This window comes from Magnolia sinica, chromosome 13, assembly GCF_029962835.1.
Source record: "Magnolia sinica isolate HGM2019 chromosome 13, MsV1, whole genome shotgun sequence".
In the NCBI taxonomy this organism is placed as follows: Eukaryota; Viridiplantae; Streptophyta; class Magnoliopsida; order Magnoliales; family Magnoliaceae; genus Magnolia; species Magnolia sinica.
In genome coordinates this window covers 55876232-55948320 of record NC_080585.1, presented here as the reverse complement: position 1 = coordinate 55948320, position 72089 = coordinate 55876232, and the positions used below count along the sequence as shown (strand labels likewise).

General features: G+C 38.0%; 1 long non-coding RNA gene across 1 annotated transcript; it reads left to right on the top strand.

Annotated features, from left to right (window-relative positions):
* Nucleotides 1-59712: 59712 nt before the first annotated feature.
* LOC131222627 (uncharacterized) lies at nt 59713-60149 on the top strand. Its single transcript, XR_009160130.1, has 3 exons — nt 59713-59784; nt 59867-59959; nt 60042-60149. It is a non-coding gene; the product is annotated as an uncharacterized LOC131222627 (long non-coding RNA).
* The last annotated feature ends 11940 nt before the right edge of the window (nt 60150-72089 follow it).

Below are 72089 nucleotides of genomic sequence, written 5' to 3'. Positions count from 1 at the left end.
AACAATGCAATACTTCTTACTCAAAAAGACACCATTCATTGATAGCAAAAGTTGTCTTTTCATGAACATGCTCCGACTATTATTTAAATTGCTAACATGGTTCTTCCACTTGAAAACAATTGGAGTGTGTGACATTTGATCATTTTCTTTTTTTCGAACATTAAAAATCTCAAGACACATCAAAAGGGAGCCATAAAGAAACAACTACAGCCTCATGAAAATAATCCATTCTATATGTCAATGATCTAAAAATCAAGCAGTACTTACTATATCAATGTCCTCTACCATTATCGAAGCAAACTTCATTATAAGATGTTTAGAATAACAAAGGTCTCTTACTCTAATCAATTTTTGGAAAAAAAAAATTGCAGAAAATAATTGTTGCTCTGGCTTGATAGTGTAAATCCTCACTTGGAAACTAGTAGACTACCGCCATTACCAGTTAAAAAAATGAGAGAGGACAATGCAGTGCTCTCTGATAAGAGAACTTTGGCTTTTTCTTTATTCTGTTTTTTTAAAATTTAAAAAACCAGAGAGAGAGAGAGAGAGGAAAGAAGATGACAAAAGAAAGAAAGAAAAAGATTCTATGAATGACAGTTTCAAATAAGAGAAAAAGGGCATACCGCAACTATAACAAATAAGTTTTTTTTTAAAGCTTTTTAACTTATAGCATGGCCCATGTTAGAAGGACCCACCTATGGACATCTACAAAAAGAGAAGACCCACATTGGAACATGTGGTGGCATGAAATTGCACTGGCTGATACTCATGTCAGATTAGCAAACCTCCAAGAGTTTGTGCCCACGAACAACGAATATAATTCCTAAAATTTACAGGAGAATCGCATCACTAACCACAAACAACATGAGTTTCAGGTCTAGAAACCAAAAGAAGAAGCAAACAGAGACTTTTAATGATGAGAATGAAATTAAAACCAGAAAAGGAATAGATGAAACATACACAATTAGCATCTGCAAGTCTTTGAAGATCTAGACTATCCTCAACCCATGGATCTGTAATAAGAGTCTTACCATCACGTTGAATAGTAACACAATTGGGATCATCCTGTAGCAGCCAGAAAGTACAACAAAGAAATATTGGATAGAAAAGGGGGATTATTACCCAAATACCATAGACAAAGCATAACCCTAGAAATCTCGATTCAATCCAAAACGTGAATTACTAGGATGCCCTAGATCCAAAATCATGAAACAAAGCCAACCTATTTTCCTGTTTCAATTGAAAGGAAGATAATAGGAGAGATTTAAAACCATAAATAGAGATTCCATACTCAATGAAAGGGTGAAATCTGAAAAAGAGTTAAAAGGAAACAAAAACTTAGAGAGATTTTTCATACCTGGTGAATCACAAGATTTTGGCAGCCAAATCAAATCAGACGATTGCCATCTATCATCATTGCTTTATGCAGAGAGAGAGAGAGAGAGAGAGGATGACTAGCTAGGGTTTTTTTTAAATTAAAAAAAAAACTTCTGTGACCTTTGCCTGCCCTCAGTTTTAATTAGACCGCAAATGCTACCCCAAATGGCACATACGTTCTCTTAGGGAGCTTGTTTACTTCCATCGCTAGTAGCCACATGACACGCCGGTGCTACATGTTGGCCACAGGCAAAAATGCGTAGGCAATGCTTTGTTCTCTTGTAGTGACATGTAGCTGCTAAAAATGATAAAGATTGGACTTATCGTAAGTGTCGAAATGTGAACTTTGGGTTTGGAATTGTTTATAACTGTGGAAAATGTGGTGTTGCCCGACCATTAACCACCACAATATGCCACTTTTAGTTCTTTTCAATGATAAAGCATTTTCTATTATGCACTTCAGTTTACAAATATATGCAAATGCTAGTTTTATGCTAGTTTTATGAGATCTTGCAAGTTCTGCATTGCTAAATGAACTGCCATGAGTGTCATTCATTTGATTTGTGAATATGATCAGTTTGTTTTGTCCTTGTTTTCTTTTTCTTTCTTTTTTTTCTGTTTGTTACTATAATCATTAAATAAGTACTTTGTAAGTTTTCACTTTGTACAAGCTTTGCGATGGCCCATGCGACAAAAACCCCCCATATGGGAAAATCCTAACCATTTAATGTGTCCAGCACGTGCTGTTGAGAAAATAAGTGCAGCAACAATCCGCATTCAGCCAAGACAAAAACCAAAGATCCAATGGATATGATCTTCCAATCTAGGGGATATTGGTTGTATAGACCATCCACATTGGAACCTAACAATTCACACCTTGGCACATGTGATGGCGTGTAGATTGGGCAGCCTCATATATTGGTCGCTTAATATATATGGGCAGCCTCATATATGGGGGGGCTCATATGTGGCACATGTGATGGAATGTAGATTGGGCAACCACATGTGTGGGTGGCTTAATAAACCTCCAACTGGGGGAAGGATTGGCTGGCTTAGCAGTGTAAGTCAGATTTTGGTAAAATCCAAGTCCTACAGGGATTTCTGGAACCTACTTTTAGGCTTAAAATCTAAGTTTTGAAATTTAGATTTGGGTAATCTGAACAGGATTATATTGAAATTAGGACTATTAAAATTCAAATTCTTCAAAATCCTACAGAAAACAGGTTGTCATAGGCACAAACAACAGAATATTCAGATCGGATGTAAGACAGATTTTTCCACACAAATTGTACTAAATTTGAGCAACCAACCAAGCCCATGAAAAGAGTAGAATATGCACTGCCATTTATGCTTTCATGAAAATAGTATCTAATGATTGGCAAGATATTTTGTAGCTTAGCAGTGTAAGTTGGGATTTGTCAAAATCCATGTCCTACAGGGATTTCAGGAACCTACTATTAGGCTTAAAATCTGAATTTTGAAATTTAGATTTGGGTAATCTGAATAGGATTACATTGAAATCAGGTCTAATAAAATTTGAATTCTTCAAGATCCTACAGAAAATAGATTGTCAGAGACAGCCAACAGAATATTCAGATCGGGTGTAAGACAGATTTTTCCACACAAATTGTACTAAATTTGAGCAGCCAACCTATCCTGCGGAAAGAGTAGAACATGCACTACTATTTATGCTTTTCATGAAATAGAGTCTATAAATGATTAGCAAGATAATTTGTCATGAAAATGGAGTCTTTACTTCTAGTTTTGTCAAGTCACTTCTAATTTAAAACCTCCAGCATCAGAAAGAAGAGCAGCCATTGATATAAAGACGCATACCTTTTTTTTGAACAATGCCGGATGTCTTTGCGCCAAAGGAGATGGCCCACTTGTTTTCATAGGTTTACCATTCCAACTTTCTCTAGTGTTCGGTAGCATCCTCCGAAGACCCCGGCAAAGAATTCAGCCTACTGGGCTTCAACCTTTTTTTTGCACTACTATTTGAAACAATAATCTTTCTAGGAGGTACATTGCGTTTGTGAAGTCTAATTTGCCATAATGTGTGTGGTATCACTTAATGCACCCAGCCCAAGAACCAAGGCCATACACTCAGTGACCCTAGATTGGAGGATTTCCAAAAACTCCACCAATTTTATACCCACCATACATCAATTCAAAAGGCCTAAGTCATGGACCTCAATTTAAATGGAACATACCCCAAAATCAGATTGACTGGGGACATGCAAAACCTCATAGAACTATTTGTTAAAATTGGATCGTGTTCAGACTCACTTTTGGATGAATAAGGAACAGATTTTGAATGGTCTAGATTGTGGTGGTTGTGCACATTATCATGGATCATCACACTCTACCTTCATAAAAAATAGCTTCTCCTATACACAAAAGTTCCATCTGTACAACCTCTTACAAGTTGGAACTGGTTGATACCCATGAGAGAGATTGAGAATAGGCTATGTTATTGAAGTAGGTCGACATTTTTTATTCCTAGGCCTGGAATAGTTGTGGCATAGTGTGATAAATAGGCGCACATTAACTACTTGATTAATGGCTATGCAGCGTATCGAATTACTCAAGTTTGTCCTTGTAGAGAAGCATTTTCGTCATTTAAAAAAAAAATAAAAAAAATAAAAAAAAAAACCAGCCATTTCAAGTTTTCAACTAGCATTCATTACAACAATCTAATGGAAGGTACTAGAATCTAAAATCCTTAAGAGGCATCTCAACGAAGGTAATTAGATTAGGTACGAAATGAAAATTCCCGCCTAATGAGTTACTATCCACTACCTCACTGTTCCCGTTAAACGTTGATAGCCTAATAGGCATTGGTGCTTTCTAAATGCTGTAGAGTGTGGAGGCCACCCTCCAGAGGTAGGAGAATGAAAGAAAAGATGAGGTCAAGAAAAACACCTCGAGAAAACTTCTGCTCATATTTTTCATTAAAAGACTTAGCAACTCCAACTGACTCATTTGGTCCTGATTCCAGACGAGACTTGGATGAGTCACATGCGACTTGGGCAAGCCATCAATCATATTATTTTTTGGTACACTACCTGATGAATGACAGTTTTAAATGACTATTTTAAATAAGAGAAAAAAGGCATACCGAACTATAACAAATAAGTTTTTTTTAAAGCTTTTTAACTTCTTACTTTTCTACAGTGAAATGCATATTGGAGTGTATTGCGATGAACAGAAATATGTTAGAGGTATCAATAGTACCACTTCTTCATATTAATAAGTGACGAACACAAATATGTTAGAGGTATCAATAGTATGTACAAAATGAAAAAAAGGAGGTTTTTAACTGGACAATAAGATGACATTTTGACCGTGCTATCTGAAGACGAATTCTTAGATGACGGGAAGCACTCACTACATTTTTCACCATTATTCTCAATGTAAAGTCTCAATGCTGTCACTAAGAGAAAAGTTTTCTAGCAGAGAGTTATGGTAACTAACACAAAGGGATCAGTTCAATTAATATCTTGTAGTCCGTTTCTTGTGCCCATCTCCTTGTCAAGAGCTGTGCTGAGAAGAAAGACTTATCTCTAAGTAAATTCAGTCCCCGGCTTACAAATATAAATGGATAATTGACACGATAGAGCCTCTGGAAGTAGATATTACAGAGTAGATAAAAATATGTAGGATGATGAATCCAAATAAGCTACAAGGAAGTTCATGACATTGCAATTAGAAACAGTTTGGATAAATAAGATGAAGAAAAAGACTTACTTTTTAAAATCATATGAGAGATGGAATCATAAATAAAGCTAGATATTCAACACAAAAACAAGAAACCAAAAATTAACTCTGAGATTAGACATGGACTATTCTGTAATAAAGTAACTTTTAATCCCAGAAAACCTCTTAAAACAGCAGCTCATCAGTCATCACCATGTCCCAGTCCAAAATAACCAATATATGACAAAAATCAAGAAAACAAAACATACAAAATTACTTAAAAGAAACTCAAAATTGCATATAAAGTTAAATATAACTCGAATTTTGTATTTGGAGAATATTAATAGCTGACAAATTAATCTAGAGAACAACTCCAACTTTGCGAGCTATCTGATCCATTACCAAAAATAGTTCTGCAACAGTATTGCACCAACCTCGAGGGGAAGTACATAGAATTTGCTAAAGATCTAACGATGGATCTTTATTATGGGATGGCATAAGAGAGATCAAAGAAGTAAATTAGATGGGTCTAACCATGTAGTTAATCACAAAAATCAAGCCTTTCCACTTCAAGTGGCCCACACTACAAGAAACATGCACAGACAATAAAACTTTGATAAGGCTCTACAGCAATCCTTTTATTTTTTTTGAGGGTATCCAGCCTTCCATTTCTTTCATGAAAATTTTCTAACATATGTAGCCAAGGGAATCTTCACAATTGGACCCAACTTATGAACCGAGACCGGATCTCAAAAGTAATCGTGATGATTCCTAGCACTTACAAATATGCCCTTATAGGGGGAAAAAAAAGGAAAAGAAAAGATGGTGTTTGCGTACCTTATGATACCACAACATAAAACAAACAACAATGCAATTTGATGAAGAGAGAGCACAAAACTCCCACAGAACAATGCAGTTCTACATGAGCCCAAATAAAATAATCAGGATGTAGAGATGATATTAGCATCTTACAAATATCAAGAAAAGAATAAGAAAACCTAAAGTTGGGTTGCAAAATCACAAATGGCAACATCTGTTTCTCTAGAAAAAAAAAATAATAAGAGTCCAAATCAAGTTTTTTGAGAGGGATGGGAAATTGAAGATGGGACCCAATACGATAAAACCTTCTTAAACATATTCTAGCTAGGTCAATCGCCATGATAAAGGAAGCACGTCAAAACACAGAGCCTGAAAAGTGTGTGCATGTCCAACACAAGTGGTCTTTATTCCAAGATATGCATTTAAATATTTTCATGCCCACTTAACCATTTTAGTGGTGTTTGCAGATACACCAATTCTTTTGTGGATTACCACCACTCCTCAACGCTTGACAGGATAAAGATTCACGAACAAAAATGAATGGAATGCATTTTGCTCAAGGACTTCTCATAGAGAAACTTCCAAAGGAGTTTATAAAAAGTATACTTTTACAACTAGACATCCTTATAGTTAATTGGAAAATAAAAATCACAACATTACGATGTGAAACAACCAAAACTCCATTCAAGTTCCATAGTTTCAAAAGTAAGATATTCTCTAAGCTATCTTGAGTGTTAAGCTCCAGCCTCTATGTAAACTATAGCATTTGAAAGCAATCCAGAAGTGTCAGAGGCTCCAACAACGTTGTTTCTTCTCTAGATTTGTGTCAGACAAGCAAAGACCATACAGATTAATTACTTAGTGATAAGTTGCAATAGGAGCAATTGTTGAAGATACCATATGATCAATATGATTGTAGTCGTGATGTTAGTTTCACAGGCATTATGAGCACGAAAGGGCTCGAAAAAAATAATTTAAGAGGAAAAGAAAATTACCCTTGTTCAAAAAATAAGCTATTGCTTAAGAAGAGTCAACCATTTGTATAAACAGTTTATGCAGCAAGGTGACACTATCAAAGTTAGATTGGTCATGGTCTTACTTTCAAATGCTCAACTTTACATAGAGAATAACTTTTAAATGAGATTTCAAAGAAGTACCCTTACTATTAGAACTAACATCCATGATGTTAATTAGCCGGAAAAAAAAATACATCATTACGATGTGAAAAATACCAACAAACCATTAGATTCCATAGTTTCAAAAGTAAAATATTATCTAAGCTCTATGTCAAGGCTAGCATTTGAAAACACCCCATAAGAATCAAAGGCTCCAACGGTGTTGGTTCTTTTCAATATTTGGGTCAAACAAACAGAAACGATACACATGCATAACCGATATAGAAGCAATTACTTAGTGAAACAAGTTGTAGGATGTTGTACAAGTTTTAGTCCAGGACAGGGTGAGGTCAGCCCTAATGAACTTGTTTCTATCTCAGGCTTGTTACTATATGATATGCCCATGCTAGGCTCATATTGGGTTAAGGCCTTTGGTCCTAAACTTTGGGTCAAGGATGAGCCCATATAGGCTTAGACCAAATTTGGCCCAATGCCACCCTTAATTCTCATAGTTGTAATCCATTCAGTTAATTAGGCTTTAGTAAGGAATCATTAACCAAATACCAAAATACTTCTCCAAATGATGACCATAAGACTTACCTAAAAATTGAAGGAATTCGCTCATGAGACAACTGAATCCACCTTATACACTTGCCATTTACAAAAAGAATGCAGGCCAGACGGACAACCAACAAGATCCCCCAACTTACCTATTTGATGGACAACTTACATATTCGACTAGTCTGCATATCCAATGCCTTATAGAAATCATGCCATATACATGAGTGGGCTTCACAGAACTCTTAGAGAACTTTGTTGAAAAGGTTGAGTTCATGTTTCCTAGTACCCCCGTAAATAGGCCTAGCTAACCCAGATGGGTTCTTTCCAAGTTCAAGTCTAGTTTTGAATACTCAGAACCAAATCCAATCAAGTTTAGGTATCTCTTAGGGTACCTGTTAGAATATACTAATAGTAAGACACACATGGGCTTTGCATGTGTCTTATCAATTTATTTCTTAATCATTTAAGGCTTTGATGTATCAAAGGCTTTCATGTATTGATTTTATTTTAGAGTAGATCGTCCTTTGGTATTCTTCTTATCAATTTATTTCTTAATCATTAAAATTTTCCTAGTGTTTGATTCTGGCGCAGAATCCTTTTGAAGATGATGCATAAAATTTGTCTATTTTAAATGATACCCCAGTATTTTCAGCTTTAAAAAAAAAAAAAAACATTTTGTTATGAGTGATTCTTAATCCAAGCAATGTCATTATCCAACCCTAACTTCATCTTCGAGTAAGAGTATGACTATTCTTATTTGTCTTGATCCTAATTAAAGATCGACGGTTATTACTTTGATTCCATGGCTAAATCAACCATTGTGTAAAGTGGTGTGAGATTTTACCTATTAAAGATAGTCCAATAAAAAGTAAGTCATGTGCACATTCATGGGACCTTACCCCATTGTCTAGGACAAACTAAAACCTAAAAATGATCACGGGTAAGGAGTGAAGTGATAAGAGGCAAGGCAGGATTTCTAATTCGAATAAGGGATGCAGATAGACTTTTTGGTTGAACGAACAACTTATAGTCAATCAAAGTCAGTCAACCAACACCCAATGATAAGCCCCTTCAAGGGTTCGGGCTAGCCTGGCCCCTAATAGATCCACTTTGAAGAAAAGGGATATCTATATATTGAAATTTGAGCCGAAGGCTTTGACTAGAAACGTCATGCCGTTCATGTAATTTTGCTGGTCTAGGAGTGGCTCGCATGCTTCTGGAGTTACCGCCGTAAAATACGACGATCTAATTAAGAGAGCTAGAAGCGAGGGCCACCTGGAGTGCGTTATAGTGCTCCCTACTAGATTGGGGCTCTGATTTTTAACAGATATGATGTCCCCCTATTAGTAACAGCGTGCATCGAAACTCGCTAATATGAAAGGAGAGAAAAAGTAATGCCAATAACGGAATCAATCCGTTATTCATCGACAGATGAAGCTCTCATTCAGTCATTAAGCATCACTAGCTTACCCCTATAAGGGCGGTATAAAGTTTGAAAGGAATGGACGGGCGTAGGGTTAATAGTGAATGCAGAATTGAGGGTTTCAGGAGTCTCCAGAAGTGAGGATTTAAATAAAAAAAAAAAAAAAAACCTTCCCCTATTACACCGCGTGTATCGAGTAATCTATGGGGAGGGGAATTAAACTCCTATCTAGCATAACCACGACCAAAGTTGTTCGCCCAAACTCATGACGGGTAATCCATGGGAAAGGGAATCGAACTCGTGTCTGTGGGGAGTAAACCCACGACCAAAGCCATTCTCCTGAACTAGTGTCTATGGGGAGCAAACCCATGACCAAAGTCGTTCTCCCAAACTCATGACCGGTAACCCACGGAGAGGGGAAATGAACTCGTGTCTGTGGGGAGCGAACCCAAGACCAAAGTCATTTGCCCAAACTCGTGATTGGTTTTGGGAATATTTTTTTTAAAGACAAGGTGTCCCCGTCCTTTTAAGGTGAGACCATTCCCTACAGATGCACACAATCACCCGTCAACCACATGCATCGAAAAATCCACGGGGAGGAAATCGAAGTCAGTCGTTAAGCATCATGAGCATACAGCTATATGGGCAGGATCAAGCTTGAAAGGAATGGACAGGAGCAGGCTTAATACTAAACATTGAAATTGAAGGTTAAAATTTTAAGAATATCCAAATGTGAGGATTAAAAACAAAAACTCTCCCTGATACATAGGGTGAAGAACAAGGAAACGAGTTGAGTCGGACCAAGTTAGGGTTGAAGGGCTGACCCGACTCGCCCAACTCGATACCAAGTCCAACATGCCCGACCAGATCTAAGTCCAGGTCTGGCCTAGACTAATCCAGACTGAGTCTGACCTGATCATAGGTACTGAGTCAAGTCAAGTAAGCACCGAGTCAGGTCGGGTGTAACAGGTCTCCAGATGTGGGGATTAAAAAAAAAACTTTCCTAGTTACACCACTTGCATTGAGTAATTCATGCGAATCAAACTGCTGTCTGTGGGGATCAAATCTACGACCAAAGTCATTCGCCCAAACTCATAACAGTTAATCCATGGGGAGGGGAATCAAACTCGTGTCTGTGAGGAGCAAACCCATGACCAAAGTCTTTCACCCCAACTCGTGATAGGTAATCCATGGGGAGGGGAATCACACTCATATCTACGGGGAGCAAACCCACGACCAAAGCCATTCACTCAAACTCGTGACGGGTTTTGGAAAGTTTTTTATTATTATTATTTATAACGATAGGGTGTCCCCATCCCTTTAAGGTGAGACCATTCCCTGCAAATGCACGCAATCACCCGCAAACCACGTGCATCAGAAAATCCACATGGAGGGAATTGAACTCAATCATTAAGCATCATGAGCATACGCCTATAGGAGCAGGATCAAGCTTGAAAGGAATGGACAGGAGTAAGCTTACTAGTGAACACTGAAATTGAGGGTTAAAATTTCACGAATATCGAGATGTGAGGATTAAAAATAAAAACTTACCCTGATATACAGCATGTTGAACAGAGCAACAAGTCAAGTCTGACCAAGTTAGGGCTAACCTGACTCAACTCGATTTTAAAATAGACCTAACCCGAACTCGACCCAACCAGGTACCAAGTCCAGCATGCCTGACCTGATTTGAGTTTAGGTCTGGCATGGACTGATCTAGACTGAGTCCGACCCGGTCATAAGTATCGAGTCGAGTCGAGTCAGCACCGAGTCAAGTCGGATATGGCAGGTCTCCAGATGTGGGGATTAGAAAAGGAAAAAAAATCCCCAGTTACACCACATACATCAAGTAATCCACAGGGAGGGGAATCGAACTCGTGTCTGTGGAGAGCAAACCCACTACCAAAATCATTCACCTAAACTCATAATAGGTAATCCATAGGGAGAGGAATCAAACTCATATCTGTGGAGAGCAAACCCTTAACCATAGTCATTCACATTTGTGGGGAGCATACCCACAACCAAAGTCCTTCGCCCCAACTCGTGATAGGTAATACACGGGGAGGGGAATCACATTCGTGTCTATGGGGAGCAAACCCACGACCAAAGCCATTCACCCAAACTCGTGATAGGTTTTGGGAAGTTTTTTTTATATATATAACAACAGGGTGTCCCTGTCCCCATCCCTTTTAGGAAGTGAAACGACACATCTATCGAAGATCTAAGTAAAATGAGAAAAAAGGATTGAGGTAGGCTCATCCTTGAGTATGTATTTGACTAACCTTCTATTGGAGGTGAATGATATTCAACATTTAGTGAAGTTGTGTATTGTGTACTTAGGGTGTAATTAGATATATGTGTAAACTGTCAAAGCCTACTAAGAGAGTATCCCAAAATAGGAAAGACACTTAGCATGAAGATTAGTTTGCCTCGAACAAAAATATCATTCATAAGTGGTATTTTCAAATAATCTATTTTTTAGAGATCAAGAAGTAAATCTATATATGGAGTTTCATTTATTGATAAAAGGTCATTCCAACAAATTTGGGGCATTTAGTTTTCACCTACTAGGAAATCTTACTCAAAAATCATCTTTAGTTTAGATTCTTCATGCTTTTTACTCTTCTTTTTTTTTTTAACATTTCTTCTTTATTTATGTCTTTCCAACTTGTTTTTCGTTTTGTATTTTTTGTCTAAGTAAAACTTAACACCAACAAAACAATTTAGCTATGGCTCATTTCAAAATGCCATTTTTTACCCTTTTTGAGAGTGCTTCATTAACAAGCCACAAAATGCACAAAAGAAAACAACAACCTACACAATTATGAGAGATTAGCAGGATTAACTGGCTTTACATAAGAAGCCCTACCCAAAAAATACATTTAATTTCCCTAACGGCCACAACATGCAAAGAACTCCTATTTTAAAAACATCTCCTATATAAAAGTAATCTCCACAAAGCCTTCCCCACTTTTCCCACCCCTCTTGAATGCCAAGACCTCAAAAGGTCCACAACAAAATTCGGTTTCACCTAAGCTTGTATGGAGAGCATTGAGAAAGTAGTCCCACATCTTTCAAGCAAACATGCAATGAATGAAGAGGTGATTAATTGACTCTACACCTCCCATACACATTATACGTATGTTAGGAAGGGTAAGGGATCTTCTTTGCAAATTATTGATTGTTAGTACCCTCTTTCTTCCCACAAGTCAAGCAAACATTGTCGATCATGGTGGAGCTCTGTATGACCATAGTTTCTTCCCCATTAACAATTAAAGCGCATTATCATTATACATACTGTATCACCTATAAGAATTTCTAGTAGACCTCATTAATATATTAATGTATATCTTCATACATCTTGTTCATTGAAATTAACCGCCATTTAAAAACATCCATCACAATGAACAATTAAAAGGCACTATCATTGTATATAATGTATCACCGAAAATGACCTTAATGATATTTAGAGCATAGATCACTAAAAGCAACCCCAATCATATGAAGTGTTGGATCACTAAGTATAAGCCAATCATAATAACGGTTCAAATCAATTGAAATGGCCCAAGCATGTCAAAGGTCTGCATCATTGGAAACCAACATATCATATGAAGGGTTTGGATCAACCACGGTAGGGTTTAAATAAATCCCACCATATTAGCGATTTGGATTATTGAATATAGGCTAGCTAGATGAACAATTAGTAAAGAAAAATAACTACACTCCACACTTAACTATAAAAGATAGAAATATTATATGTCAAGATTGCTCCACTAACAATTTTTGTCCTTACCACATCCAATGAGGGCTATTAATAATCAATGGAATTGATTAGTGAACAGAGGCCTTAACATATATTGGTTCAGATCATTAAAATGGCCACAATGATATAAAGGGTTTGGATCACTTACAATAGGCCCAATCAAATGAACGATTTGAATCACTTGGAATGGCCCAACCATATCAAATATTCGTATGGGTGAAAATGTTCCTAATCAATATTAACCATTGGATCATTGAAAACAAGCCCTACCATATTAATTGGATCACTAAAAATAGACCCTACCTTAATTCGTTATAATGATAACAGGCACCCTACAATATTAGTGATTTGCATCACAAAATGTAGGCTCAATCATTAAGAATGGCTTAGATAATTAAAATGAGTCCAATCATTTCAACAATTTGGACTATTAAAATTGGACCCAATCATATAATCAATTTGTAGCATCATAGTGGGTTGGGAAACATTAACTCAGATAATTGAAAATGGACCACCGTTGATGATTCATGTATCGATCTCTTACATGTGAAAAATTGCAATTCAACATCCACCATGGGATGTATCACATCAACCAATTAGATTACTAAAAACATGCCTTAACACATCAATCATTGGAAACAGACCATTCATAAGAATTGGACCATTAAAACATGCCCCATTATTTAAAAGGCTCGAAACACTAAACAAGGCCCATAAGAATTAGACCATTAAAACATGCCCCATTATACGAAAGGCTCGAAACACTGAACAAGGCCCCAATCATATATAGGATCTCTGAGATTTGAATCAATCATAGGCAAGGTTGATCCACGCACCAAGTATCATAAATAGATCGCAACTATAGAATAAGCAGCTCACAAATAATACTTAAGAACTGGAATACGAATACCTAAACAATCTACATTCAATTGCAAAATGTTGACAAATTTTATGACTAGCTTCCTCCTCCCTAAAAGAACTTGGTTGTATGTGGTATCCACCTAGGCTGCAAAACATGAACTAACTGATTCAATTGCGGAAAACAAAATACAACATATCAATTGGTTTGAAACCAAAAATGGCCCAATCACAAAAATAGTTTGGAATACTAAATAAGGTCCCAACCATACCAATGGTTTCGATCACTAAAAATCTACACAATCATGGTAATAAAACAATTGTATGGATAGTTTGGATCATTGAAAATAGGCACAATCATTTGAACAAGCTTACAAATAGTCAATCATGTGAATGATACAAATCAACTTAGTAAATCAATCGGCTTATGTCATTGAAAACAACCTCAATCATGTGACTAGTCAGAGATTTGATTGTTGAACACGTATATTATTATATCATTTGGTTCAAATCACTAGAAACGACCTAAATCATAGGAATCACTAGAAACAACCTAAATCACACGAAAAGTTTGGATAAAATGAAAATGGCCCCAATCATATTAAGGAATTGGATCACTACAAACTAACCAGATGAATGGAGTGGATCAATTGAAATGATCCATGCATATTAAATTAAAAGTTTGAGATAATGAAAATTGGCTTATATCGTATGAATGGTTTAGATACCCAACACACACTACCATAATAACGATTTGTATCACCAAACAGAAGCCCATCATATGAATTTGGATTGTTGTAAAAAGTAACATGACTATTTGAATTGTGTATCGAACTGAGGAGGGTCCTACAAAATTAACGATGTGGATCATTGAGAACCAACCTAAAATATTATGAATAGATGGATCAACTTAACATATCCATTAGGATGGGTCATGGAAAGAGTCTTTAATCATATGATGAGTTTAGATCACTAACAGCATTACGAATCATATGATGCATTCGGATCGTTGAATGGGTTGAATCATATAAAAAGTTCAAATCCATTAAAATGGCCCAAACACGTCAATGGTTTTGATCCATTGAAATGACCCATGCATGCCAAAGGTTTGAGCTCTAGAAATGGGCCAACTCATATGAATAGTTTGGATCATTTCTAAAGTTGAAGAGGATCCTACAGAATTTAGGGAATGGATCAACTTAGCATATCCATTGCGATGGATCATGAACAGCAACTTCAATCATATGATGAGTTTGGATCATAAAAAGCAGCTTCAATCATATGATGAATTTGGATCGCCAAATGAGCCGAATCATATGACCAATTTGGATCCAGTAGATGGCCCAAGCATGTTAATGTTTTTTATCCATCGAAATGGCCCATGTCAAAAGTTTGGCTCACTAGAAATAGGCTAAATCATATGAATTTGGATCCATGTAAAAAGAAACTTGACTGTTTGAATTATGAATAGAATTGAAGATGGTCCTATAAAATGAACAATGTGGATCACTGAGAACCAACCTCAAATATTATAAATAGATGGATCAACTTAACATATCCATTGGGATGGGTCATGTAAAGAGGCTTTAATCATATGATGAGTTTACATCACTAACAACAGCACGAATCATATGATATATTTGGATTGCTAAACATGCCAAATGATATAAGTTCAAATCTGCCGCAATGGCCAAAGCAAGTTAAAGGTTTTGATCCATTGAAATGGCCCATGCATGTCAAAGGTTTGGATCACTAGAAATGGGCCAAATCATATGAATTTGGATCCTTATAAAAAGAAACCTGACTAATTGAATTGTGTATATAACTGAAGAGGGTCTAACAAAATTAACGATGTGGAGAACTTAGAACCAACCTCAAATATTATGAATAGAAGGATAAACATACCGTATCAATTGGGATGGGTAATGGAAAGAGGCTTGAATCATATGATGAGTTTAGATCACTAACAGCAGCATAAATCATAAGATGCATTTGTATCGTTGAATGGGCCGAATCATATAAGAAGTTCAAATCCGCTGGAATGGCCAAAGCACGTCAAAGGTTTTGATCCATTGAAATGGCCCAAGCATGTGAAATGATTGGATCACTAGAAACGGGCCAAATCATATAAACAATTTGGATCATTTGTAAAGCTTAAGAGGGTCCTAAAAAATTTAGGGCATAGATCAACTTAGCATATCTATTGCCATGGATCACAAAAAACTACTCAATCATATGATGAGTTTGGATCATGAACAGCAGCTTCAATCATATAATGAGTTTGTATCACCGAATGATCCGAACAATATGAACAATTTGAATCCATTGAATGGCCCAAGCATGTCAATGTTTTTTATCCATTGAAATGGCCCATGTTAAAGGTTTAGATCAATAGAAATGGGCCAAATCATATAAATTTGTATCGTTGTAAAAAGAAACCTGACTGTTTGAATTGTGGATAGAACGGAAGAGGGTCCTATTGAAATTAACGATGTGGATCACTAAGAATCAACCTCAAATATTATGAATAGATGGATCAACTTAACATATCCATTGGGATGGATCATGGAAAGAAGCTTCAATCATATGGTGAGTTTAGAGCACTAACAACAGCACGAATCATATGATGCATTTGGATCGTTGAATGTGCTAAATCGTATAAGAAGTTCAAATCCGCTGAAATGGCCAAAGCACATCAAAGGTTTTGATCAATTGAAATGCCCAAGCATGTCAAAGGTTTGGATCGCTAGAAATGGGCCAAATCATATGAACTGCTTGAATCATTTGTAAAGCTAAAGATGTTCGTATGAAATTTAGGGCATGTATCAACTTAGCATATCCATTAGCATGGATCATGAATAGCAACTTCAATCATATGATGAGTTTGGATCATGAAAAGCAGCTTCAATCATATGATGAGTTTGGATTGCCAAATGAGATGACGAATCACATGAACAATTTCGATCCAGTAGATGGCCAAAGCATGTCAATGTTTTTTATCCATCGAAATGGCCCATATTAAAGGTTTGGATCACTAGAAATGGGCCAAATCATATGAATTTAGATCCTTGTAAAAAGAAACCTGACTATTTGAATTGTGTATAGAATTGAAGATGGTCCTACAAAATTAATGATGTGGATCACTAAGAACCAACTTCAAATATTATGAATAGATGGATCAACTTAACATATCCATTGGGATGGGTCATGGAAAGAGGCTACAATCATATGATGAGTTTAGATCACTAACAGATGCATGAAACATATGATGTATTTGTATCGTTCAATGGGCTGAATCATATAAGAAGTTCATATCCGCTGGAATGGCCCAACCATGATAAAGGTTTTGATTCATTGAAATGGCCCAAGCATGTGAAATGACTGGATCACTAGAAATGGGCCAAATCAAATAAACAATTTGGATAATTTGTAAAGCTTAAAAGGGTCCTGCAAAATTTAGGGCATGGATCAACTTAGCTTATCCATTGGCATGGATCACAAAAAACAACTTCAATCATATGATGAGTTTGGATCATGAACAATAGCTTCAATTGTATGATGAGTTTGTATCACCGAATGATCCGAATAATATGAACAATTTGAATCCATTGAATGGCCCAAGCATGTCAATGTTTTTTATCCATCGAAATGGCCCATGTCAAAGGTTTAGATAAATAGAAATGGGCCAAATCATATAAATTTGTATCGTTGCAAAAAGAAACTTGACTGATTGAATTGTAGATAGAACAGAAGAGGGTCCTATTAAAATTAACGATGTGGATCTAAGAACCAACCTCAAATATTATGAATAGATAAATCAACTTAACATATCCATTGGGATGATCATATGGTGAGTTTAGATCACTAATTACAGCACGAATCATATGATGTATTTGGATCGCTGAATGTGCTGAATCGTAAAAGAAGTTCAAATCCACTGAAATGGCCAATGCACATCAAAGGTTTTGATCCATTGAAGTGGCCCAAGCATGTCAAAGGTTTGGATCACTAGAAATGGGCCAAATCATATGAACAGTTTAAATCATTTGTAAAGTTGAAGATGGTCCTATAAAATTTAGGGCATGGATCAACTTAGCATATCCTTTGGCATGGTTCATGAATAGCAACTTTAATCATATGATGAGTTTGGATCATGAAAAGCAGCTTCAATCGTATGATGAGTTTGGATCGCCAAATGAGCCGAATCATATGAATAATTTGGATCCAGTAGATGGCCCGAGCATGTTAATGTTTTTTATCGATCAAAATGGCCCATGTCAAAGGTTTGGGTCACTAGAAATGGGCCAAATCATATGAATTTGGATCCTTGTAGAAAGAAACTTGACTGTTTGAATTGTGTTTAGAATTGAAGATGGTCCTACAAAATTAACAATGTGGATCACTGAGAACCAACCTCAAATATTATGAATAGATGGATCAACTTAACATATCCATTTGGATGGGTCATGGAAAGAGGCTTCAATCATATGATGAGTTTAGATCACTAACGACAACATGAATCATATGATGTATTTGGATCGCAAGCCCTTCAACAGTTGCAATCTCTCTGGTAGCTCGTCATACTACAACCTCAGCCTCTCCTACTACAAATCAAGTTATCACATCTCCTATGACCCGATCTCGAGCTAAATCATTGTCTCCTATTGTTTTGGCCCAACCAGCTCCTTCTCCAGTTCGAAGTACATGCCTTCTTCTTGTAAAGACTATTTATAAAGAAAAACAGACCATATCGGTGGAAGACAGTTCTTCAGAATACTCGGCTAACACTGACAGTGACGATCTATCTTCTTCCACGAGTTTGACTGACGAAGGAGATGCTTTGCTAGATGCGAATACTGATGCTGAAGTAGACGTTGGGAAGAAAGAGACATCAGGACTAAATCTCCATTTCGTGATATTCCTACTGATCCAAATGTTCCTCTTCCAACCACAATGGATCCTTCAGAAGAAGAGCCACTTGACTACGAAGAATACAAATGTTCCCCTGGACTGAATATCTTCTTCTCCTTCGATGCCACGTATTCTCCACGGATTGTAAAGACTACCGGCACGACTGCTCATGGAGCACCAATGTTAACAAAGACAACGGCTCAATCGTCAAGACTTCCAATAGAAACAGAGGATGCTCCTCTTCATCACAGCACAGAGGAAACTTTGCCAGTTGTAGCTGCACCACTTGATTCTCCTACTCGTGTAGATAAATCTCTCACGATGCGTCCTTCCTTCATTTAACCAGTGGCTAGGAGTTTGGAATTCTCTTCGAACCTGCTGATGTGCCGACCCCAACAACTGTTGATTCTAGCACGAGAGGAGCTCAGGAACTCTCCTTCATGTTGCTGCAATTGCAGATACACCAGGATTTGTAGTTCCTTCAACCTGCTCTGCTCAAACTACACCTGTCATGGTTCCTGAACAAGGTACATATATATACATAACTACTTTCTTATTTGATGTACCCTCCTTTTCTAACCTCGCAATCCTCTTTTCCTTCTTATTCAGCCACAATCATGCCAACCCCGAGTGGTTCCGAGGGCAACTCAGTGGCTACGATCTTTGATGGACTTTCATTGGAGAAAGTATCTCCTCTCACGTTAGGATTATTCAAGAATGCACTCGTATTCATGATCAATGCTTTCAAAGACCCAACTCAATGGCTTTTCTTGGATAGTGCCTTGGTTGTTCTTGCTCACTCTGCTCGCCTTGCACATGTTAACGTTCAATCCCTCCATGACTATCTATCAGAATTCTATAATTTGATTAAAAATTTAGAAGCTGCCCGAAGTGTTGCTGTTGCTTCGAAAATCCTCGATCATCAGAAAGAATTGGCATCACTTAAAGAGCACCCTCATAACTGACTCTTCAGAGGTCGAATTCAGACTATTTTGAGCTCATTGGAATGGTAAGTTGACACACTTCCAGATGAGACCAGAATTGCCTAATTCGGAGACCATTCGATATCCTAAAAGCATGTTGGTACTCTTCGATTGTCATTTTCCAATATGGAGTGTAAATCCTTCCAAATCACGTGATCCAACGAAGATGCTCATAACTCCATCGTTTGATGTCGGATTGGGTCGATTTTTAGTCATCTAAAAGGTCCTTTAGTGCACTTTCATTTTTGACAGGAATATTCATATTCCGAGACCATTTGGTCATCTATGAGTGGGATCACAATCGTCGGTCCTGAATTTTCCTTCATCTCCTTGCACATTAGTAACCCTCATAACACACTCTTCACAGGACGAATTCGGACTATTTTGAGCTTATTGAAATGGTAACTTGAAAAGCTAACAGATGAGACCAGAATTACTTAATTCGGTGACTGTTCGATATCCTAAAAGCATGTTGGTACTCTTCAATCGTCTTTTTTCGATATGGAGTGTAAATATTTCCAAATCACGCGATCTAACGTAGATGCTCATAACTCCATCATTTGATGTCAGATTGGGTCGATTTTTTGTCATCTAAAATATCCTTTAGTGCTCTTTCATTCTTGATAGCAATTGTCATATTCCGAGACCATTTGGGGATCCATAAGTGCCACTGCAGTCGTCGGTCCTGAATTTTCCTTCATCTCATTATCTATTAGTAACCCTAATAACTCACTCTTCCGAGGTCCAATTTAGATTATTTTAAGCTCATTAGAATGGTAACTTAACAAGCTTCTAGATGAGACCAGAATTGCCTAATTCGGAGATCATTCGATATCCTAAAAGCATGTTGGTACTCTTCGATTGTCTTTTTTCAATATGGAGTGTAAATCTTTCGATCCAAGCTCATTACTCCATCATTTGATGTTGGATTGGATCGATTTTTAGTCACTTGAAAGGTCCTTTATTGCTCTTTCATTCCTGACTAGAATCATCATATTCCGAGACCATTTGGGTATCCATAAGTGGGATCACAATCGTCGGTCCAAAATTTATCCTTCATCTCCATGTCTTATAGTTACCCTCATAACTCTCTCTTCAAAGGTCAAATTCTAACTATTTCGAGATCATTAGATGGTAGCTTGACAAGCTTCTAGAAGAGACTAGAATTGCCTAATTCAGAGACCGTTCGATATCCTAAAAGCATATTGGTACTGTTCGATCATCTTTTTTTAATACAGAGTGTAAATCTTTCAAAATCGCGCGATCCAATGGAGATGCTCATAACTCCATCGTTAGATGTCGGATTGGGCCAATTTTTATTCATCTGAAAGGTCCTTTACTGCTCTTTGATTCCTCTCCTGAATCGTCATATTCCGAGACCGTTTGGGAATCCATAAGTGGGATCGCAGTCGTGGGTCCTAAATTTATCCTTTATCTCCATGTCCTACAGTTACCCTCATAACTCTCTCTTTAGAGGTCGAATTCAAACTATTTCGAGGTCATTGAATTTGGTAGATTGACAAGCTTCCAGATGAGACCAAAATTGCCTAATTTAGAGACCGTTCGATATCCTAAAAGCATGTTGGTACTCTTCGATCTTCTTTTTTCATTATATAGTGTAAATCTTTCTAAATCGCGCGATCCAACGGAGATGCTCATAACTCCATCGTTTGATGTCGGATTGGGTCGAATTTTAGTCATCTAAAAGGTCCTTTACTGTTTTTACATTCTTGAAAGGAATCGTCGTATTCTAAGACCATTTGGGAATCCATAGGTGGGATCACAGTCATCGGTCATATATTTATCTTTCATCTCTATGTCCTATAGTCACCCTTATTACTCTCTCCTCAGAGGTTGAATTCAAACTATTTTGAGTCATTGGAATGGTAACTTGACAAGTTTTCAGATGAGACCAGAATTGCCTAATTCGGAGACCGTTCGATATCCCAAAAGCATGTTGGTACTGTTCAATCGTCTTTTTTCAATGTAGAGTGTAAATCTTTCCAAATCACGCGATCTAACAAAGATGCTCATAACTCCATCGTTTGATGTCAAATTGGGTCGATTTTTAGTCATCTAAAATGTCCTTTAGTGCTCTTTCATTCCTAACTGCAATCGTCGTATTCTGAGACCATTTGGGCATCCATAAGTGGGATCGCAGTCGTCAGTCCTTAATTTATCCTTAACCCCCATGTCCAATAGTTACCCTCATAACTCTCGCTTTAGAGGTCGAATTCAAACTATTTTGAGGTCATTAGAATGGTAACTTGACATGCTTCCATATGAGACCAGAATTGCCTAATTCGGAGACCATTTGATATCCTAAAAGCATGTTGGTACTCTTCGATTGTCATTTTCTAATATGGAGTGTAAATCTTTCCAAATCGCGTGATCCAATGGAGATGCACATAACTCCATCATTTGATGTCAGATTGGGTCAATGTTTAGTCATCTGAATGGTCCTTTAGTGCACTTTCATTCTTGATAGGAATCGACGTATTCCGAGACCATTTGGGCATCCATAAGTGGGATCGTAGCGGTCAGTCCTGAATTTTCTTTCATGTCCTTGTCCATTAGTAACCTTCATAACTCACTCTTCATAGGTCGAATTCAGACTATTTTGATCTTATTGAAATGGTAACTTGAAAAGCTACCAGATGAGACCATAATTGCCTAATTCGGAGACTGTTTAATATCCTAAAAGCATGTTGGTACTCTTCGATCGACTTTTTTCAATATGGAGTGTAAATCTTTCCAAATCGCGCGATCCAATGGAGATGCTCATAACTAAATTATTTGATGTCGGATTGGGTCAATTTTTTGTCATTTAAAAGGTTATTTAGTGCTCTTTCATTCCTAACTAGAATCGTCATATTCCGAGACCATTTGGGCATCCAAAAGTGGGATCGTAGTCGTCGGTCCTGAATTTTCCTTCATCTCATTGTCTATTAGTAACCCTCATAACTGACTCTTCAGAGGTTGAATTCAGACTATTTTGAGCTCATTGGAATGGTAACTTGACACGCTTCTAGATGAGACCAGAATTGCCTAATTTGGAGACCGTTCGATATCCTAAAAGCATGTTGGTACTCTTCGATTGTCATTTTCCAATATGGAGTGTAAATCCTTCCAAATCGCATGATCCAACGAAGATGCTCATAACTCCATCAGTTGATGTCGGATTGGGTTGGTTTTTAGTCATCTGAAAGGTCCTTTAGTGCACTTTCATTCTTGACAGGAATCGTCATATTCTGAGACCATTCGGGCATCTATGAGTGGGATCATAGTCATCGGTCCTAAATTTTCCTACATCTCCTTACCCATTAGTAACCCTCATAACACACTCTTCATAGGACGAATTCATACGATTTTGAGCTTATTGAAATGGTAACTTGAAAAGCTGACAGACAAGACCAGAATTACTTAATTCAGAGACTGTTCGATATCCTAAAAGCATGTTGGTACTCTTCGATCGACTTTTTTCAAAATGGAGTGTAAATATTTCTAAATCGCACGATCCAATGTAGATGCTCATAACTACATTGTTTGATGTCGGATTGGGTCAATTTTTTGCCATATGAAAGGTCATTTATTGCTCTTTCATTCCTAACTAGAATCGTCGTATTCCGAGGCCATTTGGGCATCCATAAGTGGGATCGCAGTCGTCAGTCCTAAATTTATCCTTCATCTCCATGTCCTACAGTTACCCTCATAACTCTCTCTTCAAAGGTCGAATTCCAACTACTTCAAGGTCATTGGAATGGTAGCTTGACAAGCTTCCAGATGAGACCAGAATTGCCTAATTCGGAGACCGTTCGATATCCTAAAAGCATGTTGGTACTCTTCGATCGTATTTTTTCAATATAGAGTGTAAATCTTTCTAAATCACGTGATCCAACGGAGATGCTCATAACTCCATCGTTTGATGTCGGATTGGGTCATTTTTAAGTCATCTGAAAGGTCCTTTACTGCTCTTTCATTCCTGACTGGAATCGTCATATTCCGAGACCATTTGGGCATCCATAAGTGGGATTGCAGTCATCGGTCCTGAATTTTCCTTCATCTCATTATCTATTAGTAACCCTCATAACCGACTCTTCACAGGTCGAATTCAGACTATTTTGAGCTCATTGGAATGGTAACTTGACACGCTTCTAGATGAGACCAGAATTGCCTAATTCGAAGACTGTTCGATATCCTAAAAGCATGTTGGTACTCCTCGATTGTCTTTTTTCAATATAGAGTGTAAATCTTTCCAAATCACGCGATCCAACAGAGATGCTCATAACTCCACCATTTGATGTCGGATTGGGTTAATTTTTAGTCATCTGTAAGGTACTTTACAGCTCTTTCATTCCTCATTGGAATCGTCGTATTCCGAGACCATTTGGGCATCCATAAGTGGGATCGCAGTCGTCGGTCCTAAATTTATCCTTCATCTCCATTCCTATAGTTGCCCTCATAACTCTCTCTTCAAAGGTCGAATTCAAACTACTTCAAGGTCATTGGAATGGTAGCTTGACAAGCTTTCAGATGAGACCAGAATTGCCTAATTCGGAGACCGTTTGATATCCTAAAAGTATGTTGGTCCTGTTCGGTTGTCTTTTTTCAATATAGAGTATAAATCTTTCCAAATCGCGCGATCCAATGGAGATGCTCATAACTCCATCGTTTGATGTCGGATTGGGTTAATTTTTAGTCATCTGAAAGATCCTTTACTGCTCTTTCATTCCTAACTGGAATCGTCGTAGGGCATCCATAAGTGGGATCGCAGTGTTCGGTCCTAAATTTATCCTTCATCTCCATGTCCTATAGTTACCCTCATAACTCTCTCTCTTCAGAGGTCAATTTCAAATTATTTCGAGGTCATTGAATTTGGTACCTTGACAAGCTTCCAGATGACACTAGAATTGCCCAATTCGGAGACCATTCGATATCCTAAAAGCATGTTGGTACTGTTCGATTGTCTTTTTTCAATATAGAGTGTAAATCTTTCCAAATCACGTGATCCAACGGAGATGCTCATAACTTCATCGTTTGATGTCGGATTGGGTCGATTTTTAGTCATCTACAAGATCCTTTATTGCTCTTTCATTCCTGACTGGAATCGTCGTATTCCGAGACCATTTGGCCATTCATAAGTGGGATCGTAGTCATCGGTCCTAAATTTATCCTTCATCTCCATGTCCTATAATTACCCTCATAACTCTCTCTTCAGAGGTCGAATTCAAACTATTTCAAGGTCATTGAATTTTGTAGCTTGACAAGCTTCCAGATGACACAAGAATGGCCTAATTCAAAGACCGTTCAAAATCATAAAAGCATGTTGGTACTCTTCGATCGTCTTTTTTCAATATAGAGTGTAAATCTTTCCAAATCGCGCGATCCAACGGAGATGCTCATAACTCCATCGTTTGATGTTGGATTGGGTCGATTTTTAGTCATCTGAATGGTCCTTTAGTGCACTTTCATTCTTGACAGGAATTGTCGTATTCCGAGACCATTTGGGCATCCATAAGTGGGATTGTAGTCGTCGGTCCTGAATTTTTCTTCATCTCCTTGTCCATTAGTAACCTTCATAACACACTCTTCACAGGTCTAATTCAGACTATTTTGAGCTTATTGAAATGGTAACTTGAAAAGCTGCCAGATGAGCAGAATTGCCTAATTCGGAGACCGTTTGATATCCTAAAAGCATGTTGGTACTCTTCGATCGACTTTTTTTAATATAGAGTGTAAATCTTTCTAAATCACGCAATCCAATGGAGATGCTCATAACTCCATCGTTTGATGTCAGATTGGGTCAATTTTTGGTCATCTGAAAGGTCACTTAGTGCTCTTTCATTCCTAACTAGAATCGTCTTATTCTGAAACCATTAGGGCATTTATATGTGGGATCGCAGTCGTTGGTTTGGAATTTTCCTTCATCTTATTGCCTATTAGTAACCCTCATAACCAACTCTTCAGAGGTCGAATTCAGACTATTTTGAGGACATTGGAATGGTAACTTGACACGCTTCCAGATAAGACCAGAATTGCCTAATTTGGAGACCGTTCGATATCCTAAAAGCATGTTGGTACTCTTCGATTGTCATTTTTCAATATGGAGTGTAAATCTTTCCAATTCACGTAATCCAACAGAGATGCTCATGACTCCATCGCTTGATGTTAGATTGGGTCGATTTTTAGTCATCTGAAAGGTCCTTTACTGCTCCTTCATTCGTGACAGGAATCGTTGTATTCTAAGACCATTTGGGCATCCATAAGTGGGATCGCAGTCGTCGGTACTAAATTTATCCTTCATCTCCATGTCTTATAGTTACCCTCATAACTCTCTCTTTAGAGGTCAAATTCAAACTATTTCGAGGTCATTGGAATGGTAGCTTGACAAGCTTCCGGATGAGACCAGAATTGCCTAATACGGAGCCCGTTCGATATCTTAAAAGCATGTTGGTACTCTTCGATCGTCTTTTTTGAATATCGAGTGTAAATCTTTCTAAATCGCATGATCCAACGGAGATGCTCATAACTCCATCGTTTGATGTTGTATTGGGTCAATTTTTAGTCATTTGAAAGGTCATTTACTGCTCTTTCATTCCTGATAGGAATCATTGTATTCCGAGACCATTTGGGCATCCATAGGTGGGATCGCAGTTGTCGGTCCTAAATTTATCCTTCATCTCCATGTCCTTTAGTAACCCTCATAACTCTCTCTTTAGAGTCGAATTCAAACTATTTTATGGTCATTGGAATGGTAACTTGACAAGCTTCCAGATGAGACAAGAATTGCCTAATTCAGAGACCGTTCGATATCCTAAAAGCATGTGGTACTCTTCGATTGTCATTTTCCAATATGGAGTATAAATCTTTTCAAATCGCACGATCCAACGGAGATGCTCATTCACTACAAGAAAGAGGGTTTTTAGCGACGAAACACATTTTCGTCGCCAAAAGTAACTTTTAGCGACGAAATAATTTTTCATCGCCAAAAGTGTACTTTTAGCGACGAGACTTTTAGAGACGAAAATTTTCACAGCTAAAAATCATGGATGAGACTTTTAGCGGCGAAAATTTTCATCGCTAAAGGCCGCAACCAACTTTTCCACTAAATCGAATGGATTACTTTTAACTACGAAAATTTTCGTACCTACAAATCGTGGATGAGACTTTTAGCGACGAAAATTTTCGCCGCTAAAGGGTGCAAACGGTTTACTTTTAGCTACGAAACTTTTCGTAGCTAAATATCATAGATGAGATTTTTAGCCACGAAAATTTTCGTCGCTAAAGGCTGCAACCAGCTTTTCCACACAATCGAATGGATTACTTTTAGCTAAGAAAATTTTCATAGCTACAAATCATGGATGAGACTTTTGGCGACGAAAATTTTCGCCGCAAAAGGGTGCAAACGATTTACTTTTAGCTACGAAACATTTCATAGCTAAATATCGTAGATGAGATTTTTAGCCACGAAAATTTTCGTCGCCAAAGGCTACAAACAATTTCTCACTTTATTTGAATCGATTACTTTTTGCTACGAAACTTTTCGTAGCTAAAATTTGTGAATGAGATTTTTAGGGACGAAAATTTTCGTTGTCAAAGGCTACAAACAAATTTTTAAAAAATTGAATGGATTACTTTTAGCTACGCAACTATTCATATCTAAAAATCATGGAATATGCTTTTAACGATGAAAACCTTCGTCGCTAAAAGCTGCAACAAGGATTTAATCAGTTAAGATTACTTTTAGCTACGAAACATTTCGTAGCTAAAAAACCTAGATGTGACTTTTAACGACGAAAATTTTCGTCGCTAAAGGCTACAACAATTTTTAAAACATGGATAAGACTTTTAGCGAGGAAAATATTCGTCGCTAAATACTTTTACCTACGAAATATTTCGTAGGTAAAAGTCTCTTTTTTTATATATATGCACACCTGTTAGAATATAATTCATCATATTCTTCCTGATATACACCTGTTATATAATATATTTCATCATATTCACATTCACATCCATCTAAACCCAAACTATGTAAATTCATCCAAACATAAACTACATTCATCCAAACATAAACTGCATCCATCCAAACACAAACAATCTTATGGAAAAAAACAAATGAAAAGAGAGAAAACATATGAGAGGTGATCCAGACAAATGAAAAGAAATCAGGTTTAGGTTATAGGTTATAGGTTATAGGTTATAGCTTTAAGGAATTGAGAATAAGTTAAGGTTTAGGTTTAAGAAATCAGGTTCTGGTTCAAGTTCGGTATCAGGTTTAGGTTTGGGTTTTCAAGTTTAGGTTTAGGTTTAGTTAGGGAGTTGAGATTAGGATTAGGTGTAGGTTTAGGTTTAAGGATTTGAGATTACATTTAGGTTTTAGGTTTAGGTTATATGTTTAAGTTTAGGTTATAAGTATAGGTTATAGGTTTAGGTTTAAGTTAGGTTATAGGTTAAGGTTTAGGGAATTGAGAATAGGTTAAGGTTTAGGTTTAAGTTAGGTTATAGGTTAAAGTTTAGGGAATTGAGAATAGGTTAAGGTTTAGGTTTAGGAAAATCGGCTTCGGGTTCGGGTTCGGGTTTAGGTTTGGGGTTTCAAGTTTAGGTTTAGGTTAAGGAGTTGAGATTATGATTAGGTATAGGTGTAGGTTTAGGAATTTGAGAATACATTTAGGTTATAGGTTTAGGTTATAAGTGTCGGTTATAGGTTTAGGTTATAAGTGTCGGTTATAGGTTATACCTTTAGGGATTTGAGAATAGGTTAAGGTCTAGGTTTAGGAAATCGGGTTCGGGTTCAGGGTCGGGTTTAGGTTTGGGTTTTCAAGTTTAGGTTTAGGTTAAGGTTTTAGGTTTTAAGTTTAGGTTAAGGTTATAGGTTTAGGTTAGGTTTAGGTTATAGGTTATAGGTTATAGGTTATAGCTTTAGGGAATTGAGAATAGGTTAAGGTTTAGGTTTAGTTTTAAGAAATCGGGTTCGGGATTGGGTTTAGGTTTAGGTTTTCAAGTCTAGGTTTATGTTTAGGTTAGGGAGTTGAGATTAGGATTAGGTGTAGATTTAGGTTTAGGGATTTGAGAATACATTTAGGTTTTAAGTTTAGGTTTTGGTTTAGGTTATAGGTTTAGGTTTTGGTTTTAGGTTTAGGTTAAGGTTATAAGTTTAGGTTATTGGGTTATAGGTTATAGGTTAAGGTTTAGGTTAAGGTTATATGTTTTGGTTTAGGTTTAGGTTTAGGTTTAGGTTTTAGGTTTAGGTTAAGGTTATAGGTTTAGGTTAAGTTTAGATTTAGGTTATAGGTTATAGGTTGTAGGTTTAGGGAATTGAGAATAGGTTAAGGTTTAGGTTTAGGACATCGGGTTGGGGTTCGGGATCGGGTTTAGGTTTGGGTTTTCAAGTTTAGGTTTAGGTTTAGGTTAGGGAGTTGAGATTAGGATTAGGTGTAGGTTTACATTTAGGGATTTGAGAATACATTTAGGTTTTAGGTTTTGGTTTAGGTTTTAGTTTATAGGTTTAGGTTTAAGTTTTAGGTTTAGGTTAAGGTTAGGTTTGAGGTTATAAGTTTAGGTAACAGGTTATAGGTTATAGGTTATAGGTTAAGGTTTAGGTTATAGGTTTTGGTTTAGGTTAAGGTTATAGGTTTTGCTTTAGGTTTAGGTTTAGGTTTTAAGTTTAAGTTAAGGTTATAGGTTTAGGTTAGGTTTAGGTTTAGGTTTAGGTTATAGGTTATAGCTTTAGGGAATTGAGAATAGGTCAAGGTTTAGGTTTAGGAAATCAGGTTCGGGTTCGGGATCGGGTTTAGGTTTGGGTTTTCAAGTTTAGGTTTAAGTTAAGGAGTTGAGATTAGGATTAGATGTAGGTTTAAGTTTAGGAATTTGAGAATACATTTAGGTCTTAGGTTTTAGTTATAGGTTTAGGTTATATGTTTAGGTTTAGGTTTAGGTTTAGGTTTAGGTTTTAGGTATTAGATTTAGGTTAAGGTTTAGGTTTAGGTTTAGGTTTTAGGCTTTAGGTTTAGGTTTAGGTTTGAGGTTATAGGTTTAGGTTATAGGTTATAGGTTAAGGTTTAGGTTATAGGTTAACGTTTAGGTTATAGGTTTTGGTTAAGGTTTATGTTTAGGTTATAGGTTATAGGTTATAGCTTTAGGGAATTGAGAATAGGTTAAGGTTTAGGTTTAGGAAATTGGGTTCGGGTTCAGGATCGGATCTCGGTTTGGGTTTTCAAATTTAGGTTTAGGTTTAGGTTAGGGAGTTGAGATTAGGATTAGGTGTAGGTTTAGGTTTAGGGATTTGAGAATACATTTAGGTTTTATGTTTAAGTTTAGTTTTAGGTTTTAGTTTATAAGTTTAGGTTATAGGTTTAGGTTTTGGTTTTAGGTTTAGGTTATGGGTTATAGGTTATGCGTTATAGGTTTCGGTTTAGGTTAAGGTTATAGGTCTTGGTTTTGGTTTAGGTTTAGGTTTTAGGTTTAGGTTAAGGTTAAGGTTATAGATTTAGGTTATAGATTTTCGTTAGGTTTAGGTTTAGGTTATAGGTTATGGTTATAGGCTATATAGCTTTAAGGAATTGAGAATAGGTTAAGGTTTAGGTTTAGGAAATCAGGTTCGGGTTCGGGATCGGGTTTAGGTTTGGGTTTTCAAGTTTAAGTGTAGGTTAAGTAGTTGAGATTAGGATTAGGTGTAGGTTTAGGTTTAGGGATTTGAGAATACATTTAGGTTTTAGGTTATAAGTGTAGGTTATAGGTTTAGGTTTAAGTTAGGTTATAGGTTAAGGTTTAGGGAATTGAGAATACATTTAGGTTTTAGGTTAAAAGTGTAGGTTATAGGTTTAGGTTTAAGTTAGGTTATAGGTTAAGGTTTAGGGAATTGAGAATAGGTTAAGGTTTCGGTTTAGGAAATCGGATTTGAGTTTAGGTTTGGGTTTTCAAGTTTATGTTTAGGCTAAGGAGTTGAGATTAGGATGAGGTGTAGGTTTAGGTTTAGGGATTTGAGAATAGATTTAGGTTTTAGGTTTAGGTTTTAGTTTATAGGTTTAGTTTATAGGTTTAGGTTTAGGTTAAGGTTAGGTTATAGGTTTAGGTTATAGGTTATATGTTATAGGTTAAGGTTTAGGTTATAGGTTTAGGTTATAGGTCATAACTTTAGGGAATTGAGAATAGGTCAAGGTTTAGGTTTAGAAAATCGGGTTCAGGTTCAGGATCGGGTTTAGGTTTGGGTTTTCAAGTTTAGGTTTAGGTTTAGGCTAGGGAATTAAGATTAGGATTACGTGTAGATTTAAGTTTAGGGATTTCAGAACACATTTGGGTTTTAGGTTTAGGTTATAGGATATAAGTTTAGGTTAAGGTTTAGCTCATAGGTTTTGGTTTAGATTAAGGTTATAGATTTAGGTTTGGGAAATCGGGTTCGGGTTCGAGTTCGGGATCGGGTTTAGGTTTGGGTTTTCAAGTTTAGGTTTAGGTTTAGGTTAGGGACTTGAGAATACATTTAGGTTTTAGGTTATAGCTTTAGGGAATTGAGAATAGGTTAAGGTTAAGGTTATAAGTCTAGGTTTAGGTTATAGGTTAAGGTTGAGGTTTAAGTTATAGGTATAGGTTTAGGTTATAGGTTAAGGTTTAGGTTTAGGAAATTGGGTTCGGATTCGGGATCTGGTTTAGGTTTGGGTTATAGGTATAGGTATTGGGATTTGAGAATAGGTTTAGGTTATGGTTATGAGTCTAGGTTTAGGTTATAGGTTAAGGTTTAGGTTTAGGCTATAGGTATAGGTTTAGGTTATAGGTTAAGGTTTAGGTTTAGGAAATCGGGTTCGAGTTCGGGATCGGGTTTAGGTTTGGGTTATAGGTATAGGTTTTGAAATTTGAAAATAGGTTTAGGTTAAGGTTGTAAGTATAGGCTATAGGTAAAGGTTAAGGTTTAGGTTTCGGCTATAAGTATAGGTTTTGGGATTTGAGAATAGGTTTAGGTTAAGGTTATGAGTCTAGATTTAAGTTATAGGTTAAGGTTTAGGTTTAGGTTATAGGTTAAGGTTTAGGTTTAGAAAATCGGGTTCGGGTTCGGGATCGGGATTAGGTTTGGGTTATAGGTATCGGTTTTGGGATTTGAGAATAAGTTTAGGTTAAGGTTGTAAGTATAAGTTATAGGTTAAGGTTAAGGTTTAGGTTTCGGCTATAAGTATAAGTTTTGGGATTTGAGAATAGGTTTAAGTTAAGGTTATAAGTCTAGGTTTAGGTTATAGGTTAAGGTTTAGGTTTAGGAAATCGGGTTCGGGTTCGGGTTCGGGATCGGGTTTAGGTTTGGGTTATAGGTATAGGTTTTGGGATTTGAGAATAGGTTTAGGTTAAGGTTACGAGTCTAGGTTTAAGTTATAGGTTAAGGTTTAGGTTTAGGCTATAAGTATAGGTATAAGTTATAGGTTAAGGTTTAGGTTTAGGAAATCGGGTTCGGGTTCGAGATCGTGTTTAGGTTTGGGTTATAGGCATAGGTTTTGGAATTTGAGAATAGGTTTAGGTTAAGGTTGTAAGTATAGGTTATAGGTTAAGGTTAAGGATTAGGTTTCGGCTATAAGTATAGGTTTTGAGATTTGAGAATAGGTTTAGGTTAAGGTTATAAGTCTAGGTTTAGGTTATAGGTTAAGGTATAGGTTTAGGTTATAGGTATAGGTTTAGGTTATACGTTAAGGTTTAGGTTTAGGAAATCGGGTTCGGGATCACGTTTAGGTTTGGGTTATAGGCATAGGTTTTGAGATTTGAGAATAGGTTTAGGTTAAGGTTGTAAATATAGGTTATAAGTTAAGGTTAAGGTTTAGGTTTCGGCTATATATAGGTTTTGGGATTTGAGAATAGGTTTAGGTTAAGGTTATAAGTCTAGGTTTAGGTTATAGGTTAAGGTTTAGGTTTAGGTTAGAGGTATAGGTTTACGTTATAGGTTAAGGTTTAGGTTTAGGATATAGGTATAGGTTTAGGTTATACGTTGAGGTTTAGGCTTAGAAAATCGGGTTCGGGTTTGGGACCGGGTTTAGGTTTGGGTTATAGGTATAGGTATTGGGATTTGAGAATAGGTTTAGGTTAAGGTTATGAGTCTAGGTTTAGGTTATAGTTTATGGTTTAGGTTTAGGCTATAGGTATAAGTTTAGGTTATAGGTTAAGGTTTACTTTTAGGAAATCGGGTTCGGGTTCGGGATCGGGTTTAGGTTTGGGTTATAAGTATAGGTTATAGGTTATGAGAATAGGTTTAGTTAAGGTTATGAGTCTAGGTTTAGGTTATAGGTTTTGTTTTAGGTTTAGGCTATAGGTATAGGTTTAGGTTATAGGTTTAGGGAATGGTTTAGGAAATCGGGTTCGGGTTTGAGATTGGGTTTAGGTTTGGGTTATAGGTATAGGTTTTGGGATTTAAGAATAGGTTCAGGTTAAGGCTGTAAGCATAGGTTATAGGTTAAGGTTAAGGTTTAGGTTTCGGCTATAAGTATAGGTTTTAAGATTTGAGAATAGGTTTAGGTTAAGGTTATAAGTCTAGGTTTAGGTTATAGGTTAAGGTTTAGGTTTAGGTTATAGTTATAGGTTTAGGCTAAGGTTATAGGTTTAGGTTTAGGTTTAGGTTAAGTTTATAGGTTTAGGTTTAGGTTAGGTTATAGGTTATAGGTTTAGGTTTAGGTTATAGTTATAGGTTTTGGGATTTGAGAATAGGTTTAGGTTATAGGTTTAGGTTTAAGTTATAGTTATAGGTTATACCTTTAGGGAATTGAGAATAGGTCAAGGTTTAGGTTTAGAAAATTGGGTTCGGGTTCGTGACCGGGTTTAGGTTCGGGTTTTCAAATTTAGGTTTAGGTTTAGGCTAGTGAGTTGAGATTAGGATTAGGTGTAGGTTTAGGTTTAGGCATTTGAGAATACATTAAGGTTTAGCTTTAGGTTTTGGGATTTGAGAATAGGTATAGGTTATAGGTTTAGGTTTGGGTTATAAGTTTAGGTTTAGGTTTAGGGATTTGAGAATAGTTTTAGGTTATAGGTTTAGGTTTAGGTTAAGGTTATAGGTTTAGGTTTACGTGAAGGTTAAGGATTAGGTTTCGGCTATAAGTATAGGTTTTGGGATTTGAGAATAGGTTTAGGTTAAGGTTATAAGTCTAGGTTTAGGTTATAGGTTAAGGTATAGGTTTAGGTTATAGGTATAGGTTTAGGTTATACGTTAAGGCTTAGGTTTAGGAAATCGGGTTCGGGATCACGTTTAGGTTTGGGTTATAGGCATAGGTTTTGGGATTTGAAAATAGGTTTAGGTTAAGGTTGTAAATATTGGTTATAAGTTAAGGTTAAGGTTTAGGTTTCGGCTATAAGTATATGTTTTGGGATTTGAGAATAGGTTTAGGTTACAGGTTAAGGTTTAGGTTTAGGTTACAGGTATAGGTTTAGGTTATAGGTTAAGGTTTAGGTTTAGGTTTAGGTTATAGGTATAGGTTTAGGTTATACATTAAGGTTTAGGTTTAGAAAATCGGGTTCGGGTTCGGGATCGAGTTAAGGTTTGGGTTATAGGTATATGTATTGGGATTTGAGAATAGGTTTAGGTTAAGGTTATGAGTCTAGGTTTAGGTTATAACTTATGGTTTAGGTTTAGGCTATAGGTATAAGTTTATGTTATAGGTTAAGGTTTAGTTTTAGAAAATCGGATTCGGGTTCGGGATCGGGTTTAGGTTTGGGTTATAAGTATAAGTTATAGGTTATGAGAATAGGTTTAGTTAAGGTTATGAGTCTAGGTTTAGGTTATCGGTTTTGTTTTAGGTTTAGGCTATAGGTATAGGTTTAGGTTATAGGTTTAGGGAATGGTTTAGGAAATCGGGTTCGGGTTTGAGATTGGGTTTAGGTTTGGGTTATAGGTATAGGTTTTGGGATTTGAGAATAGGTTTAGGTTAAGGCTGTAAGTATAGGTTATAGGTTAAGGTTAAGGTTTAGGTTTCGGCTATAAGTATAGGTTTTAGGATTTGAGAATAGGTTTAGGTTAAGGTTATAAGTTTAGGTTTAGGTTATAGGTTAAGGTTTAGGTTTAGGAAATCAGGTTCGGGTTCGGGATCGGGTTTAGATTTAGGTTTTTAAGTTTAGGTTTAGGTTTAGGCTAGGGAGTTGAGATTAGGATTAGGTGTAGGTTTAGGTTTAGGGATTTGAGAATACGTTAAGGTTTAGGTTTAGGTTTAGGGATTTGAGAATAGGTTTAGGTTATAAGTTTGGGTTTAGGTTTAGGGATTTGAGAATAGTTTTAGGTTATAGGTTTCGGTTTAGGTTAAGGTTATAGGTTTAGGTTTAGGTGAAGTTTATAGGTTTAGGTTAGGTTAGGTTATAGGTTTTTGGTTAAGGTTTAGGTTATAGTTATAGGTTTTGGGATTTGAGGATAGGTTTAGGTTAAAAGTATAGGTTTAGGTTAGGTTATAGGTTATAGCTTTAACAAATTGAGAATAGGTCAAGGTTTAGGTTTAGGAAATCGGGTTCGGGTTCGGGACCGAGTTTAGGTTTGGGTTTTCAAGTTTAGGTTTAGGTTTAGGCTAGGGAGTTGAGATTAGGATTAGGTGTAGGTTTAGGTTTAGGCATTTGAGAATACATTAAGGTTTAGGTTTAGGTTTTGGGATTTGAGAATAGGTTTAGGTTATAGGTTTAGGTTTAGGGATAGGGACTTGAGAATAGGTTTAGGTTATAGGTTTAGGTTTAGGTTAAGGTTATAGGTTTAGGTTTAGGTGAAGTTTATAGGTTTGGGTTAGGTTAGGTTATAGGTTTTTGGTTAAGGTTTAGGTTATAGTTATAGGTTTTGGAATTTGAGAATAGGTTTAGGCAATAGGTTTAGGTTTAGGTTATAGTTATAGGTTATACCTTTAGGGAATTGAGAATAGGTCAAGGTTTAGGTTTAGGAAATCGGGTTCGGGTTCGGGACCGGGTTTAGGTTTGGGTTTTCAAGTTTAGGTTTAGGTTTAGGCTAGGGAGTTGAGATTAGGATTAGGTGTAGGTTTAGGTTTAGACATTTGAGAATACATTAAGGTTTAGGTTTAGGTTTTGGGATTTGAGAATAGGTTTAGGTTTAGGGATAGGGACTTGAGAATAGGTTTAGGTTATATGTTTAGGTTTAGGTTAAGGTTATAGGTTTAGTTTTAGGTGAAGTTTATAGGTTTAGGTTAGGTTAGGTTATAGGTTTCTGGTTAAGGTTTAGGTTATAGTTATAGGTTTTGGGATTTGAGAATAGGTTTAGGTTAGGTTATAGGTTATAGCTTTAGGGAATTGAGAATAGGTCAAGGTTTAGGTTTAGGAAATCGGGTTCGGGTTCGGGATCGGGTTTAGGTTTGGGTTTTCAAGTTTAGGTTTAGGTTTAGGATAGGGAGTTGAGATTAAGATTAGGTGTAGGTTTAGGTTTAGGCATTTGAGAGTACATTAAGGTTTAGGTTTAGGTTTTGGGATTTGAGAATAGGTTTAGGTTATAGTTTTAGGTTTAGAGATAGGGACTTGAGAATAAGTTTAGGTTATAGGTTTAGGTTTAGGTTAAGGTTATAGGTTTAGGTTTAGGTGAAGTTTATAGGTTTAGGTTAGGTTAGGTTATAGGTTTTTGGTTAAGGTTTAGGTTATAGTTATAGGTTTTGGGATTTGAGAATAGGTTTAGGTTAGGTTATAGGTTATAGCTTTAGGGAATTGAGAATAGGTCAAGGTTTAGGTTTAGGAAATTGGGTTCGAGTTCGGGACCGTTTTCAAGTTTAGGTTTAGGTTTAGGCTAGGGAGTTGAGATTAGGATTAGTTGTAGGTTTAGGTTTAGGCATTTGAGAATACATTAAGGGAAAAGGTTTAGGTTTTGGGATTTGATAGTAGGTTTAAGTTATAGGTTTAGGTTTAGGGATAGGGACTTGAGAATAGGTTTAGGTTATAGGTTTAGGTTTAGGTGAAGTTTATAGGTTTAGGTTAGGTTAGGTTATAGGTTTTTGGTTAAGGTTTATGTTATAGTTATAGGTTTTGGGATTTGAGATTAGGTTTAGGTCAAGTTATAGGTTATAGCTTTAGGGAATTGAGAATAGGTCAAGGTTTAGGTTTAGGAAATTGGGTTTGAGTTCGGGACCAGGTTTAGGTTTGGGTTTTTAAGTTTAGGTTTAGGTTTAGGTTTAGGCTAGGGAGTTGAGATTAGGATTAGGTGTAGGTTTAGGTTTAGGCATTTGAGAGTACATTAAGGTTTAGGTTTAGGTTTTGGGATTTGAGAATAGGTTTAGGTTATAGGTTTAGGTTATAGGTTTAGGTTTAGGGATAGGGACTTGAGAATTGGTTTAGGTTATAGGTTTAGGTTTAGGTTAAGGTTATAGGTTTAGGTTTAGGTGAAGTTTATAGGTTTAGGTTAGGTTAGGTTATAGGTTTTTGGTTAAGGTTTAGGTTATAGTTATAGGTTTTGGGATTTGAGAATAGGTTTAGGTTAGGTTATCGGTTATAGCTTTAGGGAATTGAGAATAGGTCAAGGTTTAGGTTTAGGAAATCGGGTTCAGGTTCGGGATCGGGTTTAGGTTTGGGTTTTCAAGTTTAGGTTTAGGTTTAGGCTAGGGAGTTGAGATTAGAATTAGGTGTAGGTTTAGGTTTAGGCATTTGAGAGTACATTAAGGTTTAGGTTTAGGTTTTGGGATTTGAGAATAGGTTTAGGTTATAGGTTTAGGTTTAGGGATAGGGACTTGAGAATAAGTTTAGGTTATAGGTTTAGGTTTAGGTTAAGGTTATAGGTTTAGGTTTAGGTGAAGTTTATAGGTTTAGGTTAGGTTAGGTTATAGGTTTTTGGTTAAGGTTTAGGTTATAGTTATAGGTTTTGGGATTTGAGAATAGGTTTAGGTTAGGTTATAGGTTATTGCTTTAGGGAATTGAGAATAGGTCAAGGTTTAGGTTTAGGAAATTGGGTTCGAGTTCGAGGTTTAGCTTTGGGTTTTCAAGTTTAGGTTTAGGTTTAGGCTAGGGAGTTGAGAGTAGGATTAGGTGTAGGTTTAGGTTTAGGCATTTGAGAGTACATTAAGGTTTAGGTTTAGGTTTTGGGATTTGAGAATAGGTTTAGGTTATAGGTTTAGGCTTAGGGATAGGGACTTGAGAATTGGTTTAGGTTATAGGTTTAGGTTTAGGTTAAGGTTATAGGTTTAGGTTTATGTGAAGTTTATAGGTTTAGGTTAGATTAGGTTAGGTTATATGTTTTTGGTTAAGGTTTAGGTTATAGTTATATGTTTTGGCATTTGAGAATAGGTTTAAGTTAGGTTATAGGTTATAGCTTTAGGGAATTGAGAATAAGTCAAGGTTTAGGTTTAGGAAATTGGGTTCAGGTTCGGGACCAGGTTTAGGTTTGGGTTTTCAAGTTTAGGTTTAGGTTTAGGCTAGGGAGTTGAGATTAGGATTAGGTGTAGGTTTAGGTTTAGGCATTTGAGAATACATTAAGGTTTAGGTTATAGGTTTTGGGATTTGAGAATAGGTTTAGGTTATAGGTTTAGGTTTAGGTTTAGGGATTTGAGAATAGGTTTGGGTTATAGTTATAGGTTTAGGTTAAGGTTATATGTTAAGGTTAAGGTTATAGGTTTAGGTTTAGGTTAAGTTTATAGGTTTAAGTTTAGGTTAGGTTATAGGTTACAGCTTTAGGGAATTGAGAATAGGTCAAGGTTTCGGTTTAGGAAATTGGGTTCGGGTTCAGGACCGGGTTTAAGTTTGGGTTTTCAAGTTTAGGTTTAGGTTTAGGCTAGGGAGTTGAGATTAGGATTAGGTGTAGGTTTAGGTTTAGGCATTGGAGAATACATTAAGGGAAAAGGTTTAGGTTTTGGGATTTGAGAATAGGTTTAGGTTATAGGTTTAGGGATTTGAGAATAGGTTTGGTTTATAGTTATAGGTTTAGGTTAAGGTTATATGTTAAGGTTAAGGTTATAGGTTTAGATTTAGGTTAAGTTTATATGTTTAGGTTTAGGTTAGGTTATAGGTTATAGCTTTAGGGAATTGAGAATAGGTCAAGGTTTAGGTTTAGGAAATTGGGTTTAGGTTCGGGACCGGGTTTAGGTTTGGGTTTTCAAGTTTAGGTTTAGGTTTAGGCTAGGAAGTTGAGATTAGGATTAGGTGTAGGTTTAGGTTTAGGCATTTGAGAGTACATTAAGGTTTAGGTTTAGGTTATAGGTTTAGGTTTAGGGATAGGGACTTGAGAATTGGTTTAGGTTATAGGTTTAGGTTTAGGGATAGGGACTTGAGAATTGGTTTAGGTTATAGGTTTAGGTTTAGGTTAAGGTTATAGGTTTAGGTTTAGGTGAAGTTTATAGGTTTAGGTTAAGTTAGGTTAGGTTATAGGTTTTTGGTTAAGGTTTAGGTTATAGTTATAGGTTTTGAGATTTGAGAATAGGTTTAGGTTAGGTTATAGGTTATAGCTTTAGGGAATTGAGAATAGGTCAAGGTTTAGGTTTAGGAAATTGGGTTTGGGTTCGGGACCGGGTTTAGGTTTGGGTTTTCAAGTTTAGGTTTAGGTTTAGGCTAGGGAGTTAAGATTAGGATTAGGTGTAGGTTTAGGTTTAGGCATTTGAGAATACATTAAGGTTTAGGTTATAGGTTTTGGGATTTGAGAATAGGTTTAGGTTATAGGTTTAGGTTTAGGTTTAGGGATTTGAGAATAGGTTTGGGTTATAGTTATAGGTTTAGGTTAAGGTTATATGTTAAGGTTAAGGTTATAGGTTTAGGTTTAGGTTAAGTTTATAGGTTTAAGTTTAGGTTAGGTTATAGGTTATAGCTTTAGGGAATTGAGAATAGGTCAAGGTTTAGGTTTAGGAAATTGGGTTCGGGTTCGGGACCGGGTTTAGGTTTGGGTTTTTAAGTTTAGGTTTAGGTTTAGGCTAGGGAGTTGAGATTAGGATTAGGTGTAGGCTTAGGTTTAGGCATTTGAGAATACATTAAGGGAAAAGGTTTAGGTTTTGGGATTTGAGAATAAGTTTAGGTTATAGGTTTAGGTTTAGGTTTAGGGATTTGAGAATAGGTTTGGGTTATAAGTATAGGTTTAGGTATAGGGATTAGAGAATAGTTTTAGGTTATAGGTTTAGGTTTAGGTTAAGCTTATAGGTTTAGGTTTAGGTGAAGGTTATAGGTTTAGGTTAGGTTAAGGTTATAGGTTTTTGGTTAAGGTTTAGGTTATAGTTATAGGTTTTGGGATTTGAGAATAGGTTTAGGTTAGGTTATAGGTTATAGCTTTAGGGAATTGAGAATAGGTCAAAGTTTAGGTTTAGGAAATCGGGTTCGGGTTCGGGGCCGGGTTTAGGTTTGGGTTTTCAAGTTTAGGTTTAGGTTTAGGCTAGGGAGTTGAGATTAGGATTAGGTGTAGGTTTAGGTTTAGGTTATAGTTATAGGTTTAGGTTAGGTTATAGGTTATAGCTTTAGGGAATTGAGAATAAGTCAAGGTTTAGGTTTAGGAAATCGGGTTGGGGTTTAGGACCGGGTTTAGGTTTGGGTTTTCAAGTTTACGTTTAGGTTTAGGGAATTGGAGTTGAGATTAGGATTAGGTTTAGGTTTAGGGCTTTGAGAATACATTAAGGTTTAGGTTTAGGTTTACGGATTTGAGAATAGGTTTAGGGTGTGGTCCCTGCAAAAACAGATATAAACACGGCCGTCTCCAATTTGCCAGGCCCTTCCAATGCTGTCCATAGGAAATGGACAGCTTCATCATGGTCATAACAGTAGTTCCCATCTTCCAAGGACCCCCGCTCAAGATCCGGATAGCTCCGACGCACATCCGTGTCTACTCCATTAATTTCAAGCAAATACAGATATAAACACGGCCGTCTCCAATTTTTCATGCCCTTTCAATGTTGTCCATAGGAAATGGACAGCTTCATCATAGTCATAAAAGCGATTCCCATCTTCCAGGGACCCCCGCTCAAGATCCGGATAGCTCCGACGCACATCCGGGTCTACTCCATTAATTTCAAGCAAATACAGATATAAACACAGCCGTCTCCAATTTTTCAGGCCCTTCCAATGTTGTCCATAGGAAATGGACAGCTTCATCATAGTCATAACAGTGGTTCCCATCTTCTAGGGACCGCCGCTCAAGATCCGAATAGCTCCGATGCACATCCGGGTATACTCCATTAATTTCAAGCAAATACAGATATAAACACGGCCGTCTCCAATTTGTCAGGCCCTTCCAATGTTGTCCATAGGAAATGGACAGCTTCATCATAGTCATAACAGCGGTTCCCATCTTCCAGGGACCCCCGCTCAAGATCCGGATAGCTCCGACGCACATCCGGGTCTACTCCATTAATTTCAAGTAAATACAGATATAAACACAGCCGTCTCCAATTTTTCAGGCCCTTCCAATGTTGTCCATAGGAAATGGACAGCTTCATCATAGTCATAACAGCGGTTCCCATCTTCCAGGGACCGCCGCTCAAGATCCGAATAGCTCCGATGCACATCCGGGTCTACTCCATTAATTTCAAGCAAATACAGATATAAACACGGCCGTCTCCAATTTTTCAGGCCCTTCCAATGCTGTCCATAGGAAATGGACAGCTTCATCATAGTCATAACAGTAGTTCCCATCTTCCAGGGACCCCCGCTCCAGATCCGGATAGCTCCGACGCACATCTGGGTCTACTCCATTAATTTCAAACAAATACAGAGAGTGGCTTATTCTATTATGAGCTCATCATTCATCTGTAAAATGTGAACAGCAAAACCAAACGATGCACTTTACAGGTGTTTCCTATAACATAAAATATTTTTCCACTAGTGTAATGCATTAGGGTGTGATGCATTAGGCCATCCTTTGCATTTGCAAAATAAAGGAATGAATTTACAGATAATCAAAATTTTAGAGTGTACAATATGGATTAAAGAAAATACCATTAGTTTAAAAAAAATTAGCAACCCATTGAGACGCATGCCCAAAAGTCTATTGATTTCATGGGCCCTGCCATGATGTATGTGTTTTATCCATGTCAGCCATCTATTTTTCCAGCTCAGTTTAAGGCATGCGTAAAAAAAATAAAAAATAAAAAAATAAATAAAAAAATAAAAAAAAAGAAGCAGATTCAAAGCTCAATTAGACCACACCACAGGAAACAGTGGGGGTGTAAAGGAGATTATAAAATTATGATGAAGGACGCAGAGCCCATCACAAAATAGTTGACCCACTAAGCATTGTGTTCTTAGGATTCCTTTCAACAGATCAACTGTAACACAGAAACCAACGTCTCATTCAAAACCATTAGGTTGCTTCAAAAGATCCATCCTAAAAATATAAATGCAATAATGACCAAATTGGCCCCTTTTTTACTTGCTTTTCCCTTTTTTGGTGTAGATTTAGGTTTTGAGATTTAAAAATACATACACTGTGAACCAGCAGATTTCCAGGGCACACAATATATAAGGTAGGCTATACGTCATCACAGACATGTGCTAGCTGGGTCATACATGCATTTGTAGAGGTAAGTAAGTCCTAAACATACTCTTAAATCAGGTATTAGATCTTCATACCTTAGGCTCAATCCTTTCCGGTGTGATATTTTTGCGGCACTTACTTCCACCAGATGTTGAAGGCTGCAAGTATCCGAGATTAGCAGGTAATCAAGAGATTGTAGCAAGGATGAAGAATAGTGTCGACCCTATTATGGACCACCATGAAAAACACAATTTTAGCCAATGCATACGGCTAGAATATTGCAGTATTAATCCTTTTTTTTTCTTTTTTCTTTTTTCCCCCTGTTTTTCTTTATTTCTTCTTTCTTTCTTTCTTTCTTTTTTATAAAAATAATAATAATAATAATAATTAAGATGGGACTGATTATATTAAAGTAGAAAATAGGAAGAAAAAGTAGCTACCATGATTATTCGTTGCATGTTCGATGTTTCAGTTCAAAATTTCCATTTTAATTTTTGCAGCGTCAAGAGAATTGTTCAGGGCCAAACTAGGAAACTGCCCATGCTCCGATTTCTTATCGGGTGAATTGATGAAAGAGATTGGGTTGCCACAAATTTAGCCAACTCCATCTTGTTGTTGTTATTAACAAAGTTTTGAAAAAAGAAAGTCTAGTATATAAAGAGAAAAAAGAATCTAAGTGATAATTAATATTTTAATTCATAGCAGAGTACAAAAACATCAATAGATTTCATTACACAATGTGCTATATATTACTACGGCAATGCAGATCATGCAGTTGAATCAGTAAGAACTAGCAAAGCTATTTCTTACCTAGCAGATCATTCATAATAGGCAAATGATCCTTAAATAAAAACTAACAGAAGCCAGTTTTTATTTAAGCAATTCCTAATAGGCAAATGATCCTTGGAGCCTATAGAGATTTATTTAACCTAGAATGTTACATACAAAATCCCAAATAATGCCCAAACAAAGGTTTGACTCGATATTTATGGGAGTTTTACGCCAATTTAAACATAAGGCACAATACCAAATTGAAGAATAAATCAAGTATTGTACTGCTGTAAAACTTAAGGAACAAGATTGGATGAAAAACAACGTAAATTATCATTTTATTCCATTTGTAACTGAAATTTGGGCATGACAGAAGGAAGAAACATTCATACAGAAGACCAAGAAATTATACTTGGACACTTGTACTCAGAGGAACCTTGCAAAGTTAAATGATGAACTTTATGAAGTCCACCAAATCATGACTCGCAATATACAAGAAGTTCTTGGTGTCAGTGAAAAATTGGATCGTAAGTTCATCCTGATGTTTTTCTTTTACATGGGCTCAATCATTATGTATTAATGATTTGTCTTAGGCATTGTTTGTTTGTTTTGCACATTTTGTGGAGTGAAACAGCTTTGTTTTTGTAGATGATAAGTAACACCAAAACAAACAGCTAGACAAGGCTTCAAAAAGCTTAGAACCCTACAATGCTGAAAGTATGGAGAACAAATACCTAATCAAGGAAAGTGCCTTACTAATCCCAATGCAACTCTATATGTTCTTTCAAAAGATAAAGTCCAAACAAATCTGAATCAGATAGACTAACCAATCTGAGAAAGTAATCAAAGAAGGCAAAACATGGAAGCAAAGCACCTCAACTAATTCAGTATTATGTACAATTCCACTTCCATGAGGAGGAAATACATCTTATAGGCTTATAGCAATACAGAATTATTATGCATATGAAAACATTTTTCTTGTTCAGTTTTTTCCTACTATTGATTCTTCACCCGAACAAGGCCCCTGTTCTGGTGGGCAATTATCCACATTATTTCCTCTTGGAAAAAATCAGCGAATCTATCGTTGAAAAAAAAGTTTTGGATCAATCTGATCTTTCTATTTTCCCATCATCCAGATCTTTTTTACAATACAAACAGATTGGATTGCAAATAAACATCACGAAAACATTACGATGGGCCCTTTGCAATTTTTAATAGTGAGGCATTCAATCACCATTGTTTCCTGTGGTGTGGTCCACCTGAGATTCTGATTCCGAGAGAGCAACCAACAACATCACCACCACCAGCGCACTACTCCATGCATTCCTCATTCTTCTTAGGATGAGAAGGTAGCTGATGGAGTTGCTGCTCTACTACTCTCAAATACCTTACCAACCTCTCTCACTATTATATACAATTTCAAGAGTCCTCAAATCCCCAAAATCCTAAAATCCCTAAATCCCCCATTTTGGGGTCCACATTCAAATTGAGAATCTACAAACTACTAACTCCCAATTTCCTAATTTGGCATTAATATTGAGAGAGATATACCTCACTGTCATGAATGAACTTCAACCGAGCTGACGGAGAGAGAGAGAGAGAGAGAGGGCGTGTGTGGGTAGGGCGCTCGGCAACGGTCCGCAAGAGAGATCAGAGCGAGAGGAAGAGATAGACAGAGAGAGAGAGGAGGCGAGAGAGATAGAGAGAGGAGAGGGCGGAGAGATCAGAGAGAGAGGAAGAGAGAGATGGAGGGCGAGAGGACGGAGAGGGAGCGAGAGAGAGAGATGGAGAGGAGACTGCCGCAGATCAAGGCAGTCTCTCTCACACACGCTTTCAAAAGCAAGGGGTTGAGTAGCGAGTTGGCTAATAAAGTGACGTTGCCAAGTTCTGTGGGCCCCCTTATGATGTATGTGTTGTATCCACACCGTCCATCCATTTTGAGATATTACTTTAGGACATGAGCTAAAGAACGAGGTAGATAAAAAGATGTATTGGACCTCAACACAGAAAACAATGGGGAGAGTGATTCCCACCATTGAAACTATCCTAAGGCCCACCATAATTTTTATTTGAAATCCAACCTGTTCAAAAGCTAAAAAAGGCATGAAATAAGGCAAAACATGAATATCAGCTTTATCTAAAACTTTCGTGGCCCTTAGAATTTTTTAATGTTGGGTGTCACTGTTCCCATTGTTTTCTGTGTTGTGTTCACTGGAGCTTTGGATTTATCTTTGGATATTGCCCTAAAATGATCTCTCCAAATGGATGTTCGGTGTGGATATAAAACATACATGTCGTCATGAGTTTTTAAACACTTGGATTTGTTCTTCTCTTTAGATGGTCTTCCATGAATACATGACAAATGAGAGTTCTTATGTATGTCATATAGTTACTAGCATCAACCTGTACCCTCAGACCTTTTTTTGATATCTTATCTGAAATGATTTTAGGAAATAGGATCGGTGCCTCAACATCTTATTGCTCAGGATAAATAAATATATATATGAAAATATTGTAGGTGTTGTTCTGCTTTATCTTAAAAGGTTTAGCATCTGCAATTCTGTCCATGCTCTGTTCTCGTTACTTTTTCTTATTTAAATGGTTATCTTTAACTTTTACAATCAGCTTTTAATTGGTTCTGTTTGATAGTAGCTGAACTATATATTTTAGTTACTTTGAATTGCAGTCACTTGTATGGAGAATTTATCTTTGACTATTCTTGGGCTGATGCCTACTACAGGTTTTTGGCGCTCAATATTATCCAAAGTTATAATGTTGTGTTCTTTTCTCTTTGGTAGATGCAAATGATTGCGATGGGAGGCCCGCCATGTTTTGTGTTTGCCATACAATCTATTTATAAGACGCGCTCCACAAAGATGGATTGACATCTAAGAGATCAGACCATTCCAAAACTCAAATAAGCCACACAATGTAATTTTAGCGGATTTGGGCATGCATGATGATTTTATATAGTGTGACCCACCCGAGTTTTGGGACCGGCCTGATTTTTGTCCCCACTATTTTCGATGGTGGGGCCACTTGAGATTTGGATTTGACTCGTTCTTTTGATCATCCCATAAAATGATCTCTCCAAATGAATGGACGGTGTTGATATAATACATACATCATGGTGGGGCACACAGATCTGACTCCTTTCTTGGATCAACTATTAAAATAATCTGTTTAAATGAATGGACGAAGTGGATAAATAACATACATCACAGTGTGCCCCACAAGACTTAAAAACTAGGAGACGGATTGGCTACTCCATCATTAAAAAGAGCTCATTGGAAGACCCAATCAATTGTGACATGCCTGCAATATACACATATTTTATGTAGCCGAATTCCATACCAACACATATTTTATAGAAAAATCACACTGATTGGATCAACGGTCATCCTTGATTTGGATTTATTTTCTATAACCGTCCCTTTTTCTAAGCCACGAAACTGATGGCTACCATTGTTTAAGGAAAGTTCTTTAAAATCACGAGCACTCCATGAGGGGCTCTAGTAAATAGATGGACCAACTTCTTGATTGGACTTTTTCATGTAAACAATCTAAATCATCCATGTTAAAGGCCATTAACCGAATGATTAATATTTGTGGGATTGGTCTAATGTGGAGCATGCTAGATGCTGAAATGTGTGTGGGACCCAATGGATAGTCGGGATCAATGGATTATACTATGAAATGTGAGTGGGACTCAGTGGACAGTGGATTTGACTAAGTGTCCCAATACAACTAGGCATGCTATACCTTACACTGCTCTTGTGAGCTATCCAAATCCAAGCTATTTAACAACGGGCTATAACGGCTACAACAATAGTAATTAAAGAAAAGTTAATCTAACAAGTTAAGAGAAGAAATTTTTCCTTCTTAGTTTATTTTATTTTATTTTATTTTCATGTTGTTGCATATGGATACATACTTCTGAAAAAGGAAAAAAAAAAAAAAAAAAACCAACAACACCTTCTAACTGGTCCTGAGTAGAAACTAATTCGTAAAAATAATTAAAAAATTATGGATTTAACAAAAACTATACTTTTCTTTCTTCATCCTTGTTCTTTTTCATTAAATATAAATCTTGAAAATATCAAAAGGAAATTACCGAGGATTTTAATGATGGATATCCAATCACTATTGTTTTCATGTGGTGTGGTCCACCTGATATTTATATACCTCTCATTTTTAGGCCCCACCATGATGTATGTTTTATATCCACACCTTCCACCATTATTCCACACTGTTTCGTGTGGCATGGTCCATCTGAGTTCTGGATTTACCGAAAATTCGAGATTAACCCACATTGTTCATGAATTTTTCGAGATCATTTTAGAGATTTATCCCAAAAATGATTCATATCCAAAGATTAATTAAATGAACCACACCACAAATAAGGGGAACAATTAAGGAGGGTTTTAAACTTGGTGACGTCACCGTAGGGCGTCCAAGAGGGAAACGGAGTGGCTGGTGGTCAGTGCTCTGTGGGTCCCACCATGGTGTATGTGTTTCATCCATGCCATCGATCCATTTTTACATATCATATTAGGGCTTGAAACCAAAAATGAGATGGATATAAATCTCAAGTCGACCATACCACATGAAAACAATAGTGATTGGATATCCACCATTAAAACCCTCCTAAGGCTCACTGTACTTTTTGTTTGACATACAATCTGTTGATTAGGTCATACAGGCCCAGATGATGGGAAAAAATAAAAACCAACTTGATCCATTCATTAATGGTGGCAAATAAACCTTACATTGGACCCTAGGAAGTTTTTAATGGTGTGGTCCACCTGAGATTTATATTGCCATGTGATATGTCCATACCTTACAAGATCCTCCAAATTTCCAAGAATATTTGATATTATTAGTCTTAATTTCATTTTTAAATCTCAATTAAATAATTTTATTTAGTATCATTTTTAAATCCTAATTTCATTTATTCTGGGGGGCCCACATGATGTATGTGTTTAATCCATGCCTTCCCCATGAGGTCAAGTTGTGTGGGCCCAACCATGACGTGTGTCAAACATCAACACCATGCATTTGATGGGTCTCCTTTAAATTATGGGATATCCCAAAAATCAGCCATATACGGAACTCCAGTGGGCCATACCATCTAAAATCATGTGAAGACATGCCTAAAACATATAAAAGCACTTGATGGGCCCCACCTGAAATTTAGATGCATCTTAAACTTGGTATGACCCCTCGTCCAAGTGGCACACACATAATGGATGGGCTGGATTTGTGGACCACATATCTGTGGGCCCAAAAAATAATTATGAACCTTTTAATGGAGGGTAATCCCTCTCAACTTTTGTATGTGGTGTGGCCCACACAAGTCATAGATTGATTTGATTTTTAATCCTTGGGCCCAACATAGGATGATGCATCTGACTGATGGGGTAGATGTTTGACACGCATCATGGTGGGGCCCACAGAGCCATACCAATCCCAGCCCCAAATTTGGGCGCGCTCTGAAAACAGAGGCCCGCCCAAAAAAAACCCCCAAATCTCTCTCTCTCTCTCTCTCTCTCTCTCTCTCACCCGCGTGCGTGCGCACGCTCAGTTCCTTAACCCTATCTCTCTCCCGATCTTGCTCCAACTCTCTCATCTTCCTCCCTCTCTCTATTCAGTCCCCAATCTCTCTCTCTCTCTCTCTCTCTCTCTCTCTCTCTCTCTCTCTCTCTCTCTCTCTCTCTCTCTCTCTCAGATTCAGCACCTCAGAAAACCTCAGAGGACCCTTCATCATCTCGATTGGAGTTCCATCATTCACTTGTCTCGGTGCATCTGGAACTACTGGTTTCCCTCTTTGTTGCTAGATTGAGAGGCGCCATTGCAAGAACTCCAAGAAAAAAAAGGTATATGCTTCTTTCTGACATTGGATTTTCTGTTTTAGATTCGTTTTCTTCATGAAATGCATGGATTTGGTTTCATTTGTGGTGGTTTCTGTCTCTATTGGCGGTGAGATCTGGATGATTGGATTCGTGTTGTGGTCTGATATGAGTGGATTTGATGTGATCTGGTATGAAATTTGTGATTTTCGTTTGTTTTGAGGGAAAAATCTGAAATGTGCTTCAAAAATGCTGGACTTTGTATGGAAATATGAAATGAGCTGATGGAACTGAGTAGTGTTTTTTGTTTGGGTGGTAAATGTACTGGTGGGCCCACATTTCTGGATCCCAGGCTATTCTCTAAAAGAGGTTTCGATGGTTTGATTTGACTTCCATTTGTAGCATATGCATTATTTTTTATTGCATGTCTATGAACACTATCAGCATATGAAAATTCTGATTTGTCAAAAAATTCCAAGCTAATTTCAACACCATCGGCACTGAGGAGCTGCTATGAACACTATTATGATGTATGGTATTATGTGGATATATGACTCGTCCGAGTCAACTTGGACTCGGTAGAGTCCAATCCAGTTTGGCATTGCTAGTCAGTATTGAGAATAGCAACAATATCATCAAAAGCAGATTGTTTGGCCTTTTTTCAATGTGAAGCATGAATTATTGCTATATTATCTTTCTTAACAGGGTCTTTGGTTGCACCAAATATCATCAAAAGCATCCTTAACCTATTGAAGGATCATGATTTCATCTTCCCGTGTGAGAGATTTTAGGTGCATTGGCCATGGACAGTCGGCCAAACAATATCAATGGCAAATAATTTATAAACTAGTTAATGCATGACTTCTTACTTTATTGTGGCTGTATTTTGTTGGGTCACAATTTATGGATTTTGTTCATATTCGAAGCCATGTTAGTCTACATTTATCATGGAAGCCATTACTTCCAAATCTCACAATTAAGGAGTAAGATTTATCCACGCTACTTGGAACATTTTCAAATATGCTGCCAAAGGGTTTTTATGTAGAATCTAGGAACATGTGTTTATGATACTTAAATCAATCCACTTGGATGTGTGGTAATGATGCAAATATCAGCCTACTAGAACATGTGTTTGTTTCTAATGCTTAAATCAGTCCACTTGTCCACTAGGAATATGACACCCATACACATATACTCCAATTATACACGTGGCATAACATATAAACACAAATTAACCACAGACTGCTTAATAAAAAATTTAGTGTCATGCATGCATTGGATGTGCAAATGTTGAATTCTTAATAACTAACTTAGCATTTGCGTTTGGCATGAGATATGTTTTCTAATACTTGTGACGTAGTTCGAAATTGATTGTTTAATTTGACCAATATGGATTTGCTTTGTATATAAATTTGAATTTACATTATTTTTCATTCGGCTATTATTGATATGAAGAATGTATTTCTTGTAACAGAATTTTTTTAGGATAAACTATTCATATATCAATTTTTAATCATAAATTATTCATATTATAGTTTATTGTTGTGACTTGTAATTTATAGATTTGTAAGTTAGATAATTAGTTACTCGTTTGAGGATTTCTATATGGCCATACATAGATATGGTGTGTTTTGGTGGCATAGAAATCACTCAAATTGTCCCATTTTGGGCAGTTCAATGTTAGATGGATAGTATGCTTTCATATAATCTATTTAAATGTTCATGCCTGATCCGCGGTTCATCTCCTCGTTTCTCTCTAGATATGTTTCTTCCGTTCTGTATCCAATGCCAAATATCTTTACATTGTTTTAGATATTTGGCAACGGAATGTAACGTAAGATCAACTTATCTGGAGAGGCATGGGGAGATGCTGCCGGATTTTTGGCGTGGACGTTTAAGTGGGAATATGAAAGTATTAAAATCTATCCAACCTTGGATGAGTAACTAATTTAGGATTTAATTGTATCATCTCGAAATTGATAGAGTAGATCCGGATGTGCGTTGGAGCTATCCGGATGTTGAGCGGGGGTCCCTGAAAGATGGGAACGCTGTTATGACTATGATGAAGCTGTCCATTTCCTATGGACAGCATTGGAAGGGCCTGGAAAATTGGAGACGGCCGTGTTTATATCTGTATTTGCTTGAAATTAATAGAGTAGACCCGGATGTGCGTCGGAGCTATCCGGATCTTGAGAGGGGGTCCCTGGAAGATGGGAACCGCTGTTATGACTATGATGAAGCTGTCCATTTCCTATGGACAGCATTGGAAGGGCCTGGAAAATTAGAGACGGCAGTGTTTATATCTGTATTTGCTTGAAATTAATGGAGTAGATCGGATGTGCGTCGGAGCTATCCGGATCTTGAGAGGAGGTCCCTGGAAGATGGGAACCGCTGTTATGACTATGATGAAGCAGTCCATTTCCTATACTTATAACCTAAACCTATACTTATAACCTAAACCTATTCTCAAAATCCAAAACCAATAACTATAACCTAAACCTTAACCAAAAACCTATAACCTTAACCTAACCTAAACCTATAACCTTCACCTAAACCTAAACCTATAAGCTTAACCTAAACCTAAACCTAGAACCTAAAACTATTCTCAAATCCCTAAACCTAAACCTAAACCTATTCTCAAATCCCAAAACCTAAACCTAAACCTTAATGTATTCTCAAATGCCTAAACCTAAACCTACACCTAATCCTAATCTCAACTCCCTAGCCTAAACCTAAACCTAAACTTGAAAACCCAAACCTAAATCCGGTCCCGAACCCGAACCCGATTTCCTAAACCTAAACCTTGACCTATTCTCAATTCCTTAAAGCTATAACCTATAACCTAACCTAAACCTATACTTATAACCTAAACCTATCCTCAAATCCCAAAACCTATAACTATAACCTAAACCTTAACCAAAAAACCTATAACCTAACCTAACCTAAACCTATAAACTTCACCTAAACCTAAACGTGTAACCTTAACCTAAACCTAAACCTATTCTCAAATCCCAAAACCTAAACCTTTTCCCTTAATGTATTCTCAAATGCCTAAACCTAAACCTACACCTAATCCTAATCTCAACTCCCTAGCCTAAACCTAAACCTAAACTTGAAAACCCAAACCTAAACCCGGTCCCGAACCCGAACCCGATTTCCTAAACCTAAACCTTGACCTATTCTCATTTCCCTAAAGCTATAACCTATAACCTAACCTAAACCTATCCTCAAATCCCAAAACCTATAACTATAACCTAAACCTTAACCAAAAACCTATAACCTAACCTAACCTAAACCAATAACCTTCACCTAAACCTAAACCTATAAGCATAACCTAAGCCTAAACCTATAACCTAAACCTATTCTCAAGTCCTTATCCCTAAACCTAAACCTATAACCTAAACCTATTATCAAATCCCAAAACCTAAACCATTTCCCTTAATGTATTCTCAAATGCCTAAACCTAAACCTACACCTAATCCTAATCTCAACTCCCAAGCCTAAACCTAAACCTAAACTTGAAAATCCAAACCTAAACCCGGTCCCGAACCCGAACCCAATTTCTTAAACCTATAACCTATAACCTAACCTAAACCTATAACTATAACCCAAACCTATTCTCAAATCCCTAAATCTAAACCTAAACCTATAACCTATACCTATTCTCAAATCCCTAAACCTAAACCTACACCTAATCCTAATCTCAACTCCCTAGCCTAAACATAAACCTAAACTTGAAAACCCAAACCTAAACCCGGTCCCGAACCCGAACCCGATATCCTAAACCGAAACCTTGACCTATTCTCAATGCCCTAAAGCTATAACCTATAACCTAACCTGAACTTATACTTATAACCTAAACCTATTCTCAAATCCTAAAACCTAAAACTATAACCTAAACCTTAACCAAAAACCTATAACATAGCCTAAACCTAAACCTATAAACTTAACCTAAACCTAAACCTATAACCTTAACCTTAACTTAAACCTAAACTTATAACATAAACCTATTCTCTAATCCCTAAGCCTAAACCTAAACCTATAACCTAAACCTATTCTCAAATCCCAAAACCTATAACCTAAACCTTAATGTATTCTCAAATGCCTAAACCTAAACCTACACCTAATCCTAATCTCAAGTCCCTAGCCTAAACCTAAACCTAAACTTGAAAACTCAAACCTAAACCCGGTCCCGAACCCGAACCCAATTTCCTAAACCAAAACCTTGACCTATTCTCAATGCCCTAAAGCTATAACCTATAACCTAACCTAAACTTATACTTATAACCTAAACCTATTCTCAAATCCTAAAACTTATAACTATAACCTAAACCTTAACCAAAAACCTATAACATATCCTAAACCTAAACCTATAAACTTAACCTGACCTAAACCTATAACCTTAACCTTAACATATAACCTAACCTAAACCTATACTTATAACCTAAACCTATTCTCAAATCCCAAAACCTATAACTACAACCTAAACCTATACCTATAACCTTAACCTAAACCTAAACCTATTCTCAAATCCCTAAACCTAAACCTAAACCTATAACCCAAACCTATTCTCAAATCCCTAAACCTAAACCTAAACCTATTCTCAAATTCCAAAACCTAAACTTAAACCTTAATGTATTCTCAAATGCCTAAACCTAAACCTACACCTAATCCTAATCTCAACTCCCTAGCCTAAACCTAAACCTAAACTTGAAAATCCAAACCTAAACCCGGTCCCGAACCCGAACCCAATTTCCTAAACCTAAACCTTGACCTATTCTCATTTCCCTAAAGCTATAACCTATAACCTAACCTAAACCTATAGCTATAACCCAAACCTATTCTCAAATCCCTAAACCTAAACCTAAACCTATAACCTATACCTATTCTCAAATCCCTAAACCTAAACCTACACCTAATCCTAATCTCAACTCCCTAGCCTAAACATAAACCTAAACTTGAAAACCCAAACCTAAACCCGGTCCCGAACCCGAACCCAATATCCTAAACCGAAACCTTGACCTATTCTCAATGCCCTAAAGCTATAACCTATAACCTAACCTAAACTTATAACCTAAACTTATTCTCAAATCCTAAAACCTATAACTATAACCTAAACCCTAACCAAAAACCTATAACATAGCCTAAACCTAAACCTATAAACTTAACCTAAACCTAAACCTATAACCTTAACCTTAACATATAACCTTAACTTAAACCTAAACTTATAACCTAAACCTATTCTCTAATCCCTAAACCTAAACCTATTCTCAAATCCCAAAACCTATAACCTAAACCTTAATGTATTCTCAAATGCCTAAACCTAAACCTACACCTAATCCTAATCTCAAGTCCCTAGCCTAAACCTAAACCTAAACTTGAAAACCCAAACCTAAACCCGGTCCCGAACCCGAACCAAATTTCCTAAACCAAAACCTTGACCTATTCTCAATGCCCTAAAGCTATAACCTATAACCTAACCTAAACTTATACTTATAACCTAAACCTATTCTCAAATCCTAAAACTTATAACTATAACCTAAACCTTAACCAAAAACCTATAACATAGCCTAAACCTAAACCTATAAACTTAACCTAACCTAAACCTATAACCTTAACCTTAACATATAACCTAACCTAAACCTATACTTATGACCTAAACCTATTCTCAAATCCCAAAACCTATAATTACAACCTAAACCTATACCTATAACCTTAACCTTAACCTAAACCTAAACCTATAACCTAAACCTATTCTCAAATCCCTAAACCTATTCTCAAATCCCTAAACCTAAACCTAAACCTAGACCTTAATGTATTCTCAAATACTAAACCTAAACCTAAACCTATAACCTATAACCTATAATCTATAACCTAAACTCAAATCCCTAAACCTAAACCTACACCTAATACTAATCTCAACTCCAATTCCCTAAACTTAAACATAAACTTATACCTAGTCTCTATTCCCTAAACCTAAACATATAACCTAAACCTATAACCTAGCCTAATCTTAAAGCTATTTCCGTAAACTGACTTTAGTCATTTCATTGTAGACATGGATAAGAGTTGGATGCGAGCTAAGAACAGGTTTGGCCCAGAGTATAAGCAAGGGGTTCAAGAGTTCATGAAATTTGTGCGAAATCGGGCAGATTCAAGGAATAGGATTGGGTGTCTATGTCGAAAATGTAAGAACATGATATATAAGACTTTAGACAAAATAGAGGATGATTTGTTCGTAGTTGGGATTGACCAGGGTTACACTTGGTGGATCTATCATGGTGAAGATATGACCCATAGAGTTGAGCCCTCCAAAGTCCTTGCTGACCCAATTGTGCCGGATGACGAGGATGAAGACGTTGACGAAATGCAAGATATCATAAGGGATGTGTTCAGGGGAACAGCTGCGGATACTGATTTTGCAGCGACAAGCAGTAGCTAAGATATTCCTCCAATGGGTGATGTCGAATCAAAAAAGTTTAGTAGGTTGTTGAGGGAGGCAGAACGTCCACTTTATCCGGGGTGTCAAAACTTCTTCAAGTTGAATTTTCTTACAAAGTTACTTCATTTGAAGACAATAAATCGTTGGAGTAACAAATCGTTTGACATGTTGCTTGAGTTGTTGAAAGAAGTATTACCGGACGGTGAGACATTGCCAAAGTCTCATTACGAGGCAAAAACATTGATGCGAGACTTGGGCCTTGGTTATAAACTCGTATATGCATGTATAAATGATTGTTTATTATATTAAAAAAAGTACGATAAGGCTGAAGAGTGTCAAGAATGTGGAGAGTCTAGGTGGAAGAATGACAGAGCCAGGGGTAAGAAAATCCCGCGAAAGGTGTTAAGGTACTTCCCATTGAAACCCAGATTGCAAAGATTGTTTATGTCTCTTAAGACGGCTGAAGATATGAGGTGGCATAAGGAGAAACGCGTTCATGGTGATAGTACACTGAGGCACCCTGCGGACGCTGAAGCCTGGTAAAATTTTGACAAGCAACATGGCTGGTTTGCAGAAGATTCTCGCAATGTTCGACTAGGCCTTGCAAGTGATGGTTTTAATTCATTTGGTAATATAAGTAGCTCGTACAGTATGTGGCCAGTGGTACTTATGCCCTACAATTTACCTCCTTAGTTGTGTATGAAGGAGTCATTTTTCATGATGTCATTGCTTATTCTTGGACCCAGGTCACCTGGGAATGACATTGATGTGTATTTACGACCGTTAGTAGACGAGTTAAACGAGTTGTGGAGTCAAGGTGTACAAACATATGATACATTTGCAGGACAGACATTTCGATTGCATGCAGCGGTCTTATGGACAATAAATGACTTTTCCGCATATGGAAATTTGTCTGGGTGGTGCACGAAGGGCAAGTTGGCTTGTCCTACATGTGGTATTGAGACTTGTTCATTGTCATTAAAGCATGGTAGGAAAATATGTTATAGGGGTCATCGTCACTTCCTTCCGAGCGATCATAGTTGGCGTAGGAAGACGTGATCTTTGATGGCAAACAAGATCATAGGCCACCTCCAAAAGAGCTATCTGGAGAAGACGTGTTGCAACAACTGAGTAACATTTCATAGATTAGATTTGGTAAGACATCGCACTTGAAGAAGAGGAAACGTACAGTATTGGACTATAATTGGAGAAAGAAGAGCATCTTTTTTGAGTTGCCCTATTGGAGTGATCTGAAATTGAGACACAACTTGGATGTCATGCATATTGAGAAAAATATATGTGACAATGTCTTTGGAACATTGATGAACATAGAGAAGAAAACAAAAGACAGTTTTAAGACTTGATTAGATCTACAAGAAATGGGTTTAAGGAAAGAGTTGCACTTGCAACCACATGGAAATTCGTATACTATACCAGAAGCCTGCTACACATTGACAAAACTAGAGAGAAAGCGTTTATGTGAATGGTTGAGATCGGTGAAGTTTCCCGATGGGTATGCGTTAAACATATCTCGGCGCATAAACATTACGGACTGTAAGGTAACAGGAATGAAAAGTCATGATTGTCACGTCCTTCTGCAACGCTTACTGCCGGTTGCGATTTGTGGATTCTTGAGAAAGAATATCAATGCGGTACTAATTGAGTTGGGGATATTCTTTAAGGATTTGTGTTCGAGATCGTTGAATGTAGATGTTATTAAACGACTGGAGAAGGACATTGCCGTAATCCTTTGCAAACTTGAAAGAATATTTTCACCTACATTTTTCGGTGTCATGGTACACCTAGCGATTCACTTACCGCACGAGGCGAAGCTTGCAGGCCCAGTACAATATCGTTGGATGTATCCAATTGAAAGGTGGTACCAATATGTTAAAATTTTTATTCATTTAATAAACTACATATATCCATGTTTTCATGCATATAATATAGTGGTTTTGTGTATAGATACCTTCACACACTGAAACGATTTGTGAGGAATAAGGCACAACCGGAGGGGTAGATACCTAAAGCGTACATTGATAATGAGTGCCTTACATTTTGCTCCATGTATCTTCGTAGCATAGAGACTAGATTCAACCGAGAAGATCACAATGCCGATGAAGGGCAGGAGCATGAACAAGGACCCATATCTGTATTTGCATATAACATTCGTCCTTTAGGATCCCCGACGTTTTAGGATATAGACCTTGGGGATCTAGCAAAGGCACGGTTGTATGTGTTGCATAATTGTGAAGAAATAGAGTCGTACTTGGAGTAAGTCTTCCCTCGATTATTATTTTCTCTACATACGATGATCTTAATGTTTCTTGCTGATGACGTGTCATTTATGTGTAGCGAACACATAGATGAGATGAAGTCTAAATTTCCCACAAATTATGATCGAATGCATCAAGATCATTTTCCAGAATGGTTCGCCAACCATGTAAGATTTCACATTGTATCTCACCACACTTAGCATTTTCGTTGTATTGCACATTATTTCAACTTATGAAAATCCCTAAACAATTATATTTTGTACATGATAATAGATGAAGATGTTGCACACAAGCAACTCTGCAGATGCGTCTGATGCGTTATACTCACTGGCATGTGGCCCTGATAGACGTGTATCTAGATATACAGGTTGTATTGTAAATAGGATTCGATTCCACACTGAAGAACGTGAGAAGTACAGGACCACACAAAATAGTAGGGTGGTTGTGAAGGGAACAAATGAGGATGAAATTGACTTTTATGGCATTTTGACAGATATTATTGAGCTGAGTTATTGTATGAGAAAGCGGGTGTACTTATTTAGATATGATTGGTGGGACATTGGAAATAAGAAGTTGGGAATACAGACTGACAACTACTTTACGAGCATAAATTTATCTCAGAAGTGGTTTAAGGACGACCCATTTGTCCTCGCTAGCTAAGCCGAACAAGTATTTTATCTCGCTGATACCAAGTTAGGTGGCTCTTGGCACGTGGTGCAGAAAATAAAGCCCAGGAACGTATTTGACGTTCCCATACCAGAAGTTGAAGATAGCGAGGACAGGAGAAATGACACGTTTATGGTTGAAGAAGCATATCGAGAAGACATACCATCTAGGGATACAGGGACTGATTCAAGTGTTGATATTGATGTGGTGCAATTAGATAGAGATGATGTGCCACCTGATCATGTTGATGCCTCAATAATATGTGATATTGTTACAGATGATAGCGGTTTCATTGATGACGACGTTACGGATAATGAGGATGAAATACAGATCAGTGATAGTGATGGTGAAGAAATAACTCTAAGCGATAGTGATACAGACGACGATTATTAAATGTACACATGATTTACATGTCATTTTTCAATTCGAATAATTTATGCATTCCATGTATACGTAAAAATTACAAGTCATGATTAATTCTTTTTATTGACTTGTTTATAATCCACATTTACAGTTGAGTCAATTTCTGATCATGTCCTCCTTAAACCGGAGCGTAGCAGAATCACGCAACATACTTCATCAGCTGTTGCAGATGGATGTTTCGGTCCTATCTTCTTCTGGTAGGGCCATAGAGATATCCGGTCTGGTCGATGAGTGTAGAGTGGAATATATTGAGGATGACTTAAATGAAAGATTATGCTATCTCAAAGAAATTTCAGGGCTGATGGAGATATATAACCGCAGGAAACGAGATATGAAAGATGCGACTCTGTCACTTGCACATCTGAATGGAGTCCCAAAAGACCAGATATCTCCTATTGTGACTGGCACGTTGGCTGTAAATATGTCGAGTGCTTCGCATGAAATGAATAGTTTACCTCAAAGTTGTTTCGTATTACAATGAAATATGTGTATTTAATATAGAATGACAATGTATAATGGAATTTCCAATGATTATAAATTAAAGTTTATAGTTTTATTATATTCTGCTTGCATTATAGTGTAATGGTCTAATCATATTTTAATCACCTCTCTAAGCATAAACACATGCATTGTACCGTCAACACTACTTGTACAACGTTTTAGTATATTCCACTTGTATTGACATTGTTTAAATTTATAAGTTCATAGCTCACACATATTCAGTAATGACACCAGGTGAGAGAGTACGTCGTTCGCGCACTGGATCTACCCCTTCTACTCGTGAAGTGACGGAGCCAGCATCACCGTCATATGTTGCATCGCAAACGTCTGATCCCTCAGTCGCGCATACATCGGTCACTGCATATAAGTCTAGGCGTATATTTCTTTTAATGATTTCTGTTTATGTTTAAACTTACATATTTCTTTTGCAACAACGTCGTCGACCAGCCAACGAGGACATGGACCCACGCGTGGGTTGCTTTTAGAGCGACTTACGCGTAAGGGTAGGGTGACGGTAGAGTTCCCACATGGCTGCATTAGACCTGTTGAGAACAATGTCATGTTATTTACGTCGGAGGTCGGTGTCTTATGCCAATCTCTGATCCCCCACCACTCCCCGTTGGGGGGACGTGATAGATGATGTGTGGCAGCTCATCTGTCAGCGCCTTCAGGTAAATTTTAGTAAATTAAAATTTATTTTATAAAAGTTTATTTACAGTTAAGTTATTTTCTTAATAAGTTTATTATCTTAATCTATTATTTACAAAACTGCAGGATAAATTTGACTTGGATTTGAGTGTTCCGCACATCTCCCATGCCGTCGACGACATGATGAAGGAGCGGTTCAAGAATTACCGTAGTAAGTTACACCGGTAATACAAGCGGTGCATGAGCCACGAGGAGGCCGTACAGTCCGCACCGCTGCACATGACCGATGAGGACTAGCGGATACTCTGCGATAGGTTTTCGTCTGATTCTTTTCAGGTAATATTTACATATTTATGATATCTTAATGTAGTAATTAAATTCGTAATTAATAACAATATATTATGAATAACGTGTTCAGAAGAGGAGCAAAATAAATTCTGACAATAGAGGAAAGTAAGAAGTGAACCACGTAGCTGGTTCAAAGTCATTTGTACGACTTCGTCACGACATGGTAAGAAAGTACTAGTAATTATTACGTTTATATTTTCTTTCCATGCATTTATATTAATTCTATTGTCTTTTCAATTGCACAGCGAGATTCCGTCACTAGCCAGGAGCCCGGACCAGTAGACTTCTACAAAGGGACTCACTGTTGGCAGGCGACAGGATCTTAGGTACATCCTAGAGCCAGCGAAATTTGGATAAAGATCTTTATATTGTAAAATTTATTTGCATTAAATTATAATAATGTCATTTATTATGAAAATTCATATGTTTTCATTACAGGAGGAGATGAACACCTTACGCAGTCAACCCACTCCCGATGGTACTCAGCGGAGTAAGCTAGAGATCCTGAGTCAGGTGCTTGGCACCTATTCTGGATATGTGCGTGGGTTTGGCCATGGTGCCAAGCTCATGGCACCCGCTAGAGCTGCCTCCAGCCGATCCATCGTCGTTGGCGACAGCGCCGTACGCCGAGCTGATACTGCAGAGAGAGAGGTTCAGCAGCTACGGGTCGTCGTCGATGACATCAAAGATCAGCTGGACAAACAGAGAGAGGAGCAGACGAGGCAGAGGGAGGAGCAGGAGAGGAGGATGGACGATCAGCTGGTGAGGCGACGGATGATGGAGATGTTTCAGGTTATCGCTGCACGCTTATCCACTGATGCCCCAGCACCTCCGCCTTCATCTGTGTGATTTTTTTTATATTTGTTTATTATGTTAAGTTTTGAATGAATGTGATGCGGATAAGATTGTTTGTGTTTGGATGAATGTAGTTTATGTTTGGGTTTGGGTTAATTTAATTAGATGGATGTGAATGTGAATATGATGAAATATATATATAATAGGTGTATATCAGGATGAATATGATGAAATATATTATTAACAGGTGTATATCAGCAATTTTATGCGGAATTTTAAGAGGTATATTTTTTTTAAAAAAAAAAAGACTTTTAGCAATGAAAATATTCGTAGCTAAAAGTATTGTATTTTATTTTTAGCAGCGAACATCTTCGCTGCTAAAAAGGCTTCAAAATTTTTTAGCGACGAAAATTTTCGTTGTTAAAGGTGTAATGAATTTTTAGCAATGAAAACTTTCGCTGCCAAAGCTCATGTAAAGGTTTTTACCGAGGAAAATTATCGTTGTTAGAAAGGAACGGATTTTTAGCAGTGAATATTTTCGCTGCTAAAAGTCTTGTATAGTTTTTTGTGACGAAAATATTCGTTGCTAAAAACTGAACTACTTTTAGTCGCGAAAATTTTGGCTGCTAAAAGTCTTGTAAAGTTTTTTTTTGCGAGGAAAATTATCGTCGCTAAAAAGGAACTAATTTTTAACAACAAAACTTTTCGCTGCTAAAAGTCTTGTATAGTTTTTTTGTGACGAAAATATTCGTCGCTAGAAACTGAACTACTTTTAGCAGTGAAACTTTTCGCTGCTAAAAGTCTTGTACAGTTTTTTTTGCGACGAAAATTATCGTCGCTAGAAAGGAACGAATTTTTTGGCAGCGAAACTTTTCGCTGCTAAAAGTCTTGTATAGTTTTTTTTGCGACGAAAATTTTGGTCGCTAAAAACTGAACTACTTTTTGCAGCAAAAATTTTCGCTACTAAAAAGCCTTGTATAGTTTTTGTTGCGACGAAAATAGTCGCTGCCAAAAGTAATGAATTTTTAGCAGCGAAAATTTTCATTGCTAAAAGTCATGTATGTGTTGTTTTCGACGAAAATATTCATCGCTAAAAACTAAATAATACTTTTAGCAGCGAAAAGTTTCACTGCTAAAAGTCTTGTACAGTTTTTTTAGCGACGAAAACTTTCGTCGCTAAAAGTAACGAATTTTTAGCAGCAAAAGTTTTCGCTGCTAAAAGTCTTGTACAGTTTTTTTGGTGACGAAAATTTTCGTCGCTAAAAGCCTTGCTTTAGCGACGATTTCAATTTTTCACCGTTAAAATCCATGCACGTCGGTCTTTTAGCAACGAAGTTAGCGACGAAAGTTTTCGTCGCTAAATGTATTTAGCTACAAGAATCTAACTTTTACCGATGAAAATTTTCATCGCTAAAAGGGGTATTTCTTGTAGCGATTTCTCCATTGTTTGATGTCGGATTGGGTCAATTTTTAGTCACCTAAAAAGTCCTTTAGTACACTTTCATTCGTAACAAGAATCGTCGTGTTCTGAAACCATTTGGGCATCCATAAGTGGGATCGAAGTCATCGGTCCTAAATTTTCCTTCATCTCCTTGTCCATTAGTAACCTTCATTACTCACACTTCACAGGTCGAATTCAGACTATTTTGAGCTTATTGAAATGGTAACTTGAAAAGCTGCCAAATGAGACCAGGATTGCCTAATTCGGAGACCGTTTGATATCCTAAAAGTATATTGGTACTCTTCGATCGACTTTTTTCAATATGGAGTGTAAATCTTTCCAAATCGTGCGATCCAATGGAGATGCTCATAACTAAATCATTTGATGTCAGATTGGGTCAATTTTTTATCTTCTGAAAGGTCATTTTGTGCTCTTTCATTCCTAACTGGAATTGTTGTATTCCGAGACCATTTGGGCATCCATAAGTAGGATTGTAGTCATCGGTCTTGAATTTTCCTTCATCTCATTGTCTATTAGTAACCCTCATAACTGACTCTTTAGAGGTCGATTTCAGACTATTTTGAGCTCATTGGAATGGTAACTTGACACACTTCCAGATGAGACTAGAATTTCCTAATTCGGAGACCGTTCGATATCCTAAAAGCATGTTGGTACTCTTCGATTGTCTTTTTTCAATATGGAGTGTAAATCTTTCTAAATCACGTGATCCAAAAGAGATGCTCATAACTCCATCATTTGATGTCGGATTGGTTCAATTTTTAGTCATCTGTAAGGTCCTTTAGTGCACTTTCATTCTTAACAAGAATCGTCGTATTCCGAGACCATTTCGGCATCCATAAGTGGGATCGCAGTCATCGGTCCTAAATTTTCTTTCATCTCCTTGTCCATTGGTAACCCTCATAACTCACTCTTCACAGGTCGAATTCAGATTATTTTGAGCTTATTGAAATGTTAACTTGAAAAGCAGCAAGATGAAACCAGAATTGCCAAATTCGGAGACCGTTCGATATCCTAAAACATGTTTGTACTCTTTGATCGTCTTTTTTTAATATGGAGTGTAAATCTTTCTAAATCGCGTGATCCAACGGAGATGCTCATAACTCCATCGTTTAATGTCGGACTGGGTCAATTTTTTATCATCTGAAAGGTCATTATTGCTCTTTCATTCTTAACTAGAATCATCGTATTCCGAGACCATTTGTGCATCCATAAGTGGGATCACAGTCGTCGGTCCTGAATTTTCCTTCATCTCATTGTCTATTAGCAACCCTCATAACCGACTCTTCAGAGGTCGAATTCAGACTATTTTGAGCTCATTGGAATGGTAACTTGACACGCTTCCAGATAAGACCAGAATTGCCTAATTCAGAGACCGTTTGATATCCTAAAGCATGTTGGTACTCTTCGATTTTCTGTTTTCAATATGGAGTGTAAATCTTTCCAATTCACGCGATCCAAAAGAGATATTCATAACTCCATCGTTTGATGTCGGATTAAGTCAATTTTTAGTCATCTGTATGGTCCTTTACTGCTCTTTCATTCCTGACTAGAATCGTCGTATTCCAAAACCATTTGGGCATCCATAAGTGGGATCGCAATCGTTGGTCCTAAATTTATCCTTCATCTACATGTCCTATAGTTACCCTCGTAACTCTCTCTTCAAAGGTCGAATTCAAACTATTTCGAGGTTATTGAATTTGGTAGCCTGACAAGCTTCTAGATGAGACCAGAAATGCCTAATTTGGAGACCATTCGATATCCTAAAAGCATGTTGGTACTCTTCGATTGTCTTTTTTCATTATAGAGTGTAAATCTTTCCAAATCACGCAATCCAATGGAGATGCTCATAACTCCATCGTTTAATGTTGGATTGGGTCGAATTTTAGTCATCTGAAAGGTCCTTTACTGCTCTTTTATTCCTGACTAGAATCGTTATATTCCGAGACCATTTGGTCATCCATAAGTGGGATCGCAGTCGTCGGTCTTAAATTTATCCTTCATCTCCATGTCATATGTAACCCTCATAACTCTCTCTTCAAAGGTCGAATTCCAACTATTTCAAGGTCATTGGAATGGTAGCTTGACAAGCTTCCAGATGAGACCAGAATTACCTAATTCGGAGACCGTTTGATATCCTAAAAGCATGTTGGTACTGTTTGATCGTCTTTTTTCAATATAAATTGTAAATCTTTACAAATCGAGCAATCCAATGGAGATGCTCATAACTCCATCGTTTGATGTCGGATTGGGTCGATTTTAAGTCATCTGAAAAGTCCTTTAGTGCTCTTTCATTCCTGACTGGAATCGTCATAATCCGAGACCATTTGGGCATCCATAAGTGGGATCGCAGTCGTCGGTCCTGAATTTATCTTTCAACTCCATGTCCTATGGTTACCCACATAACTGTTGCTTCAGAGGTCGAATTCAAACTCTTTTGAGGTCATTGGAATGGTGACTTGACATGCTTCCAGATGAGACCAGAATTGCCTAATTCGGAGACCATTCGATATCCTAAAAGCGTGTTGGTACTCTTCGATTGTCATTTTCCAATATGGAGTGTAAATCTTTCCAAATCGCGCCATCCAATGGAGATGCTCATAACTCCATTGTTTGATATCGAATTGGGTCAATTTTTAGTCATCTGTAAGGTCCTTTAGTGCACTTTTATTCTTAGCAAGAATCGTCGTATTACGAGACCATTTGGGCATCCATAAGTGGGATCGTAGTGGTCGATCCTGAATTTTCCTTCATCTCCTTGTCCATTAGTAACCTTCATAACTCACTCTTCACAGGTCGAATTCAGACTATTTTGAGCTTATTGAAATGGTAACTTGAAAAGCTGCCAAATGAGACCAGAATTGCCTAAATTAGAGACCGTTTGATATCCTAAAAGCATGTTGGTACTCTTCGATCGACTTTTTTCAATATAGAGTGTAAATCTTTCCAAATCGCGCGATCCAACAGAGATGCTCATAACTAAATCATTTGATGTCAGATTGGGTCGATTTTTTGTCATCTGAAAGGTCATTTAGTGCTCTTTCATTCCTAACTAGAATCATCGTATTCCGAGACCATTTGGGCATCCATAAGTGGGATCGCAGTCGTCGGTCCTGAATTTTACTTCATCTCATTGTCTATTAGTAACCCTCATAACCGACTCTTCAGAGGTCGAATTCAGACTATTTTGAGCTCATTGGAATGGTAACTTAACACGCTTCCAGATGAGACCAGAATTGCCTAATTCGGAGACTCTTCGATATCCTAAAAGCATGTTGGTACTCTTCAATTATCATTTTCCAATATGGAGTGTAAATCATTCCAAATTGCGTGATCCAACGGAGATGCTCATAACTCCATCGTTTGATGTCGGATTGGGTTAATTTTTAGTCAACTGAAAGGTCCTTTAGTGCACTTTCTTCTTGATAGGAATTGTTGTATTTCGAGACCATTTAGGCATCTATAAGTGGGATCGCAGTCGTCGGTCCTAAATTTTCCTCCATCTCTTTGTCCATTAGTAACCCTCATAACTCACTCCTCATAGGTCAAATTCAGACTATTTTGAGCTTATTGAAATGGTAACTTGAAAGCTAACAGATGAGACCAAAATTACCTAATTCAGAGATGTTCGATATCCTAAAAGCATGTTGATACTCTTTGATCGTCTTTTTTCTATATGGAGTGTAAATATTTCCAAATCGCGCGATCCAACGTAGATGCTCATAACTCTATCATTTGATGTCGAATTGGGTCCATTTTTTGCCATCTGAAAGGTCATTTTGTGCTCTTTCATTCCTAACTGGAATCGTCGTATTCTGAGGCCATTTGGGCATCCATTAGTGGGATCGCAGTCGTCGGTCCAAACTTTATCCTTCATCTCCATGTCCTATAGTTACCCTCGTAACTCTCTCTTTAGAGGTCGAATTTAAACTATTTCAAGGGCATTGAATTTGGCAGCTTGACAAGCTTCTAGATGAGACCCAAATTGCCTAATTCGGAGCCCGTTCAATATCCTAAAAGCATCCTGGCCAAATCGTCTATTGCGTTTGAGACTCTAATTGGGAGGAAATGAGCTGATTTCATCAATTAGTCCACAATCACCCAAATGGAATCATGTCCCTTCTTCATCTTCGGTAACCTTGAAATGAAATTCATAGAGATGAAATCTCATTTCTATTCAGCTATAGGCATGGGCTGAAGTAAACTAAGAGGTCGGTGATGTTAGGCCTTGATCTGCTGGCACGTGAGACAGCGGAACACGTAATCTGCTATGTGGGCCTTCATGTTGTCCCATCAGTACGAACGTTTCATATCCTGATACATCTTTGCACAACCAGGATGCATCACCATCTTCGAATTGTGAGCCGCTTCGAGAATTCCCTTCTCAAGTCATGAAGATTTGGGACACATAGGTGGCCACGATAACGTAAACCCCCATCCGAACCAACTCTCCATTCAGAATCTTCCTCGTCACTAACTAGTTTCCTCATCTTCACCAACCATTCATCTTCCCCCTGAGCCACTATGATTTGGTCATCGATAAGTGGCTACACACGAATATGTGCAACGCTCTCGAACGGCTCCTCTACCTTAAGCTTTTGCTCAAAATCTCGCACAAATTCTACCATATTCCATACCTCCATCATCAGCAAAGCTACAAATGCTATCATTTTCTTGCGGCTCAATGCGTCTGCCACAAGGTTGGCCTTGCCAGGATGGTAGGAGACCTCGAACTTGAAGTCTTTCAAGGTTTCCATCCATAGCCACTGCCTCATATTCAGGTCTCTCTGCATGAATATGTATCTGAGGCTCTTGTGGTTGCAAAAGAACTCGAACTCGTCTCCGTAGAGGTAATGTCTCCATAGCTTTAATGCAAAGATAACGACTGCCAACTCTAGGTCGTGCATAGGGTAGTTCTCCTCATGCTTCCTCAACTGTCGCGAGGCATAAGCAATCACTTTGTCCTTCTACATCAGAACACAACCCAAACCAACATGAGAGGCGTCGGTGTATATCTTATATTTAACCCCCTATCTAGCAATACTAGCATGGGTACGGACGTTAACTTGTCCTTCAATTCCTGAAAGGCCGCTTCTACCTTCTCATTCCAGGCAAACTTAAGATCTTTCCGCGTGAGCTGAGACAACGGTCTGGCTATCTTGGAAAAGTCCCTAATGAATCGACGATAGTAACCTGCCAAGCCAAGGAAACTCCTCACTTCAGTAACCGAACCAGGCTACTCCCAGTCCTGAACTATGGTCACCTTAGCAAGGTCCACAGCTATTCCTTCCTTGGACACCACATGTCCTAAGAACTTAACTTCTTCTTTCCAGAAGTCTCACTTCTTGTACTGGGCAAACAACTGGTTCTCCCTGAGAGTATCAAAGACTACTCGCAGGTGCTCCTCTTGATCTTTCCGACTCTTGGAGTATATCAGGATGTCATCTATAAATACAATGATGAATCGGTACAAATACGGCCGAAACACCTAGTTCATCAGGTCCATGAACACGACGGGTGCATTTGTGAGTCCAAATGACATCACAAGGAACTCGTAGTGCCCAAAGCTGCTTCTGAACGCTGTTTTCTGCACGTCCTCATCCTGACGCGCAACTGGTGATACCCTGACTGTAAGTCGATCTTAGTGAACTACTGTGCCCCTTTCAACTGATCGAACAGATCATCTATCCTGAGCAAAGGATACTTGTTCTTTACTGTCACTTGATTCAACCTCCGATAATCAATACACAACCGCAGTGATCTGTCCTTCTTCTTTACAAACAACACGGGTGCTCCCCAAGGAGATACACTCAATCATATGAAGCCTGCATCTAATAGATCATCGATCTGTCTCCTCAATTCCTCCATCTCACATGAAGGCATGTGATACGTCGGTAGAGATATAGGTGTCACACCAGGCACTAGATCAATGGTAAAATCAATCTCGTGTTGAGGAGGTAATCCAGGTATCTTCCTGAACACATCCGTAAAATCCTGAACTACTAGCATGTTCCCAAGTGTTGGACCACCAACATTCTCTAGCAAGGTAGCATAACAACTAATGCAGTAGTACTAACTGACCTGAACCGGGAATGTAAAGGTCGTGCCCTCAGGTCCATGGGTTGTCACCACCCTAGTATCACAATCGATCTCTGCATTCATCTCGGTGAGTTAATCCATACTGAGGATCACATCGTAATGACATAGCGGGGCAATAATCAGGTCGACGAGTATTGTTCTGCTCCCTAAGTCTATCAAACAACCCTTACACATCTTGGTAGGGTCTGAGAAAGTCCCTGTAGCGGTAAGGAGTCTCAACCCAACCATAAGACTAGTTTCCAACCCCAGTCGCTTGACTGCTGCACATGATATTATAGAAATAGTGGACCCGGTGTCCACCAAAAAGAAGACTGGTGTACCTTGAATATGTTTTGTGACTTCAAAAGTCATCAATGTTGTAACTGTTGTCTCGGATGTCTCAGCTGTAAGTGAGTGCACACGAGCTTGTTGAGGTCGATTCGGTTGCGGTGCCATAAGTCGCTGAGGCGGCCTAAATTGAGGTACGGGTGGCCAGTAAGAAGACTGTGCAGGTGGTACTGAACGTAAAGGTGGAGCCGAGATATCTGGGGGCATCTGATGGTTGATCTTCTGAGGGGGCATGAAGCCATTGTCTCTCATCCTAGTAAAACAGTAAGTGTCAAAATGGCCCGACCTCTTGCAATAGGTACACCATAAATCAGGTCACCTCAGCTGTGTCGATGGAGCCGTAAGCCGAGGAGGAGAATCTGCTCGTGGTCTCTTGCCAAGGAACGGTCTACTCGACATATCTGGTCGAGGCCTCAAACCCATAGATACGCATGCACAGGATAGTCTGTCCCTATCCTACTCATCTCGTAGAAACATGTTCACTATCTCAGCATAATTGAGAATGCTAGCGCAACACATCTTCATGCGTATCTCCGGTCGCAGACCCTCAAAAGATCGCAGCATTCGCATCCGCTCGTCTACTAATATTAAGGGAGCGCATCTGAGCAGCTCCGTGAACCTATTCTTGTACTCTGCCACGGTCATCCCTCCCTGTTGGAGGCAAAGAAACTATCCCTCCTTTTTATTGCGGTACGTGAGGGGAAAGTACTTCTCATGGAAGTGGGTCTCAAAAGCGTCCCATGTCCATACATGTCCTATCGGAACTATTTGTAGGATGTTATCCCACCACAGACTGGCCTCCTTCTCGAACATGTAGGTGACCAATTCAACCTGCTCTGCCTCAGTACAGTATAGCGGCTTCAGTATCTTAGAGATGCGGTCAAGCCAGTACTCGTCCTCCTCAGGTCTGTAAGTACCTGTAAAAGTAGGAGGTTGAAAGTGTTAGAATCGCTCAAATAAGCCGTTGGCACTCATGTTTCCAGCAGGGTGCACAGGTGGTGCAAACAGGGCCACGCTCATGTTTTGGGCAAGGGCCCCCGCGATGGTGGTCCAAATCTGCTGCTGCTGCATAAGGAGCATCATCTGCTCCAACCTATTAGGAGGAGAAGCCGCCTGAAGCATGTATGGCGTCGAGGTAGACGCGTGGTTCTGCTCTAGAACCGGTGATGAAAAAGGTGTTGGCCCGTTGGTGGGGCTAGTGGTTCGCTGTGAATCCGACATAGTCTCGTGATTCGGGCCTAAACCGAGGTCCGTATGGGTATCGCTTAGGGGAGGTGCCCCGTCACTCGATTCGCCAAGTGTAAGACATACCGTACTCCAAGTGGCCTTAAGTGACATCCCCTATACACATCATAGGGTGTAACTCGTGTAAGATTTAACATAACAACACTCAATTTTTCAAGCATTCTACACATTTCATAGCAAAAGGAACTGCATACATTTCATTTAACCAAAATTATCATAATACATGAGATGTAGTTTTGCATGAATCATGATAGAAGATGCATGTGAGCTAATCTAACAAAGCTTTTGAACACTAAAACATTACAACTACTCTACCATACTACTAAGCCTATCAAGGCTATAACATAGAAAATAAGAAAGTAAAGAAGACCCAAAGACGGCTATAACATAGGACTAGTTGTCTGAATCTGGTGATGGTGGAGGAGTAGCCTTGTCCTACAGACCGCATAGGAGAGCCTTCAAAGTGCAAGACACCTTCTTAAATTTTTGTTTCATGAAGGCCCTATTCTCTTCAAGTTCGGCCCAGGTCTCTCTGACCTCCTATCGTAAGGTAACTTGGCCCTCTTCGATCTGAGCCAAGCGGGCTTCTAAGGCAGCCCGATCCTGGTGGTGCTCATGTGTAGCAAGTGGAGAGCCCTCATCAGAGTCTTGGGCCTCCTCTTCTTCCTCTTCCTACTCTTCCTCTTCATCGCTTCCTTCCTCACCTTCCTCATCCTCGCTTCCCTCTTCCCCTTCACTTTCTTCCTCTATCTCATCACCATATTCAACATAATGGGCTTGGCATGGTCGTGTCCCAATCCCATGTTGTTGAGCATAGAGTCATTGATAAAGTGAATTGGCACAAGCTCTATGTCAAGTCGGTAGCTGAACTCGTGAGCGAGCTTGCATATGAGTCTGCCAAATAGGAGTGAAAGATCTCTCCAAACAGAGCGTGCGGTCTGTACTATCTGTAGCAGGATGAATGTAGGCAGACATAGCCTGTCTACCTGCCCCACTCTGTATAGGAAGGCCACCATCAAACGAGTGCATTGGTGCGATTGCTCCACCTAAGATACACATTGTATGTGAATATGTGGTGGAGTAAGTGAAAGTCAGGGGTCATCTTCGTCGCTGGGAGGTAGTTGCCTCGACTCTAATGGATCGGTCGGCCGCAAAGAAATCACATGCGGTAATCTCTTTCACGCGCACTCCTGAGGTTCTTCTCGCTAGCATGAACCTCATCGCGCTCCATCCCCATGATCCGAGCTATCACACCAACATCAATTGTGGCTTCTCGCCTTCCCACAGGAATAAGGAACTATAAAGGCTCTAGTGATGGGTCTCGTATATGGGCGTAGAAGGCTCGAACAGTGCTCTCATACGCACGTGACTTACCCTCAAATATGGGACCCCATCCGGCGTCTACCAAGAGGTCCATCATCGGATAAAGCCCAAATAGCTTCTCATCCACGTGAGCTTCATAGAGAACTCTACGACCCTGGAATCTACCATGTACGATGCCCAACTGTAGGGCTCTTTCGGGCGAAACTTGGGGATCGAGATCCCACTTTATCCTCTGCTCTCATGCGGTGCTTGTACTTGCTTTGGCGCCCGATTTCTTCCTCGGACGGGTTGGGTGACTCGGCCCAGCTTCATCTATGGAAGCCCTCTTCTTTCCTATGAGGGAAAGAAGTGTGGAGAGGGAGAAGATCACAGCCACAAGCTCAAAAAGAGCCATGAAGCCAAGGGAGCTTGAAGGATGGAATGGGTTGATGGATTTGGGGGTGTATGAGACACAAAATAGTTTGGTGTGCTCAAATGAGAGGGATTAAGGGAGATAGGTGGTTGCAGAAGATAGGTTTGAGAGAATGGTGGAGGTGGGTGCAAGAAAAGGAAGAAGATGAGATTGGAGGGGGGATTTGAAGAAAAAAATGAGATTTTTAGAAGTTTGGAGAGCTTGAAGGGGTGAGAATGGAAGAAATGAAGCAAATGGGAGAGATATAAGGGGTCCCACATGATTTCGTGGGCCCTACATGCATGTACAACCATCGGCCCAACTGGCCCGCTGACCGTGGACCGCGATGCATCGAGGTAAGGGTGATGCCATCACGGTCCGTTGGACCTCTAGGCGATGGCATCCCCCTCCCAGGGTGCCAGAAATGTGCGGGACCCACCTCGGGTCGCACTGTTTTATGTGGTTTAGGCCCCCGAGCCCGTTTGGTACGGTTTCGGGTTCCATCTCGCGTATATTCATGCTTTCCGTGTTATTTGAGCGTGAAATACGCCGAATCATCGTCTACACCCATCAACTGATGGTCTATAAAGGTATTGGGATCATCTCACATGATCACAGATGCTTACAGGTCATATTTCACGGTCAATTTCACCT